Source organism: Pristiophorus japonicus, chromosome 22 (genome assembly GCF_044704955.1).
Source record: "Pristiophorus japonicus isolate sPriJap1 chromosome 22, sPriJap1.hap1, whole genome shotgun sequence".
Lineage (NCBI taxonomy): Eukaryota > Metazoa > Chordata > Chondrichthyes > Pristiophoridae > Pristiophorus > Pristiophorus japonicus.
This window is the reverse complement of record NC_091998.1, coordinates 56,285,052-56,357,140: the sequence shown is the minus strand read 5'-3', so window position 1 is coordinate 56,357,140 and position 72,089 is coordinate 56,285,052.

Genomic DNA, 72,089 nt, shown 5'->3' with positions numbered 1-72,089 from the left:
GTATTTATTGCCCTTCCCTAATCGCCCCTTGAGAAGGTGGTGGTGAGGCGCCTTCTTGAACCGCTGCAGTCCGTGTGGTGAAGGTGCTCCCACAGTGCTGTTAGGGAGGGAGTTCCAGGATTGTGACCCAGCGACGATGAAGGAACGGCCGATATATTTCCAAGTCGGGATGGTGTGTGACTGGGAGGGGAACGTGGAGGTGGTGGTGTTCCCATGCACCTGCTGCCCTTGTCCTTCTAGGCGGTAGAGGTGGCTGGTTTGGGAGGTGCTGCCAAAGAAGCCTTGGCGAGTTGCTGCAGTGCATCTTGTAGATGTCATGAGATGGGGATGGAAAGGGGGTGGGACAAATGTAGTAAGACTGGCAGCGAGCTGGTAAGCAGTCGCTGTTCGACACACCGCCAGTTCATCGTGATGACTTTGCTCCTACAGGTAAGACAGTGCTTAACCTGCAAAATTTAACCTCGTAACAACCTGCCACCAGTCATAACTCACTGACATCGAGAATATCTGCTCCGTGATGTCCTGCCCCTGCGGTCTGAAACAGTTCAATCAACTCAGCACAAAAAGAAAGATACTGCATTTATATAGCTCCTCGCCCCATCCTCAATACGTCCCCAAATGTTTTACAGTCAAAGAATTAGTTTTCAAGTGCATGCACTCTTCCAAGCATGGTAGCCAATATGTACACAGCAAGTTCCCACAAATAGCTTTGATATAAATGGCCAGTAAATCTGTTTCAGTGATGTTGGTCACAGAGTGTACAACACGGCACGTGAGCCTGGGAGGAAAGTTGACCAGGACACTGGGAGAACTCCACTGCTCTGCTTATAATAATACCAGATCAGGCAGTAGGTTTAACGCCTCATCCAAAAAAACAGCGCCTCCGACAGTGCAGCACTCCCTCAGTACTGCCCCTCTGACAGTGCGGCGCTCCCTCAGTACTGTCCCTCCGACAGTGCGGCGCTCCCTCAGTACTGCCCCTCTGACAGTGCGGCGCTCCCTCAGTACTGTCCCTCCGACAGTGCGGGTCTCCCTCAGTACTGCTCCTCCGACAGTGCGGCGCTCCCTCAGTACTGTCCCTCCGACAGTGCGGCGCTCCCTCAGTACTGCATCTCCGACAGTGCGGGTCTCCCTCAGTACTGCTCCTCCGACAGTGCGGCGCTCCCTCAGTACTGTCCCTCCGACAGTGCAGCGCTCCCTCAGTACTGCCCCTCCGACAGTGTGGCGCTCCCTCAGCACTGCCCCTCCGACAGTGCGGCGCTCCCTCAGTACTGCCCCTCCGACAGTGCGACACTCCCTCAGCACTGCCCCTCCGATAGTGCGGCGCTCCCTCAAATCCTGGAGTGGAGCTTGAAGCTACAACCTTTTGACTCAGGGGTGGGAGATTTAATAAGCTTTGGCACTTGGCTTTGAAATGGCAGCATGAAGTTGTACACATACCGCTGACAATCAGTCTGGGAACTGAGACACCTTGCACAGATCACCGACTCTGTGCTGTCTGCTTTACTCACTAATTGTATTACCATCCTGTAGTTCATCTCATTTATGAGAATATCGACACAGCAAAAGGTTCAGACCAATCCACGGCAACACTTTTAACAAGCACTTGTCTGCTCTGGGCTTTAATATCTTTGTATGAGAACATTGTAATATTTATATTTACTGTGGGATGACAATAAAGTGGTGTGGAGGTGCTAGATGTTACACTATTGTCACTGATTGTATTCCATTTAACAGGGTATTTCCTGGCCATCAATCCTCTCCCAGGTAAGATGACAACACAAACCATGAAAAGGTGCTTCTGAACCCGTTTCTTTTTGGAATAATATTTTCGCGATAGTGTCGCGATCTGAGGGTGAAATCTGTGAGGTCCCGCGACTCTTCGATCGGCACCCAGCAACTTCGGAGTTGGGTGTTTATTAACTCCCTGACCGCCAAATCTATTTAAAGAAAGACTTGCATTTACATAGCGCCTTTCACGACCACCGGACGTCTCAAAGCACTTTGCATCTGATGAAGTGCTTTTTGGAGTGTGGTCACTGTTGTAATGTAGGAAACGTGGCAGCCAATTTGCGCACAGCAAGCTCCCACAAACAGCAATGTGATAATGACCAGATAATCTGTTTTTGTTATGTTGATTGAGGGATAAATATTGGCCCCAGGACACCGGGGAAAACTCCCCTGCTCTACTTTGAAATAGTGCCGTGGGATCTTTTATGTCCACCTGAGAGAGCAGACGGGGCCTCGGTTTAACGTCTCATCCAAAAGATGGATTACTAAATAAAGCAATCACGCTGCCTGCTGTACACGCGGATCATTCTCTGCGCTACTTCAGCTAGCGCTACATGCGCGTGTCGTCCTTTAGATTCTAAAATGTTTCAAACTGAAATAGGAAAGGAGCAATTTATGGTCACACAGGCGTCTAAAGTCGAGGTGTAAACTGGTGATGAAAGGGTTAATTGAGAAACCGCCCTAAGTGGAGGAAGTGCAGCCGGGAGGGCGCTGAGCACCTCGAGTCTCGTCGCCGAGAGCATGCAGAGACCAAGCGCAGGCAGCGGAAGGAGCGTGCGGCAAACCAGTCCCACCCTCCCCTTCCCTCAACCACTGTCTGTCCCACCTGTGACAGAGTCTGTGGCTCTCGTATTGGACTGTTCAGCCACCTAAGGACTCATTTTAAGAGTGGAAGCAAGTCTTCCTCGATTCCGAGGGATTGCCTATGATGATGATGATGTGGGAGCTTATTTCCTGATAGAATATTTTTCTAGAAAAGAGAAGATTGGCGGATGACCTGATAGAGGTCTTTCAGATTATGAAAGGGTTCGATAGGGTAGACATAGAGAAGATGTTTCCACGTGTGGAAACCAGAACTAGGGGCCATCAATATAAGATCGTCACCGATAAATCCAATGGGGAATTCAGGAGAAACTTCTTTACCCAGAGAGGGGTGAGAATGTGGAACTCGCTGCCACAGGGAGGGGTTGAGGCGAATAGTATCGATGCATTTAAGGGGAGGCTGGATAAACACATGAGGGAGAAAGAAATAGAAGGATATGGTGATAGGGTGAGATGGAGAAGGGTGGGAGGAGGCTGGTGTGCAGCATAAACACCGGCACGGAGCGGTTGGGCTTAATGGCCATTTCTGAGCTTTGTAATACTTTGTATCTATCTCTTGGTATATACCAAAGACCTTTGAGTCTGTCAACCGCGAGGGGTTATGGAGCGTCCTTCTCAAATTTGGCTGTCCTCAAAAATTTGTCACCATCCTCCGCCTGCTCTATGAGATGCAGGCCGTGATCCTGACCAACGGATCCCCCACAGACCCAATACAGGTGCAGACCGGGGTCAAGCAGGGCTGCGTCATCGCTCCAACGCTCTTCTCAATCTTCCTTGCTGCAATGCTTCACCTCACTTCCAACAAGCTCCCCGCTGGAGTGGAGTCAATCTACAGGACAAGCAGGGGACGTGTGCAATCTCCGACGTCTCCAGTCCAGATCCAAGGTTGCTCCAACCTCGGTCATCGAATGACAAGATGCAGGCGACGCTTGCGTTCGTGCACACTCGGAGTCCGAACTCCAAACCATCGCTGCCACCTTCACTGAAGTGTACGAGAGACTGGGCCTCACATTAAACATCAAGTGAGACAAAGGTTCACTATCATCCTGTCCCCGCCACACAGCACAGCTCCCCGATTATCAAGATCCATGACGAGACCTTGGACAACGTGGATCACTTCCCATACCTCGGGAGCCTACTTTCAACCAGGACAGACATCGATGACGAGGTCCAACACCGCCTTCAGTGCACCAGCGCAGCCTTCGGTCGCCTGAGGAAAAGAGTGTTTGAAGCCCAAGATCTCAAACCCGGCACCAAGCTCATGGTCTACAGAGCAGCAGTGATACCCGCCCTCCTATATGCTTCAGAGATGTGGACTGTGTACAGGGGTAGTACCACCAATGCTGTAGGATAGGCACACCAACATCAGTGTTCTCTCTCAGGCCAATATCCCCAGCATCGAAGCACTGACCACACTCAACCAGCTCCAGTGGATGGACCGCATGCCCGATACGAGACTCCCGAAACAAGCGCTCTGCTCCGAACTCCGACACGGTAAGCGAGTCCCAGGAGGGCAGAGAAAACGTTTCAAGGACACCCTCAAAGAATCCCTGAAAAAATGTAACATCCCCGCTGACTCTTGGGAATCCCTGGCTCAAAGTGGAGGAGAAGCATCCGGGAAGGCGCTGAGCAGCTCCAGTCTCTTCGCCGGCAGCACACGGAAGCCAAGTACAGGCAGCGGAAGGAGCGCAGGGCATCCCAAGCTCCCCACCCACCCGTCCCTCCAACCACCGTCTGCCCCACCTGTGGCAGAGACTGTAGGTCCCACATTGGGCTCATCAGTCACCTGAGAACTCGTGTTAGTGTAAGAGCAAGTCATCCTCGACTCCGAGGGACCGTCTGTGAAGAAGAAGATGTACTTCTTGGGTCGATGCATGTTGAAGATTGAGATACCAGGCTGGGCCCCAGATACAGCCAGAGTTGGCAATTCAGTTTTTCTGGTTTAGAAAGCGAACTAATTGTAAATAATAAGCGATTCTAAATCAAGAGACGATTTATCCCAATTATTTTGGGGAATTATGACCAAAAGAAAGCAGAAACTGAGAGAGAAAATGTTTGCATAAAAGAACAGAAATGCCACAAATAAAACACAGTAATTGGCTCCTGTTTTCACCGTGAGGTTTCGTCGACAGGTCAGCGCTCCCTCAGCACCGCCTTGACATTTGTGAGAGGATTTAAGTAATATTCATAGCCTCTAAAGCAGTAATTCTAAAGCAGTAATTGCTTCAAGGACTTTGCGAGGTCTGTGGCAGCCTTGAAGTCACTGTAGTGGGGGTTCCTTGTTAGTTTTTAACACACACTGCGTATTTCCTCAGAACGGTTAGATCTTTTGCAGTTGCTATTTGGGCCATCAGTGGTTCATTGGCATTCGGTTGTAATCGGTCCTTACTATACAGTATAAATGCACACGAGGCCCATACTTGAGAGAAGGTCATTCTGTGACCAGTAACCTTTATTAACCAGCACTGAAGTGATGAAGGTGTGTGGAGCTTCCCCTTTTATATCTGAAAGTCCAGGTTAGGAGTGTCTCCCACAAGTTCACCACCTAGTGGTCAATGTTCTCACAGTGTACAACTTAGGTCAGTTTATACATGGGTTACAATGCTGGTTGAATACATGACATCACCTTCCCCCCCGCAAAGTCTTATTGAGATCACAGGTAAGTCTCTCTGGTGGTTTACGCTCCCTTGTAGAGCGCCTGAGTTGGGGCTCCGGTTGTTGAGCGCTGGCCTGAGTGTCTGCTGTTTGCGGTGCCTCAGGCCTGTCCGGACTGCCCACAGTAACTGGGCTCTCCTCCCTTTGGTTCCGGTATTCGGTCACCTGTGGTGGAGTGAACTCTACATCGTGTTCTTCCTCTGCTTCTTCTATGGGATTGCTGAACCTCCTTTTTGTTTGATCCACGTGTTTGCAGCAGATTTGTCCATTGGTAAGTTTAACTACCAGAATCCTATTCCCCTCTTTGGCAATCACAGTGCCTGCGAGCTATTTGGGCCCTGCAGCGTAGTTGAGGACAAAGACAGGGTCATTGACATCAATACATCGTGCCCTCGCATTCCTGTCATGGTAATCATATTGTGACTTGCGCCTGCTCTCGACAATTTCTTTCATGGTGGGGTGTATAAGGGATAACCTGGTTTTGAGCATCCTTTTCATTAGCAGCTCTGCGGGTGGAACCCCTGTGAGCGAGTGTGGTCGGGATCTATTGGCCAACAGGAGGCGTGATAAGCGGGTTTGTAGGGAACCCCCTTGGATTCTGAGCATCCCCTGTTTGATTATCTGCACTGCTCGTTCTGCCTGGCCATTTGAGGCCGGCTTGAACGGTGCCGTTCTGACATGGTTGATACCATTTCCTGCCATGAAGTCCTGGAATTCAGTGCTTGTAAAGCACGGGCCATTGTCGCTGACCAATATGTCCGGTAGACCATGGGCGGCGAACATTGCCCGTAGACTTTCTACTGTGGCAGAGGATGTGCTTGAATTAAGAATGTCACACTCGATCCAGTTGGAGTAGGCATCTACTACAACCAAAAACATTTTTCCCATGAAAGGACCTGCATAGTCCACATGGATGCATGACCATGGCTTGGCGGGCCAGGACCAGGGGCTAAGGGGGGCTTCCCTGGGTGCATTGTCCAGCTGGGCACATGTGCTGCACCTGCGAACACAAAGTTCCAGATCTGCGTCTATCCCTGGCCACCAAACGTGTGACCTGGCAATTGCCTTCATCATGACAATGCCCAGGTGCTCATTGTGGAGTTCTCTGATGAACACCTCTCTGCCCATCTGGGGCATGACTACTCAGTTTCCCCACAGTAGGCAATCAGCCTGAATCGAGAGTTCATCCTTGCGCCTGTGAAATGGTTTAAATTCCTCAGGACATGCCCCATACGTGGCTGCCCAGTCCCCAATTAGGACACATTTCTTGACTAAAGACAGTAGCGGGACTCTATTTGTCCAGACTTTGATCTGACAGGCTGTCACGGGTGAGCCTTCGCTTTCGAAAGCTTCAACAGCCATGACCATCTCAGCACCATGCTCAGTTGCCCCCTCAGTGGTGGCTAATGGGAGCCTGCTGAGTGCCGAATTGTGTAGTCATAGGCGGCTAACGTGAGTGCCCACCTCTGTACGCGGGCCGATGCATTTGCATTTATGGCCTTGTTGTCGGCCAAAAGGGACGTTCGGGGTTTACGATCTGTCTCCAGCTCAAATTTCCTGCCAAACAGGTAGTGGTGCATTTTTTGTACTGCATATACACATGCAAGCGCTTCCTTTTCTACCATCCCATAGCCCCTTTCTGCCTGGGACAGACTTCTGGAGGCATATGCTACCGGCTGTAACTGACGCTTGGCATTAACATGCTGCAACACACACCCGACACCATAGGATGACGCATCGCATGTTAAAACAAGTTTCTTACATGGGTCATATAGCATTAACAGATTGTTGGAGCATAACAAATTGTGTGCTCAATCAAAAGCCCTTTCCTGGCTGTCCCCCCAGACCCAATCGCGGCCTTTGCTTAGGAGCACGTGTAGCAGCTCAATCAGCGTGCTCAATTTGGGAAGAAAGTTACCAAAATAGTTCAGGAGCCCCAGGAACGAATACAGCTCCATCGTGTTACGGGGTCTGGGTGCTCTCTGGATCGCTTCCATTTTGGATGCAGTAGGTCTGATCCCGTCTGCTGCTACCCTCATCCCCAGGAATTCTACCTCTGGAGCTAGGAAGACGCACTTCGCCTTTTTCTGTCGCAGCCCTACCCAGTCCAGTCTGCGTAGCACCTCCTCCAGGTTGTGGAGGTGTTCTTCAGTATCGCAACCCGTGATGAGGATGTCGTCTTGAAAAACCACCGTCCTTGGAATTGACTTGAGGAGGCTTTCCATATTTCGCAGCGGCCGAATGAATCCCGAACGGACATCTGTTATATTCAAAGAACCCCTTGTGTGTCGTGATGGTGGTCAGCTTCTTCAACTCGCTCGCCAGCTCCTGGGTCAGGTCCAATTTTGAAAAAGGGATGCCACTGAGGAGCACTTTCATCATTATCGGTGGCGTCCTGGTGTATGAACTGTATATGTGCTCCACATGAACTCGCTGAACTTCAACTCCCAGCGATTTCCCCGAGTGTTCATTTGGCCTCGTAGGGCTTACATCGGGCCCGTCTTCCTCGTACATCAACCTGGCTGCAGGCTTCCTGCACATACACGCCAAGTGACCGCTGACATTGCAGTTTCTGCAGGTATATTGCTGATACCTGCAAACTTTGGCTGTGTGTTTGCCTCCAAACCTCCAACATGAGCCGTTGTTGGAAACAAAAGGTCCATTACCAGTCGATTGTCTCTGGCTGTCTCTGTCCTTAAGCGCACCATTGACAGGTGTTGATGGCCCCATTACTGGCCACATTGTCCATTGCGATGGCATGAATCGCCGTTCAGCTAGCCATTGTCTCTGTTGAATTTCCTCTTTGGGTTCGACTACATGCTCGGGCATATCCGATTGCCCCTGTCTGCCTGGAGAACTGTGTGCCGTGTTAACAATGTTGACTCCCTGTCCATTTGCTGCATTTAAGCCAAGATTTTTGTCAAACATCATTCTGGTCTCTTTCTCCCCTGAGATAAATGTCTGGGCCATCAAAGCCGCTCTTTCCAGGGTCAAGTCTTTGGTCTCAATCAGTTTCCTGAAAACCCCAGCGTGCCCGATGCCCTCAATAAAAAAGTCTCGCAGCATCTCCGCTCTGCATGCATCTGGGAACTTACATAGGCTCGCCAGTCGCCGGAGGCCTGCCACGAAGTCTGGAACGCTTTGCCCTTCTCGCCGCTGGTGCATGTAAAACCGGTGCCTCGCCATGTGCATGCTGCTCGCCGGTTTAAAGTGTTCCCCGATCAACTTACTGAGCTCTTCGAACGTCTTGTCCGCCGGCTTCTCTGGAGCTAGAAGGTCCTTCATCAGGGAGTACGTCCTGGATCCACAAACCGTCAGGAGATGAGCCCTGCGTTTGTCGGCCGAATCCTGTCCCAGCCATTCCTTAGTGACGAAACTTTGCTGTAGTCTCTCAATAAAATCGTCCCATTCATCACCAACACAGTACCTCTCGTCTGTGCTGCTAGTGGTCATGCTCGCGTGGTTTAAATCCCAGTTTCTCGTAGCCAATAATATGTCCTTACTATTCAGTATAAATGCACACGAGGCCCATACTTGAGAGAAGGTCACTCTGTGACCAGTAACCTTTATTAGCCAGCACTGAAGTGATGAAGGTGGACTTTTATACCTGAAAGTCCAGGTTAGGAGTGTCTCCCACAAGTTCACCACCTAGTGGTCGATGTTCTCACGGTCAGTTTATACATGGGTTACAATAACAATTGAATACATGACAGGTTGTTTACTGGGAAGACTGGTTGAGGCCAGAAACCATTCCAGGAATTAGGAAGCGTGTGGTAATGAGGAAACCATGGGATGTGAGGCAATCAAATGGCTGAAGACTATTTATCTGAATCTACATTACGCTTTAATGTGAGTGGCATACATTATGTATCTCGCAACGTGAGACAGCAGGAACATTTGCACTTTGTACAATTTTACACCATTTATACTGAGAACATAAGAAATAGCAGTAGGCCCTATGGCCCCTCGAGCCTGCTCCGCCATTCAATAAGATCATGGCTGATCATCGACCCCAACTCCACTTTCCTGCCCGATCTCCATATCTGTCCCCTAGAATCTGTCGATCTCAGCCTTGGATACATTCAGACATTCAGCATCCACAGCCTTCTGGGGCAGAAAATTCCAAAGATTCACATCAGGCCAACATCCCCAGCATCGAAGCACTGACCACACTCGACCAGCTCCGCTGGGCGGGCCACATTGTCCCCATGCCCGACACGAGACTCCCAAAGCAAGCGCTCTACTCGGAACTCCTACACTGCAAGCAAGCCCTAGGTGGACAGAGGAAACGTTACAGGGACACCCTCAAAGCCTCCCTGATAAAGTGCGACATCCCCACCGACACCTGGGAGTCCCTGGCCCAAGACTGCCCTAAGTGGAGGAAGTGCATCCGGGAGGGCACTGAGCACCTCGAGTCTCATCGCTGAGAGCATGCAGAACCCAAGCGCAGGCAGCGGAAGGAGCGTGCGGGAAACCAGTCCCACCCACCCTTTCCCTCAACGACTATCTGTCCCACCTGTGACAGAGACTGTAATTCCCGTATTGGACTATACAGCCACCTGAGAACTCACTTTTAGAGTGGAAGCAAGTCTTCCTCGATTCCGAGGGACAGCCTATGATGACGATGGTCATCGACCTGAACAATACTTTTCCGTCCGATCCCCATATCCCTTGATTCCCCTAGATTCCAAAAATCTATCGATCCCAGCCTTGAATATACCCAACGACTGAGTCTCCACAGCCCTCTGGGGCAGAGAATTCCAAAGATTCACCACCCTCTGAGTGAAGAAATTCCTCCTCACCTCTGTGTTAAATGGCCGACCCCTTATCCTGAGACTGTGCCCCCTGGTTCTAGACACTCCAGCCCGGGGGAAACATCCTCCCTGCACCTACCCTGTCAGTACAATTGTTAGCTGCGCCAATCCTTTAGACCTCATCACCCCTGATCTTTCGCACAGTCCCAGTCGCCATTCTGACATCGTAAAGTCTCCAGTTGTACAGAGAAACATTGGTGCTTAATGCTTAGCAAAACATACTAAGCCTTGTTCCCAAAACAGTGATACTGAGTTTCCACTTTCGAGTGACAAATGAATCTAAAGGTAAACATGGAGAAGCCTGGCCCAGAAACAAGCAGCAGCTCATCTTTACACAGACATTGTACTCTTTGTGGCTTTTGCAGTCTTTAATTCTTGTACAGAACGTAATGGCTCAGAAATTGCTGCAAAAATAACGGCCTTTAATAGCGCGTAAAAAACCCAGCAGTTCGTGGCGAGGGAGAGATTTGCCGAGAGCTGCGATATCAACAACAACAACCTGTATTTATATAGCGTCTGTAATGTAGTGAAACATCCCAAGGCGCTTCCCAGGAACGTTGTATGACACCAAAAAAAAAATTGACACTGAGCCACATAAGAAGAAATTCTGGCAGATCAAAGCTTGATCAAAGAGGTAGGTTTTAAGGAGCACCTTGAATGAGGAAAGAGAGGTAGAGAGGCGGAGAGATTTAGGGAGGGAGTTCCGGAGCTTGGGGCCCAGCAACAGAAGGCACGGCCACCGATGGTTGAGTGATTATAATCAGGGATGCTCAAGAGGGCAGAATTAGAGGAGCGCAGACATCTCGGGGTGGGGGAGGTTGTGGGGCTGGAGGAGATTACAGAGATAGGGAGGGGGCGAGGGCCATGGAGGGATTTGATAACAAGGATGAGAATTTTGAAATCGAGGCGTTGTTTAACCGGGAGCCCATGTAGGTCAGCGAGCACAGGGGATGATGGGTGAGCGGGACTTGGTGCAAGTTAGGACACGGGCAGCCGAGTTTTGGATCACCTCAAGTTTATGTAGGGCAGAATGTGGGAGGCCAGCCAGGAGTGTGTTGGAATAGTCAAGTCTAGACGTGACAAAGGCATGGGTGAGGGCTTCAGCAGCGGATGAGCTGAGGCAGCGGCAGAGATGGGCGATGTTATTGAGGTGGAAACAGGCGGTCTTAGTTATGCTGCGGATCTGTGGTCGAAAGCTCACTTTAGGGACAAATATGACACCAAGGTTGCGAACAGTCTGGTTCAGCCTCAGACAGAAGTTGGGGAGAGGGATGAGGTCAGTGGCTGGGGAACGCAGTTTGTGGCGGGGGCCGAAAACAATGGCTTCAGTCTTCCCAATATTCAATTGGAGAAAATTTATGCTCAACCAGAACTGGATGTTGGACAAGCAGTCTGACAATTTAGAGAGCGAGGAGGGGTCGAGCGATAAATACAAATGAATCTCACCACAGACAGTTCGGGCTGGTATTTCATGTCCTAAGGATCCTGTGAAGGAATAGATTGTTCCGGCAATGCCACTCAATCCCTCAAAGTGTGGAGTTCCACTCCAGGCAGCTCGTAAAGTTATATTTTTTAATTATTTTTTCTTACTATCTCTTTTTATCTCTTTCTCTCTCTCAATCCAATCTTTCATTACCTCTCTTCACTTCTCTACCTTTATCGAATTTGACTCTGTGTCTTTCTCCATCTTTAAATCTCATTGGTTGAGGAGAGCGACTGTTGGTCCCGGGGTCACTGAGGTTCCAGGTGCCCCTTGACCTTGCCATCGGATTGAGTTAAAAGCACCCAGTTGATGCCCACCACGAGACACCCCACTCCAGCTAATTCTGGCCTGATTATTTTCATAAATGATTTCCCTTACTTCTTCTCAATCTTAATCTCAAACACAAACCAGTGCTGTCACAAACAAAGCTACCTGCGTGGTTTTAGTTGGTTACGCTGCACACATTTGGGATCCCTCACCTCTGGCTCTTGCTATGTCTAAGCTTTCTGGACTCTGATGGGGAGACAATGTGCATCACAGACCGGCAAAACCGAAGTCCGTAACTGAGTGCTTCTCTCATACGAACATCGGAACAGGAGGAGGCCATTCAGCCCCTCGAGCCTGTTACACAGGAACAGGAGGAGCCCATTCAGCCCCTCGAGCCTGTTTTACACAGGAACAGGAGGAGGCCCATTCAGCCCATCAAGCCTGTTACACAGGAACAGGAAGAGCCCATTCAGCCCCTCGAGCCTGTTACACAGGAACAGGAGGAGGCCCATTCAGCCCCTCGAGCCTGTTACACAGGAACAGGAGGAGCCCATTCAGCCCCTCGAACCTGTTACACAGGAACAGGAGGAGGCCATTCAGCCCCTTGAGCCTGTTACACAGGAACAGGAGGAGCTCATTCAGCCCCTCGAGCCTGTTACACAAGAACAGGAGGAGGCCATTCAGCCCCTCGAGCCTGTTACACAGGAACAGGAGGAGCTCATTCAGCCCCTTGAGCCTGTTACACAGGAACAGGAGGAGCTCATTCAGCCCCTCGAGCCTGTTACACAAGAACAGGAGGAGGCCATTCAGCCCCTTGAGCCTGTTACACAGGAACAGGAGGAGGCCCATTCAGCCCCTTGAGCCTGTTACACAAGAACAGGAGGAGGCCATTCAGCCCCTCGAGCCTGTTACACAAGAACAGGAGGAGGCCATTCAGCCCCTCGAGCCTGTTACACAGGAACAGGAGGAGGCCCATTCAGCCCCTCGAGCCTGTTACACCATTCAATAAGATCACGGCTGATCTGTGACCTAACTCCGTATACCCGCCTTTGCCCCATATCCCTTAATACCCTTTGGTTAACAGAAAGCTATCAATCTCTGATTTAAGATTAACAATTAACCCCCAGCATCAATTGCCTTTGTGGAAGAGAGTTACAAACCTCTACCGCTCTTTGTGTATAGAAGTGTTTCCGAATCTCACTCCTGAAAGGCCTGGCTCTAGAATCACATAATGGTTACGTCAGCCCTGTCGAGTCCATGCCTAATTTGAAGGTTACGTCCCCTTGTTCTGGACTTCCCCCACGAGAGGAAATAGTTTCTCTCGATCAACCGTATCAACCCCTTTAATCATTGTACGCACCTCAATTAGATCTTCGATACACAAGGGAAAACAAACCCTCAGGGCAGTGTCCTCGGCCCAACCACCTTCAGCGGCTTCATCAATGACCTTCCCTTGGTCAGAAATGGGGATGCTCGCTGATGATTGCACAGTGTTCAGTGCCATTCACAAGCTCGCATGAGGAGTTGGGCTGATAAGTGACAAGTAACATTCGCGCCACACAAGTGCCAGGCAATGACCATCTCCAACAAGCGAGAGTCTAACCACCGCCACTTGACAGTCAGTGGTTTTACCATCGCCGAATCCCCCACCATCAACATCCTGGGGGTCACCATTGACCAGAAACTTAACTGGACCAGCCACATAAATACTGTGGCAACAAGAGCAGGTCAGAGGCTGGGTATTCTGCGGCGAGTGTCCCACCTCCTGACTCCCCCAAAGCCTTTCCACCATCTACAAGGCACAAGTCAGGAGTGTGATGGAACACTCTCCACTTACCTGGATGAGTGCAGCTCCAACAACACTCAAGAAGCTCGACACCATCCAGGACAAAGCAGCCCGCTTGATCGGCACCCCATCCACCACCTTAAACATTCACTCCCTCCACCACCGGCGCACCGTGGCTGCAGTGTGCACCATCTACAAGATGCACTGCAGCAACTCGCCAAGGCTTCTTCGGCAGCATCTTTCAAACCCACAGTCTCTACCGTCTAGAAGGACAAGGGCAGCAGGTGCATGGGAACATCACCACCTCCACGTTCCCCTCCCAGTCACACACCATCCTGACTTGGAAATAGATCGGCCGTTCCTTCATCGTCGCTGGGTCACAATCCTGGAACTCCCTCCCTAACAGCACTGTGGGAGCACCTTCACCACACGGACTGCAGCGGTTCAAGAAGGCAGCGGTCACCACCACCTTCTCGAGGGGCAATTGGGGATGGGCAATAAATGCCGGCCTTGCCAGCGACGCCCACATCCCAGGAATGAATTAAAAAAAATATAACCTTTTAATCCTTTTAGCCTCCGGGATCATTTTATTTACTAAAACTCATTTCCACACAACTGGGCAGGCAGAGTGGGCTGGTGTGTGGAACGGTCTGGCAGCTGTTGCCGAGCAGTGGGGGTGTGACAGTGTTGAGGTTAAAAGCTGGGAATAAATGGCGGCGCTCCCTGGGACTCTGCGAATCTGTCTCGCTCACACTGCGGGGGTGACACGGCTGCCTGGGCGCTGATTACTGGAGTGAGCGCGGCTTTGAAGAGCAAGGCTTGCTCTCGCTCCCTCAGGACGGAGATGACAGAGCCTGCTGTGGTTGGGTGCGAGCTCGCTGAGGGTGGGAGGCCTTTGATCATCCCCCTCTGGTAATCCGCAGTGGCGGGGCCTGCTGCCTTAGTTTGCAGTCAATTCAACCGACATCAAAAAATAAAAGTGCAAAATCCCCATAGGAGCTCATTTGTACAAATGGATAAAGATTTTCATCCCCCCCCCAAAAAAAATTCTTCATGCAAGAGAAGCTTTTGAAGAAGATAAAAGCCGAGCATGCTTGCGGAACATTAGCTTGCTGTTCTGATAATGTGTCCTTGCCGAGAGAATCAGAGGGTGGTGTCAGACATGGCGGAGGGTCAGGCGGCTGAGTGCGAAGAAATGACTTAGTTATCCCGCTGTTTGCTCTCTCCAATCACCGCTCTTCTCAGGAATGGTACTTCCGGTAATGCCATGCTTGGCAACAGCACCGTGCTGCGTGACCGATGCACTGAGAGGGGTTTAATCACGGCAAAGCGATCTCGGGCAAGTGATGCGAATGGGCTGTGGAATGGTAGGTCTGGGAGGACAGACGCACCAACATCAGCGTCCTCGACCAGGCCAACATCCCCAGCATCGAAGCACTGACCACACTCGATCAGCTCCGCTGGGCAGGGCCACATTGTCCGCATGCCAGACACGAGACTCCCAAAGCAAGCGCTCTAGTCGGAACTCCTTCACGGCAAACGAGCCAAAGGTGGGCAGAGGAAACGTTACAGGGACACCCTCAAAGCCTCCCTGATAAAGTGCAACATCCCCACCGACACCTGGGAGTCCCTGGCCATAAACCGCCCTAGGTGGAGGAAATGCATCCGGGAGGGCGCTGAGCACCTCGAGTCTCGTCGCCGAGAGCATGCAGAAATCAAGTGCAGGCAGCGGAAGGAGCGTGCGGCAAACCTGTCCCACCCTCCCTTTCCCTCAACGACTATCTGTCCCACCTGTGACAGAGACTGTGGTTCTCGTATTGGACTGTTCAGTCACCTAAGAACTCATTTTTAGAGTGGAAGCAAGTCTCCCTCGATTCCGAGGGACTGCCTATGATGATGATGATGATGGTCGGTGCCACTGTCAGTAACATGCATTGCACCACAATACATGGAAAAGACCCAAGACGGCCTCAGCATTGACGTAAAATCGTCCATGAATCGTACAATCATGCAGCACATTATCATAATATACACCATTCAGGCCACGAGAGGTTGTGTAGAATGGTCCTATACTCTCTGGAGTTTCGAAGAATGAGAGGTGATCTCATTGAAATATACAAGATTCTGAGGGGGATTGACAGGATAGATTGTTTCCCCCGGGCTGGAGAGTCTAGAACCATGGGTCACAATCTCAGGATAACGGGTCGGCCATTTAGGACTGAGATGAGGAGGAATTCCTTCACTCAGAGGGTTGTGAATCCTTGGAATTCTCTGCCCCAGCAATTCTCCGTGGATGCTGAGTCTCTGAATATATTCAAGGCTGAGATCGATAGATTTTTGAAGTCTAGGGCAATCAAGGGATATGGAGATCGGGTGGGAAAGTGTTGAGGTCGATGATCAGCCAGGATCTTATTGAATGGCGGAGCAGGCTCGAGGGGCCGTGGGCCTGCTCCTGCTCCTACATCTTATGTTCTTATTTGGCCCATCGTACATGTGCTGGCTCTTTGACAGAGGCATGCAAGTAATCCCTTTCCCCCTTCTCTTTCCCCGTAGCCCTGAAAATGTTTCCTTTGCAAGTATTTATCCACTTCCCTTTTGAAGTTACGATTGAATCTGCTCCCACTGCCCTCTAGGCAGCAATTTCCCGATCACAACAACTCGCTGCGGAAAAAAGCTTTTCCTCATCTCGCCTCTGGTTCTTTTGCCTTAAGTCCTCTGGTTACCGACCCTTCCACCAGTGGGAACAGCTTCTCCTTATTCACTGCATCAAAACCCCTTCACGATTTTGAACACCTCAATCAAACCTTCCTGTAACCTTCTCTGCTCGAAGGAGCACATCCTCAGTCTCTCTCTATCTGAAATCTTTCATCCCTGGTGCTAAACCGCAAACTGGTTTGTGGTGGGTATTTGAGGAGCTTGCAAAGTGGTCTAAACCAAGACCGAGGATTGCATTGAATACAATAATTTCCTCTGATATGTGAAGAAAGTTTGCACTGTTTGATCCTGCGCCGAGAGAAAGGGGATTGCGGCACAGACCTGTCCCTAATTGGGCAGAGACCCACTCAGCGAGGCTGCGGGATGCTTGGTACAGGAAATGGGAGACATTTCACACTGGTTCCAGTTGGGAGCGCTCCTTTGGAGTGGGACTGAGACTTGTGTTTGGGGCAGAGCAGAGGGAGCTTTAGTCTGCACTCGACCTGACCTGGGAGTGCTTGATGCCAACACCAAATGCTTGCATTTATATAGCACCGTTAATGTCGCAAAACATCCCAAGGTGCTTCCCAAGAGCAATCAAAATTTACAACGAGCCACATAAGGAGATATCAGGACAGTTGGTCAAAGAGGTCGGTTTTAAGGAGCATCTTGAAGGAGGAGAGAGAGGCAGAGAGGTTTAGGGAGGGAATTCCAGAGCTTGGGGCCCAGGCAACAGAAGGCACGGCCACCAATGGTGGAGCGATGGAAATCAGCGATGCGCAATAGGGCAGAATTGGATGAGCGCAGAGATCTCGGGGGGTTGTGGGGCTGGAGGAGATTACAGAGATAGGGAGGGGCGAGGCCATGGAGGGATTTGAAAACAAGGATGAGAATTATAAATCTGAGGCATTGCCGGATTGGGAGCCAATGTCAGTCAGCGAGCACAGGGGGTGATAGGTGAGCGGGACTCGGTACGAGTTAGGACACGGGACAGTGAGAACAGGGTGTTAAGTCCTGACTCTAATGTACAGACTCACACGAGACACATGCTGAAGTCAAGGTCACTCAGGACCTGCACCTTTAATTCCAGCTCTCCAGTGCTGCACTTGCCTGAGACCTCTCTTTATATACCTCAGTGGGACAGGTATGGAGTGTTTCCTGCAAGTGCACCCCTGGTGGTAAGGTATGCTTATTGTTACAGGTCATATCCAGTTACAGTCATGTATAGCATGGTAAGATACAGTAATGTGAGATACATGACATCACCCTCCCCCAAGGTCTTATTGCCTTTATAGATTCAGTCTCTCAGGTGGTCTGCACTCTCGCGTGTAGCGTCTTAGTTGTGGTTCAGTTGTTTGCCTTGGTGCCTGTTTTTCGTTTGGTGTGATTGCTAGTATCTCGCCTGGGCTGTCTGTTGAGACTGCCCTTTCCTCAGGTTGTTCCACCTGTCTGTCCACCAGGTGTGGTGTGAGTTCCACATTGTAGTCTGTTCTGGTTCTTCAGTGTTATCACTGAATCTACTTTTTACTTGTTCTTCATGCCTCCGGCAGGTTTGGACATTGTCCATTTGTACAACCAGTAGCCAAATTGTTGAACGCTCATGAGGGATTGACTGGCTCCCATGTCCAGTTCCATGTTGACGGGTATCCCGTTGAGTACAACCCTCATCATAATTGGAGGCGTCTTGGTGTAAGAACAGTGGACATTGATCGTGTTAACCCGCTGTACCTCGGCGTCCCGTGCACTGTTCCAACCGTCTTCTGGTCCGCTTTCCGACCCTTCCGATTCGTATACCAGCTGAGCTGCTGTTTTTCTGCACATGCAAGCCAGATGCCCTGTGTAGTTGCATTTTCTGCAAACGGCATGCTGAAATCGACACACCCTGGTTGAGTGCCTTCCCCCACATCTCCAACACAGACTGTTTCCATTGTTTCCGAAGGATGAGCTGCGTCTGGCTGATCTCCTTTGAGCTTCTCTCAATCTGTTGTTGATTGCTCCCTTGAGCTTCTCTCAATCTGTTGTGGTTTGATGAGGTGTGATCGGCCGTTCATGTGGCCCTTAATTTTGATGGCTTCTGGCGCCACTGTCTGCTGTTGAAGGCCTGCTCTCCTGCCTTTGTCTGTGTGTGGGAATAGCAGTTTGTTTCACAATGTGAACCCCTTGTTCCGATGCCTCGTTGGTTGTCGTACCCGAAGTATAGATCAGCCTCGTTTCTTCTTCGCCTGCCAAGAATGTCTATGCGACCAGTGCTGCTGCTTCTAGAGTCAAGTTCTTAGTCTCTATAAGCTTTCGGAATATGCCTGCGTGGCTTATTCCTTCAATAAAAAAGTCTCTCAGTACTTCTCTCCTTAGTTCATCGGGGAACTCACATGAACTAGCCAGCCTCTGAAGTTCCACCACGAAGTCGGGTAAGCTTTGGCCCACACAGCGTCTATAGTTGTAAAACCTGTGCCTGGCCATGTGTAGGCTGCTCACTGGCTTCAGGTGGTCTCTCACCAGTGTGCTCAACTCCTCAAACGACTTGCTTGCTGGTTTCTCGGGTGCCAGCAGGTCTTTCATTAAAGCGTATGTTTTCGAGCCACAGCTGGTCAAGAGATGGGCTCTTCTCTTGTCTGCCTTATCGTCGCCCGGCCAGTCTTTGGTCACAAAGCTTTGTTGGAGCCTTTCTATAAAGTCCTCCCAATTGTCTCCCGCAATGTATTTCTCATCTGAGCTCTTGGTAGCCATTCTGTGGATTCTGTGATCCCGTAACTCGTCGCCACTGTTAAGTCCTGACTCTAATATACTGACTTACACGAGACACATGCTGAAGTCAAGGTCACTCAGGACCTTCACCTTTAATTCCAGCTCTCCAGTGCTGCACTTGCCCGAGACCTCCCTTTATATACCTCAGTGGGACAGGTATGGAGTGTCTCCTGCAAGTGCACCCCTGGTGGTAAAGTATGCTTATTGTTACAGGTCATATCCAGTTACAGTCATGTATAGCATGGTAAAATACAGTTATATACAGTAATGTGAGATACATGACACAGGTGGCGATGGGTGAGCCGGACTCGGTGCGAGTTAGGACATGGGGCAGCGAGCACAGGGGGTGATGGGTGAGCGGGACTGGGTGCGAGTTAGGACACGGGGCAGCGAGCACAGGAGGTGATGGGTGAGTGGGACTGGGTGCGAGTTAGGACACGGGGCAGCGAGCACAGGGGGTGATGGGTGAGCGGGACTCGGTGTGAGTTAGGACATGGGGCAGCGAGCACAGGGGGTGATGGGTGAGCGGGACTGGGTGCGAGTTAGGACACAGGGCAGTGAGCACACAGGGTGATGGGTGAGCGGGACTCGGTGCGAGTTAGGACATGGGGCAGCGAGCACAGGGAGCGATGGGTGAGCGGGACTGGGTGCGAGTTAGGACACGGGGCAGCGAGCACAGGGGGTGATGGGTGAGCGGGACTGGGTGCGAGTTAGGACACGGGCAGTGAGCACACAGGGTGATGGGTGAGCGGGACTCGGTGCGAGTTAGGACACAGGTCAGCGAGCACAGGGGGTGATGGGTGAGCGGGACTAGGTGCGAGTTAGGACATGGGGCAGCGAGCACAGGGAGTGATGGGTGAGCGGGACTGGGTGCGAGTTAGGGCACGGGGCAGCGAGCACAGGGGGTGATGGGTGAGCGGGACTCGGTGCGAGTTAGGACACAGGTCAGCGAGCACAGTGGGTGATGGGTGAGCGGGACTAGGTGCGAGTTAGGACACGGGGCAGCGAGCACAGCGGGTGATGGGTGAGCGGGACGCGATGCGAGTTAGGACACGGGGCAGCCGAGTATTGGATGAGTTCAAGTTTACGGAGGGTGGAAGATGGGAGGAGAGCGTTGGAAGAGTCGTGTCTCAAGGAAACAAAGGGCATTAAAAGTGTTCCTTATTTCAATGAGTTACAGACAAACACTAAAGCCTTGTCCTTTGGTGCTGCAGGGTAAGTCACCACTCTACGCACATTCCTGCAATAACTCTCGCCGTGTAGAACAGAAACAAATGATATGACAATGGAATATTGCACAGGGAAAGATTCTGTCACATTTTGAAGAGAATAATCAATTCTTTAATGAGGTCCTTTCCATGTATACATCTAAATGTAATGAATGTTCTTCCCATAACTCTTGTACCATGGAGCTCACTGGAATATATCAGCACGATTTCAGAAACAAGCTTCATCAAAAACTAAAGGGAAAGACATGATCCTATAATGCAGAACTGACAGTTGGCGCATACTTGTACATTCAATTTATTCAGTTACCGTAGCAATGATTAATTTAATCTGAGCCTCCACAGCTGTCCATCCACTCTCGATAAATCACAAACCATCTGGGTTTTTTTTATTACCCTTCTTCTTATGATAAAGGTGAATTCAAAATGGTTCTTGAAAACATAAGCAACTGATCTCAGCCAAACCTGTCCGAGCGGGCAGAGGGGACGGGCTAATTAATACCACACCACTGACTGGGTCCCAGTGCCAATGGAGCCTTGTTGTATTGTGACAGGCAGTGGGCCGTCATTAGTGAGGGAGATTGAGCATGTGACTAAATGGAAAAAAAGAAAGACTTGCATTTATATAGCGCCTTTCACGACCAGCGGACGTCCCAAAGCGCTTTACAACCAATGAAGTGCTTTTTGAAATGCAATCACTGTTGTAATATAGGAAACACGGCAGCCAATTTGCACACAGCAAGCTCCCACAAACAGCAATGTGATAATGACCTGATCATCTGATTTAGCAATGTTGATTGAAGGATAAATAGTGGCCCCAGGACACCGGGGAGAACTCTCCTGCTCTTCTTTGAATAGGATCTTTTATGTCCACCTAAGAGGGCAGACGGGGCCACGGTTTAACGTCTCATCCGAAAGACGGCACCTCCGACAGTGCAGCACTCACTCAGTACTGCCCCTCCGACAGTGTAGCACTCCCTCAGTACTGCCCCTCCGACAGTGCAGCACTCCCTCAGTACTGCCCCTCCGACAGTGCGGCGCTCCCTCAGTACTGCCCCTCCGACAGTGCGGCGCTCCCTCAGTACTGCCCCTCCGACAGTGCGCCGCTCCCTCAGCACTGCCCCTCCGACAGTGCGGCGCTCCCTCAGTACTGCACCTCCGATATGCAGCACTCCCTCAGCACTGCCCTTCCGACAGTGCGGCGCTCCCTCAGCACTGCCCCTCTGACAGTGCGGCACTCCCTCAGCACTGCCCCTCCAACAGTGCGGCACTCCCTCAGCACTGCCCCTCCGACAGTGCGGCGCTCCCTCAGTACTGCACCTCCGATATGCAGCACTCCCTCAGCACTGCCCTTCCGACAGTGCGGCGCTCCCTCAGCACTGCCCCTCTGACAGTGCGGCACTCCCTCAGCACTGCCCCTCCAACAGTGCGGCGCTCCCTCAGCACTGCACTGGAGTGTCAGCCAAGATTTTTGTACTCAAGTCCCTGGACTGGGACTCCAACCCATAACCTTCTGACTCAGAGGCGAGTGTGCTATCCACTGAGCCACGGCTGACACACTGAAATGAGATTGCTTGAGTTGAATAGTTAGCTTCCTGCTGGATCCAAACACGATAAGCAACACAACGTGCGGTATGTGACTGTCACACGCACACATTATCTGGGCGCTATGTATTGCCCGTAATTAACTTTGTACAACTGAGTCTGTTAGCCCCAATGGCGTAATGCTGACTGCTGTCAGGTAGGGTCAGCAGGTTCCCTTCCCTGAGGAACATTAGTCAACCATTTGGGTTTTGATAACATCTTGGCAGCTTTCATGGTGGTTTATTTACAGCGTTGACCCACCGATTCCCAGATTTATTGGGTTTAATCTCAGTGAAGAGACCCTTGAGGTTGCAGGTAGGATTTGAGCACATGACTAGTGTACCCTAGACTGCATTACTCTATCCACCTGCCTTTTGACACAGTCCTGAACCATGGGAGCCTTCTCCCCTTTGCCACATGTCCCAAGCTTCCTTCTGTTACCATTCACATCTCCCCTGGAACCATCTGCTGTGTCTGTACTTGTATCATTATTTGTCCCCTTTCGCCCTCGCCCCATCATCCCGTTTGTTGTTTAATCTCTCCTGCCCTCCACCCAAATCACAGACCTTCCCTTCCGTTATTCTCCTGGCCCTGCACTTTCTGGGAAACTGTTAAAACTTTGAACCTCTTCCAGTTCTGCCCTGAAACGCTAACTCTTGCCTCTCTTTCCAGGCGTACTGCCAGACCTGCTGAGCGCTTCCGGCAATTTCTGCTTCCAATCGCTAAATCTGGACGTGTCGCAGAATGAGAAAGCTGGTCTTGCCCATCCCCGCCCTCCCAGTTGCCAGTCTTGGCCATGGAATAAAAAAGCCAGGGACCAGTAAAAGTGACCATGAAGCAGTCGGATTGCCGTTTAAAAACCCAATTGGTTCACTGATGTCACTTTAGGGAAGGAAACCTGCCGCCCTTACCCGGTCTGGGCCTATATGTGACTCCGGTCTCACACCGATGGGGTTGACTTTCAACTACTCCTCCGAAATGGCCTCGAGATCTTCACCACCACCTTCTCAAGGGGCAGTGAGGGATGGACAATAAATGCTGGTCACATCCCATGGACAAGTCAAAGGAAAGAAGTATAATTCCCCGTTGGGATGAGTCAGGGATAACTGGCCAGCGAGACCTGCTAAGTCGGCCTTGTGGCACTGGTAAAAGAGCCATTTCCCAAGATGTTACTGCTGTCAGGGGGAAGGAAGGCAAAGAAATACGGGAAACATTAGCATACAAGTGCGCACTACATTGGTACGAAACTTGTCTGTCTGACATTATAATTGAGATGAATGGGTCATTGGTTCTACTAAAATAAATGACAGGAATGTGAGACAATTGCTTGGTATGCTAATAGCGCTCAAACGATAGGGTTCCTGCAGCAAAGCCAACTCTGTGCTTGCAGTGATTTACTTAGCCGCTGTGACATCTTCATTGTTGAGGCACCTTCGCAGCAACAGTTGCTAACTCGCGTTTTGCATCGCCGCTCCATCCAGATATTTGTGGAGGAGTTGTTGCAGGTGCCGGAAAGGTTCGTGAGTCTTCTGCCAGAGGTGGATAATCTCACGTCGCCAGTGGAAAACACGCTCCAAAATTACAGACTTATTTAATTGCCTTCTCACATTGGGTGAAGAGACGTGTAATGTATTCACACTGTGAGGATGCTGACAGGTTTGTGGAGCTGTTGAGTTGGGAGTGGCTTAGCCAGTCACGTGATGTTCACAAGACTCAATAAAACCCCAGCCCGTTGGGTTTGGAGCATCCACGATGAGGCAGGTGGCTGTGAGCCTGGTGGATGAACTGGTAATGTGTCGTGTGATTGTTAAACCTTTGCGAATAAACCAACTAGTTCTCAATAGCAATGTGTTGGTCTCCGTATTTACTTGCATTGGAGGCAGTCCAAAGAAGGTTCACTCAGTTGATTCCCGAGATGAGGGGCCTGACTTATTAGGAAAGGTTGAGTAGGTTGGTCCTGTGCACATTGGAGTTCAGAAGAATGAGAGGCGATCTTATTGAAACATAAGATAATGAGGGAGCTCGACAAGGTGGATGCAGAGAGAATGTTTCCACTCCTAGGGGAAACTAAAACTAGGGACATAGTCTTAGAATAAGGGGCCACCCATTTAAAACTGAGGTGAGGAGGAATTTCTTCTCTCAGAGGGTCGTGAATCTGTGGAATTCTCTGCCCCAGAGAGCTGTGGAGGCTGGGTCATTGAATATATTTAAGGTGGAGATAGACAGATTTTTGAGCAATAAGGGAGTGAGGGGTTATGGGGAACAGGCAGGGAAGTGGAGCTGAGGCCAAGATCAGATCAGCCATGATCTTATTGAATGGTGGAGCAGGCTCGAGGGGCCGAATGGCCGACTCCTGCTCCTATTTCTTATGTTCTTATGTGTTGCTATGGATTCTTTAGCAAAGAACCAATGAAGCAAATACATTGCAAAATGAAGCACTTTTTGGTCTAATTTTTGCTTGCTACTGATTCCTTCAGTTCAGTCGCAGAACATTAAGGATTTTATAAACAAGCTCCATTCCCAATCACATATTAACCTAAATTAATTCCGATGTTGCAAAGTTCGCTGGGTTGTCCCCTCGACAATTGGCCTGAGGGGGGGAACCGAGCCTCACGATTCAGTCACAAGGAGCCGCACGGTTTGTTCAGCTATGGATGTGGCTGCAAACTCCTTTCCAATTAAGCTGACAGTTATTCAAAAACAACCTAGATTACACAGCGCCTTTAATGTAATAAAACGTCCCAAGGTGCTTCACAGGAGCGATATCAAAAAACAAAACAATCTTTGGGCAGATTGGTTAAAGAGGTCGGTTTTAATAGAAAGATTTGCATTTCTATAGCGCCTTTCACGATGCCCCAAAGCACTTCACAGCCAATGAAGGGCTTTTGGAGTGTAGTCATTGTTGTAATGTAGGAAACGTGACAGCCAATTTGCGCACAGCAAGCTCCCACACACAGCAATGAGAGAATGGTTAGATAATCTGTTTTTTTTGCTTATGTTGATTGAGGGATAAATATTGGTCAGGACACTGGGGAGAACTCCCCTGCTCTTCTTCAAAATAGTGCCGTGGGATCTTTTATGTCCACCTGAGAGGATAGACCTCAGTTTAACATCTCATCAGAAAGACAGCACCTCCAACAGTGCAGCGCTCCCTCAGTACTGCCCCTCCGACAGTGCGGTGCTCCCTCAGCGCTGCCCCTCTGACAGTGTGGCACTCCCTCAGTACGGTGCTCCCTCAGCACTATCCCTCCGACAGTGCGGCGCTCCCTCAGTACTGTACTGGGAGTGTCAGCATAGATTTTTGGTGCTCGAATTCCTGGAGTGGGTCTTGAACGCACAGCCTGCTGACTCAGAGGTGAGGGTGCTGCCCACTGAGCCACAGCTGACACATTGAAGGAGCGTCTTAAAGGAGGAAAGAGAGGTTTAGGGAGGGAATTCTACAGCTTGGGGCACAGGCAGCTGAAGGCACGGCCACTAATGGTGGAGCGATGGAAATCTGTGATGTTAAAGAAGCCAATTGCATGAAGACCCAACAGTGGTGATCTGGAACACTGAATGAGTCTGCAAACTGTTTTGTTATAGGCTCTGCAAATGATGACAGCACATGTCCCGGCCAGAGTGGAAATGATTGGTTAATTCTCCCTCCAATCACTGCTGTCAGTGACCGGGATCGATTTAATGAACATGATGTGCATTGTGTAACCATCTTTCAGTGACTGGAGAAATTGGCCTGCTTTTATCGGGGACACTTGGCTGGCGTTTCGGTCACGAGTTTAGAGATTCCAACCTGCAGAGAATCTACGAATTTACCCGGTGGTCCGGGAGGTTCGGAGATTGGGGGTCACCAGGGACTCTCGGGACACCCGCGGAGAGAGGCCCGCACACCCCAGGGGCGCAGGTGGTTCGCCCTGGGGGGGTCACGTGGGCCGGCCCAACCAACGAAAGGGAATCCCCCATTCATGCTGATGGGGGTTTCCGTTTGTACACTTCCTGTTTCTGCGCTGTATTTGCTGTGTGATGTATTTGACCTTGCAATAGCTGCAGTGGCTAATGGAGGGTGTTCCAGGAGGATGTGCTGAAAGCTAGCTGGCTCAGGGTGGCAGACAGAAGCACTGACTCGTAATGGTCCGTGACCTTCCACTTACCCAGACTTACGATGTAGACTTAGATGCCATTTGAGAAAGGCCACTTTGGCAGGATAAAACCCATTCCTCTGTATCTCTGACTCTGCTCGCACGATCGCTATCGGCAGGGGCCATCTTCTGAATATTTTACTGCATGCAAAATGTTAATGGCTCACCTTTTACAGCTAATGGAGATTTCAAAGATGTTATTATCAGAATGTCACGCAGCTTACAGTTTACTGGCAAGGTAAGGATATCATTACTCTAAATTACACAGAGCAGAGAAACTGCAATTAATAAACTAATCACAGGCAAATGGCAAAAGCTTTTGATTGTGGTGAGGTGTTTTTCCATTATCTGTGTAACACAACATTAACTCTTCAGAGCCCATAGCCTAAGCTATCCAATGGTCATTGAATGGGCTTCAGATTTTACTCACTTCCATGCTCCCAGATAGCACAGGTCCGCTTCTCTGCAGAAGAATGGATAGATTCATTGTTTGCTTGACAAGTGTGCCAGCAATCAGCACCATTGGCTTTATGCCCCCGTTCATGTCAGGCTGGTAAGTGACAAGTAACATTCGTACCACACAAGTGCCAGGCAATGACCATCTCCAACAAGCGAGAGTCTAACTACCGCCACTTGACATTTAACGGTTTTACCTTCGCCGAATACCCCACCATCAACATCCTGGGGGTCACCATTGACCAGAAACTTAACTGGACCAGCCACATAAATACTGTGGCAACAAGAGCGGGTCAGAGGCTGGGTATTCTGCGGTGAGTGTCTCACCTCCTGACTCCACAAAGTCTTTCCACCATCTACAAGGCACAAGTCAGGAGTGAGATGGAATACTCCCCACTTGCCTGGATGTGTGCAGCTCCAACAATATTAAAAGCTCGACACCATCCAGGACAAAGCAGTCCGCTTGATCGGCCCCCCATCCAACACCTTCAACATTCACTCCCTCCACCACCGGTGCCCCGTGGCTGCAGTGTGTACCATCTACAAGATGCACTGCAGCAACTCGCCAAGGCTTCTTCAGCAGCACCTCCCAAACCCGCGACCTCTAACACCTAGAAGGACAAGGGCAGCAGGCGCATGGGAACACCACCACCTCCACGTTCCCCTCCCAGTCACACACCATTCATTTTAATGTCTATAATCCCCCTTTGAAAGTTACTATTGAATCTGCTCCCATCGCCCTTTCTGGCAGCGCATTCCCGATCACAACAACTCATTGCGTAAAAATAATACTCCTCATCTCCTTTCTGGTTCTTTTGCCAATTATCTTAAATCTGTGCACTCTGGTTACCGGCCCTCCAAGGCTGGCATTTATTTTCCGTCCCTAATTGCCCCTTGAGAAGGTGGTGGTGAGCCGCCTTCTTGAACCGCTGCAGTCCGTGTGGTGAAGGTGCTCCCACAGTGCTGTGAGGGAGGGAGTTCCAGGATTGTGACGATGAAGGAACGGCCGATATATTTCCAAGTCAGGATGGTGTGTGACCGGGAGGGGAACGTGGAGGTGATGGTGTTCCCATGCGCCTGCTGCCCTTGTCCTTCTAGGGGGTAGAGACTGCGGGTTTGGGAGGTGCTGCCGAATTGATAATTATATTATAGGATCTCTAAGGAAAGAAAGAAAGAACTTGCATTTCTATAGCACCTTTCACATCCTCAGGACATCCCAAAGTGCTTCACAGCCAATGATGTCGTTTTTGAAGTGCAGTCACTGTAAACTCTCAACTGGATTCTCAGGTGGATGTAAAAGATCCCATGACACTATTTTTAAGAAGAGTTCTCCCCAGTGTCCTGGGGCCAATAATTATCCCTCAATCACTGAAACAGATTATCTGGGTTATTATCACATTGCTGTGTGTGGGAGCTTGCTGTGCACAAATTAGGGGCCGCGTTTCCCACATTACAACAGTGACTACACTCCAAAAGTACTTCATTGGCTGTAAAGTGCTTTGAGACGTCCGGTGGTCGTGAAAGGCGCTATATAAATGCAAGTCTTTCCTTTTTCTTTTAACTCGATCGACATTTTGATGCAAGTGCGATCAGAAGCCAGAACGGGGATTTAATTTAACGGGCTTCACCTCTGACCATCCTACACCCCCTGACAGACTGCACTGAAGTGCGAATTCTTATTTAGTTGTAACAGCTGGTAAACACGTCTGTTCTCAATCATTTTACAGGAGCAATTTTAGATAAGTCATAATAATGTAATAGCAATTGGAAGCAATTAATACTCTGCTGAGTGTTCCCTCTCCCCTGAATCGCTCCCTGATGCCAGAGCTTCTTGCTTAAGGCTTCACACGAAAGTCTTCAGAAAGACTCAACGCAGCAAGAGCCCCCAGGTGCCACGATAAAATGAGCTTGGAATTTGGTATTGGGACCACTTGACTCTGCGTTGTTTACTCATTATTAGAAGCAACCTTCAGGAGATGCAATAGAAACCCTTTTAATTACAGAGTACAAGGCCTCAGGCAGTGCGTTTCAGTCAACGATGCCCCAATCATTTACCTTCAGACAAAGCCAGGCCAAATAGCCAGCACTCTGGCGATGATCAGGCAGCCTCCTGCATCGCCCGTGTTCTCATGTGACTGTTTGCTTCACGTTCTCACTCCCACACTGCCGGCATCCGCACGCAGCTAGAGTTCGGCTCTGGTCGATCTGAAAATAAGAATGAGTGAGTACCTGAAGGGGATGAATGTTCCGGGCTGTGGGGAAAGGGGTGGAGGGGGGGTGGTGGCAGGGCGACGAGTTGGATTGCCCTTTGTAAGAGCCGGCACAGGCTGAATGGGCTAAGTAAGAATATAAGAAATATGAGCAGGAGTAGGCCATACGGCCCCTCGAGCCTGCTCCCCCATTTAATACGGTCATGTCTGATCTGATCATGGACTCGGGTCCACTTCCCTGCCCGCTCCCCATAACCCCTTATCCCCTTATCGTTTAAGAAACTGTCTATTTCTGATATAATTTATTCAATGTCCCAGCTTCCACAGCTCTCTGAGGCAGCGAATTCCACAGATTTACAACCCTTTGAGAGAAGAAATTTCTCCTCATCTCTGTTTTAAATGGGCGGCCCCTTATTCTAAGATTATGCTCTCTAGTTCTAGTCTCCCCCATCAGTGGAAACATCCTCTCTGCATCCACCTCGTCATGCCCCCTCATGATCTTATACATTTCGATAAGATCACCTTTTTATTCTTCTTGTTAAGTATGAAGAAAGAGCTTGACTGAATATTGTGAGCTCAAAGTAAGGTATGACCTTAGTCTTTCATTGCAGGTCTCCAAAGTGCCTCTTCAACCTGTGAGGCCTCCTTATATACCTGTGCTCACAAGGGATTATGGGATCCCTTGGGACTCCAGGGGATGAGCCCTCTGGTGGTTGTACAGAGTATATACAAGCTTACATATACAACACTTCTGAATTCCAATGAGTAGAGGCCCAACCTACTCAACCTTTCCTCATACATCAACCCCCTCATCTCCGGAATCAATCGAGTGAACCTTCTCTGAACTGACTCCAAAGCAAGTATATCCTTTCATAAATATGGAAACCAAAACTGAAGAATGGTCTCATTCTGTGCTGTATCACTCTATGATTCTATGACATGATACAATCACTATAAATCCACCAAGGACCATGCAACTCAGGCACAAATAATAGCAAAATTCGGTCAGGCAGAGTCAGCATAGATTTATGAAGGGGAAGTCATGTTTGACAAATTTATTGGAATTCTTTGAGGATGCAATGAACAGGGTGGATAAAGGGGAACCAGTGGATGTGGTGTATTTGGACTTCCAGAAGGCATTTGACAAGGTGCCACATAAAAGGTTACTGCACAAGATAAAAGTTCACGGGGTTGGGGGTAATATATTAGCATGGATAGAGGATTGGCTAACTAACAGAAAACAGGGAGCCGAGATAAATGGTCCATTCTCTGGTTGGCAATCAGTAACTAGTGGGATGCCGCAGGGATCAGTGCTGGGACCCCAACTATTTACAATCTATATTAACGACTTGGAAGAAAGGACTGTAACGTAGCCAAGTTTTCTGATGATACAAATATGGGAGGAAAAGCAATGTGTGAGGAGGACACAAAAAATCTGCAAAAGGACATAGACAGGCTAAGAGAGTGGGCAAAAATTTGGCAGATGGAGTATAATATTGGAAAGTGTGAGGTCATGCAGAAATAATCAAAGAGCAAGTTATTATTTAAATGGAAAAAGATTGCAAAGTGCCGCAGTACAGCGGGACCTGGGGGTACTTGTGCATGAAACACAAAAGGATAGTATGCAGGTACAGCAAGTGATCAGGAAGGCCAATGGTATCTAGGCCTTTATCGCAAAGGGGATGGAGTATAAAAGCAACGAAGTCTGACTATAGCTATATAAGGTATTGGTGAGGCCACACCTGGAATACTGCGTGCAGTTTTGGTTTCCATATTTATGAAAGGATATATTTGCTTTGGAGGCAGTTCAGAGAAGGTTCACTAGGTTGATTCTGGGGAAGAGGGGGTTGACTTATGAGGAAAGGTTGAGTAGGTTGGGCCTCTACTCATTGGAATTCAGAAGAATGAGAGGTGATCTTATCGAAAACAAGGTGGATGCAGAGAGGATGTTTCCGCTGATAGGGGAGACTAGAACTAGAGGGCATGATCTTAGAGTAAGGGGCCGCCCATTTAAAACTGAGATGAGGAGAAATTTCTTCTCTCAGAGGGTTGTTAATCTGTGAAATTCGCTGCCTCAGAGAGCTATGGAAGCTGGGACATTGAATAAATTTAAGACAGAAATAGACAGTTTCTTAAACAATAAGGGAATAAGGGGTTATGGGAAGCAGGTGGGGAAGAGGAGCTGAGTCCATGATCGGATCAGTCATGATCTTATTAAATGGCGGAGCAGGCTCGAGGGGCCATATGGCCTACTCCTGCTCCTATTTCTTATATTGTTATGTTCTTATAGAATGACCCAATTAAACTGCAAAAGTGATTCCAGTTTCTGTAGCTAGTATAGCGATCTTCAAATTAACTTATACTTCTCAACTTAACCCGACTTATCGTGTTAGCGTTATTCATTGTTAAGGTAGCATACAAACTTCCGAGTCAGGACGCTGTGGGTTCAAGTCTCATTCCAGGACTTCACCACATAGGTCAGCACTCCAGTGCAGTACTGAGGGAGAGCCGAATTGTCGGAGGGGCAGTACTGAGGGAGCGCTGCACTGTCGGAGAGAGCATACTGAGGGAGTGACGCACTGTCGGAGGGGCAGTACTGAGGGAGTGCTGCACTGTTGGAGAGGCAGTACTGAGGGAGCGCCGCACTGTCGGAGGGGCGGTACTGAGGGAGTGCTGCACTGTCGGAGGGGCAGTACTGAGGGAGTGCTGCACTGTCGGAGGGGCGGTACTGAGGGAGTGCTGCACTGTCAGAGGGGCGGTACTGAGGGAGTGCTGCACTGTCAGAGGGGCGGTACTGAGGGAGTGCTGCACTGTCAGAGGGGCGGTACTGAGGGAGTGCTGCATTGTCAGAGGGGCGGTACTGAGGGAGTGCTGCACTGTTGGAGGGGCAGTACTGAGGGAGTGCTGCACTGTCAGGCATATCATTATTTGGATGATGTTGGGGTTGTGTGTGAAGGTGGAAATAAACGATCCTCTGGCACTATTTGAAGAAAAGCAGGGAATTCTCCCAGAATGCTGGCCAACAGCCTTTAACCATCGCCATCAAGAACTGATTAACCAGTTATCCATCTTGTTGCTGTTTGTGTGATTTTGCTGTGAACAAATTGATTGCCATGTTTGCCTACAAAACAATATTTCAGGAGCATGTACAATGTCCCGAGGACTTTGCGAGCTGGATTCAGAATTTTCCTGCGTCACTTTCTGTTTAAATCCAACTAGCAAAATGCCATCATTCTGCTGTCAACCATTCTGGGCCCAGACTTGACCTGAATGTACCATTTACCAATCACCACAAAAACAGCTTACAAACACACATTTTCAGCGGCAAATTCATAGACTGTAACTGCAACTCTGCTAAAGATTTGTGTCGACTCTCCAAAATTGGGGAGCCATCAGCCCCAATATCCGTCGCCATGACAGCAGGTTCCCTATTGATCTTCAGATGTACCATACGCACTGTTCTGTAGTCTTGAATAGTTTCTACCGGGTACCAATCTGCAAATCATTCACCTTCAGCTGGCTATTCAGACTATTCCCACCTCCGTAACATCGCCTGTCTCCACCCCCTGCCTCAGCTCATCCGCTGCTGAAACCCTCATCCGTCTCTTTGTTACCTCTAGACTTGACTATTCCAATGCACTCCTGGCTGGTCTCCCACATTCTATCCTACATAAACTAGAGGTGATGCAAAACTCGACTGCCCCGTGTCCTAACTCACACCGAGTCCTACTCACCCATCACCCCTGTGCTCGCTGACCCGTGTCCTAACTCACACCGAGTCCCGCTCACCCATCACCCCCTGTGCTCGCTGCCCCGTGTCCTAACTCACACCGAGTCCCGCTCACCCATCACCCCCTGTGCTCGCTGCCCCGTGTCCTAACTCACACCGAGTCCCGCTCACCCATCACCCCCTGTGCTCACTGCCCCGTGTCCTAACTCACATCGAGTCCCGCTCACCCATCACCCCCTGTGCTCACTGACCCGTGTCCTAACTCGTACCGAGTCCCGCTCACCCATCACCCCCTGTGCTCACTGACCCGTATCCTAACTCACACCGAGTCCCGCTCACCCATCACCTCCTGTGCTCACTGCCCCGTGTCCTAACTCGCACCGAGTCCCGCTCACCCATCACCCCCTGTGCTCGCTGACCGACATTGGCTCCCAGTTAAGCAACGCCTCGATTTCAAAATTCTCAGCCTTGTTTACAAATGCCTCCATGGCCCTCGCCCCTCCCTATCTCTGTAATCCCCTCCAGCCTCACAACCCCCCGAGATGTCTGCGCTCCTCTAATTCTGCCCTCCTGAGCATCCCTGATTATAATCGCTCAACCATCGGTGGCCGTGCCTTCTGTTGCCTGGGCCCCAAGCTCTGGAACTCCCTCCCTAAACCTCTCCGCCTCTCTACCCCTCTTTCCTCATTCAACATGCTCCTTAAAACCGACCTCTTTGACCCAGTTTTTAGCTACCTGCGCTAATTTCTACTTATGTGGCTCAGTGTCAAATTGTTATCGCATAATACTCCCGTGACGTGCCTCGGGACGTTGCACTACATTAAAGGCGCTATATTAACGCAAGTTGTTGTTGTTGGCTGCGTTGGTTTGGAGTTATCTTGCCGACTCTCAATATACAGGCGGGTTAATCAACACCTGTGTCTTCACCTTAACAAGACAAGTGGACAAAGCTGCTGAAATAATGCACACGAGATCCTTTGTATTATGTCCTTGGTATAATCTCGGGGGGTTTTAGGGCTGGAGGAGATTACAGAGATAGGGAGGGGCGAGGGCCATGGAGGGGTTTGTAATCAAGGATGATAATTTTGAAATCGAGGCGTTGCTTAACTGGGAGCCAATGTAGGTCAGCGAGCACAGGCTGATGGGTGAGCGGGGCTTGGTGCGAGTTAGGACATGGGTACTTATGAATGACTCCACGAGGCAATGTGTTGTACTCAAACTGTCGTGACCTTGGTCCTTTATTCCAAACTTCAGAGTGAGGCAGCCGCATAGTGGCTCCCTTTTTATACAGTCCCTGCCACCAGGGCAGGAAACCCCGGTCTCCACCAGTTGCACCCTCTAGTGGTGCCAGCATGGTATATACACAGTGTAAACCTTATTGATAGTACATCAGGTAAACAAGTCTCCATCTGATGCAACTATACAGTGACTACACAGAGAGTATATCTATAGTCTGCATATATAACACTTGGCTTTGTAAACAGAGGTATAGCGTGTGAAAGCAAGGAAGAACTGCGGCAGCTGAGGCCTTAGCTGGTGCACTGTGTCCAATTCCGGGCACCACACTTGAGGTCTTGGGAGAGGAGGGGGGGTGGAGGGAATTCGCCAGAGTGGTCCGAGGGATGAGAACTTCAATCATGTAGTAGTACTGGAGAAGCTGGGGTCGTTCTCCTTGGAGCAGGGAAGGTGAAGGGGAGATTTCACGGAGGGGCTATGATAGAGTAAATAAGGAGAAACGGTTTCCAGCCGCAGGCTAACCAGAGGGACACAGGTCGAAGGTCATTGGTAAAGGAACCAGAGAGGGTTATGTGCAGAATTTCTTCATGCAGTGAGTTGCTGATATCGGGAATGGGCTGCCTGAAAGGGCGGTGGGAGCAGATTCAATAGTAACTTTCAAACCGGGAATTGGATAAATACTTGAAAAGAATTAAAATTGGATCGCTCTGTCACGCTGGGCCGAATGGCCTCCTTCTGTGCTGTAAGATTCTATGATTCTATCCCTCTTTCTCCGACACATGCTTTAACAAAATTCTTGTTGTCTTAACATCCTCTCCACTGCTGCTCTTTATATCTTCAGCAACAACTTTCATTTGACCTTCTCCTGTCCTGTGCCTCGGCAATCAAGCAGATCCTGGACTTTCATTCTTACCCTGGGACCCTCCCATTCAGTTCAACAATTAGAGCCACAAAGTTAAACGTATCAATCTTCTATCTTACACCGGTTCACGTTCATTTCCTAATAAAATGGAGGAGGCCATTCAGCCCCTCGATCCTGTTCCGCCAATCAATGAGATCATGGCTGATCTGTGACCTGACTCCATATACCCGCCTTTGGCCCCGTATCCCCTAAAACCTCGATCAATCTCCGATTTAAAATTAACAATTGACCCCCAGCATCAATTGCCGTTTGCGAAGTGGAGTTCCAAACCTCTACCGCCCTTTGTGTGTGGAAGTGTTTCCTAACTTCACTCCTGAAAGGTCTGGCTCTAATTTTTAGACTGTTCCCCCTAGTCCTAGACTCCCCAACCAGCGAAAATAGTTTAGCTCGATCCACCCGATCAGTTCCCCTTAATATCCTGAAAACTTCGATCAAATTGCCCCTTAATGGTTTAAATTCCAGGGATTACAACATGCAAGGCAGTGAACAAGCGAGAGCCATGGGTGAAAACAGTATGTCTTGGAGTGGGACATTCTAAGATTTGTTTTGAGTTGGTGCTAATTTATTTCTCCTCACTCTGTCAACGCTCCTGAGAAAACTGGAAGTCTGAGCTGAGAATCAGTCATGGGAATCAAGCGGTTAAAAAGCTTACGGGATCCTGGGCTTCATAAACAGAGGTATAGAATACAAAAGCGTGGAAAGTATAATGAACCTATATAAAACACGGGTTCGGCCTCAACTGGAACATTGTGTCCAATTCTGGGCATCGCACTTTAGGAAGGATGTGAAGGCCTTAGAGAGGGCGCAGAAAAGATTTACGAGAATGGTTCCGGGGGTGAGGGACTTCAGTTACGTGGATAGACTGGAGAAGCTGGGACTGTTCTCCTTGGAGCAGAGAAGGTTGAGAGGAGATTTGATCGAGGTGTTCAAAATCATGAGGGGTCTGGACAGAGTAGTGAGAGAGAAACTGTTCCCATTGGCGGAAGGGTCGAGAACCAGAGGACACAGATTTAAGGCGATTGGCAGAAGAACCAAAGGTGACATGAGGAAAACCGTTTTTACCCAGCGAGTGGTTAGGATCTGGAATGCGCTGCCTGAGAGGGTGGTGGAGGCAGACTCAATCATGGTTTTCAAAAGGGAGTTGGATAAGTATCTGAAGGTAAAATAAACTGCAGGGCTACGGGGAAAGGGCGGGGGAGTGGGACTGGCTGAGAGTCGACACGGGCTCGATGGGCCGAATGGCCTCCCGTGCTGTAACCGTTCTATGATTTGAGGTGGAATAAACTGCGGGTAAATTTGTCCCTGCAAAGAATGAAACTGCTTCTCATTATGAGCGACACAGGAAGTGTTACAAAAGGCCCACATTATGCGCAAGACTTTTAATATGAACTTTTTTTTCAAAACAAAGCAAGTGTTTGTGATCTTACAAACTGAGCCCAACAGTTGAGTTTCTGTTCTCAATTAACGCTTACTCAATTCCTGCCATCCATTATCCCCTAATTTAATCTAATTCATTAAGTCACTTCTGACTAATTGAGAGCATCTGTTTTGCGACACAAGGCACTCTGTTTTCTTGGAGAGGTCTCATGTGTTCCACTTTTGCCTCAATTCCCATTAATGTCAAAATATATTTGGAGTCGTTCTGTCGCCTGTAATGTATTTGCTTCGTGGATTCTTTGCTTAAGAATTCATAGCAACATATTGCTATTTAAGAACCAGTTGGTTTATTAGCAAAGGTTTAACAATCACACGACACAGTACCAGTTCATCCACCAGGCTCACAACCACCTGCCCCATTGTGGATCCCCCGAACCCAACTGGCTGGGGTTTTATTGAGTCTTGTGACCATCACATGACCGGCTAAGCCACTCCCAACTCAACAGCTCTACCAACCTGTGAGCGTACTCACAGGGGCATACGTTCCACCTGCCTTATCGTAGTGATCGCTGTCTGCCTCACCCACCCTGCAAGCTCACCTTTTTCCTGGATAATGTAAAGTCCTGACCCTGCAGCACAGACTCACACGAGGCACATACTGAAGGCAAGGTCACCCTGGACCTGCACCTTTATTTCACAGCTCTCGAGTGCCTCACTTGCCTGAGACCTGCCTTTATATACCTGTGTGGAACAGGTATGCAGTGTCTCCTGCAAGTGCACCCCTGGTGGTAAGGTATGCTTATTGTTACAGGTCATCTCTAGTTACAGTCATGTATAGCATGGTAAGATACAGTTATATACAGTGGTGTGAGATACATGACAGAATATGCCAGATATCTCCTCACTCCTCCCTCCTTCCCGGCTATCACCGGTGACTCCTCGTTCAACGCTCTGGGACGCTCTGCCTAGCCATCTCTCCGCTTTGCTGCCTCTCTCCCTGCTTTCAGAGGGGAGCAGGGATGGGGCGGAGGGGATGGGGCGGAGGGGAGGGGGGGGCGCGGGGTGGTGGGGAGAGGGGTGCACAGTTGGTGGCGTGATCCTAAAACGTTGCAAGACAAGAAGGGGTTCAGAGGCTGTAGCAGCACGTGGGTCGGTCCACAGGTACCGGGGCGTGGGGTCGGGTGGGGGTGAGAGTTTAAAGTCAGCGCGGAGATAGGGCGGGGCTGCGGTAAGTGAGGTCAGGGAGGTCAGAGTGGAGGGGAGTCTGGGATTCCAGGGGTTGGCTTATGAGGAGAGATTTCACAAAACTAGGCTGGTAAGCCATGAAATATCGACAGTTCAGGGGTGATTTGATTGACGTTTTTAAGAACTGATCGAGTAGTTAGAGAGAAACATTTTCTGCTGGTGGGGGGGTGGGGTGTCGAGGACAAGGGGCCATCGACTAACAATCAGAGCCAGGCCGTTCAGGAGAGAAGTTCGGAAACATTTCCTCACACAAAGAGTGGGAGAAATGTGGAACTCTCTCCCATGAAAAGCAGTCTTTGCTCACTCAATTAATCATTTCCAATCCAAGATCGATAGATTTTTGCTGGACAAGAGTATAAAAAGATATCGAGCCAAAGTAGACGGGTGGAGTTAAGATACAGATCAGCCTTGATGGAACTAAAGGCTCGAGGGGCTGAATGGCCTCCTCCTGTTCCTGTGTAACAGGCTCGAGGGGCTGAATGGCCTCCTCCTGTTCCTGTGTAACAGGCTCGAGGGGCTGAATGGCCTCCTACTGTTCCTGTGTAACAGGCTCGAGGGGCTGAATGGCCTCCTCCTGTTCCTGTGTAACAGGCTCGAGGGGCTGAATGGCCTCCTCCTGTTCCTGTGTAACAGGCTCGAGGGGCTGAATGGCCTCCTACTGTTCCTGTGTAACAGGCTCGAGGGGCTGAATGGCCTCCTACTGTTCCTGTGTAACAGGCTCGAGGGGCTGAATGGCCTCTTGTTCCTAATTCTTAATATCAACCTTTATTTTTCACAAACCGCATCCCTTTGCCTTAACCGCTCTTTTATCTGTCTTTTTTTGACCAATCCTCTTCCCATTCTCTTTTCCTCTGCTAAAAGCAATTTTTTTAAACTTTAAAACAATCAAGCCGTAAATAATTTGTCGGCTTTAAAAGCCTTGGGGGGTAAATTCGGGGGGGCCCTGTTTGGGGCGTTAACTTTTGAAATTGGAACAATGAGCGTCAGGTGCCAATGACTGTCAGCGTTCTCTAAATTGGGCGTTAGGGGGAGGGGGAGTGTTACATCAAGCGCTACCAGGTCCCTTGGCATGCTAAAGGACGCAGGCGGGGTGGGAACGGAGAGGCACAGAATCCGAGGCTCCACAGCGCCCTTAAAGGGAAAGGCCATCGCTGCTGGCTCTGCATTGGGCCCAGTGAACTGGTCCCCGTGGCAGCCCCGATCTGGCCCGACCCGCCCCGCACACTCCCGCCAACCTGCCCCGCATACTCCCGCCATCCGGCCCTGCACACTCCTCCCGCCATCCGGTCCCGCGCACTCCCGCCAACCCGCCCCGCACACTCCTCCCGCCATCCGGTCCCGCGCACTCCCGCCATTTGGCCCGATTCAGCTCCACTCACTCCCGCCATCCGGGCCCGGTCCTGCCCGGTCATCCCCACGCACTGGGACAGAGCCCGGCTGATCCATCGCGGCCAAAGAGCAATGAGAAACATTGAAATAGGACGTAGCAACAATGATCGGACTTACCTCGGCCACCTCCCCTTTAACCTGCCGCCCCGCCCCGCCCCTCCCCCGCCACCACAAGCCCCCGGCCCCCCAATCGACGCCTCCTGTCTCCAGCTGTCGGTGTCGTCGCCCCGGCGATGCTGCAGGGGGCGGGACCCAAGTTCGGGTCCGGGGGGGGGGGGGGGGCGCGATGTGCGCGGCGATGACGTGAGTGGCTAGCGGCTCGATATCGCCCCCTGGAGGCGATAACAGGAAGCCAGTTTCTGATCTTTTCTCGCCAGCGCCACCTAGGCTGGAGGGGCCTGTCGGAGGTCTGGAAGAGGCCACAGTGCCATTCGCCGCGGGGACCCACCTCCAGGGAGTCAATCAGCGAAACCAATGAAAACCAGCAGGAACACGTGTCCGGAAAGCACGATGGAAGCTATCTGGCAGAAGAAGTTACAGGAAGATGTGCCGCTCACATTAAATGCAAAGACTAAACTTCTCATTAAAAAATGCAAAATAAGCTCAAGGGTTAATTTCCAGAGGGGTAGAATTGAAAAGCAGGGAAGTTAACTTAAACTTGTGTAGAACCTGGGTCAGACCACAACACATCACAACAAGGATACAGAGACATGGGGGAAGGTGCAAGGCAGATTTATAAGAATGATACGGGAACAGGAAAGACGGAAGAGGCTGGGTCTTCTCCCGCAAGAGACGGCTGAGGAGTGAACGATTACAGGTACAGCATCCAGAATCCGGAACCTGCGGGACCAAGGCCGTTCCCGATTCCGGGCTTTTCCGATCTTTCCATCGTCTTTCTGACGTCACGAATCTGGAAACACCCGAGCCCAGGTTCAGGTATTTCCGGATTCCGGAACGCCAGAAAGGGGGTTGGTGGGGGGGGAGGGGGGGAGAGAGGGGGGGAGGGGGTTTCCCCGCTCAGGAGCTGTTGGGGTCGGCGGGCCCCGTCGCGGAGGAGGTGTTGGGGCGAGCCAGCGAGGAGGCCCCGAGGTCGGGCAGCGGCAGCAAGCGGGGCGAGGGGGCGGCGAGGCGGGGCCCCGAGGTCAGCAGGGGTCGGCGGGCCCGCATTCCGGAGCATTCCGGATTCCGGAACTCCGGACTTTGGACGCCGCACCTGCAGAGGCTTTTAAAATGATGAAGGGGGTTTGAAAGGGTTTGACAGAGAAAGGCCGTTTGCACTTGTCGGGGTGTCCGAAACTAGGGGCCATCAATATAAGGTGGTCCCTGATAAATCCAATGGGGAATTCAGGAGAGGGGTGAGAATGTGGAACTCGCTGCCACAGGGAGGGGTTGAGGCGAATAGTATCGATGCATTTAAGGGGAAACTGGATAAACACATGAGGGAGAAGGGAATAGAGGGATATGGTGATGGGGTGAGATGGAGAGGGGTGGGAGGATGCTCGAGTGGAACATAAACACTGGCACGGAGCCAATGGGCCGAATGGCCTGTTTCTGTGCTGTACATAGAAACATAGAAACATAGAAAATAGGTGCAGGAGTAGGCCATTCAGCCCTTCGAGCCTGCACCACCATTCAATGAGTTCATGGCTGATCATGCAACTTCAGTACCCCATTCCTGCCTTCTCTCCATACCCCTTGATCCCTTTAGCCGTAAGGGCCACATCTAACTCCCTTTTAACGAACGAACTGGTCTCAACAACTTTCCCTGGTAGAGAATTCCACAGGTTCACAATTCTCTGAGTGAAGAAGTTTCTCCTCATCTCGGTCCTAAATGGCTTATCCCTTATCCTTAGACTGTGACTCCTGGTTCTGGACTTCCCCAACATCGGGAACATTCTTCCTGCATCTAACCTGTCCAATCCCGTCAAAATTTTATATGTTTGTAGGAGATCCCCTCTCATTCTTCTAAATTCCAGTGAATATAAGCCTACTCGATCCAGTCTTTCTTCATATGTCAGTCCTGCCATCCCGGGAATCAGTCTGGTGAACCTTCGCTGCACTCCCTCAATAGCAAGAATGTCCTTCCTGAGATTAGGAGACCAAAACTGCACACACAATAATTCTGTGAAATATATTACCGGCCAGTCTCTCATGGCCCTGCACACAGTGATCCCCGGAGAATATGCTCCCTGGTTTACATGTGTCGACGCCGTGATGTTGCTGCCCCTCTGTGTCTCAGCTCTTCCCCCTCTCCGGCGTGTTCCGGAACCCCGCGGGCAGGTGCAGTGATCGGGGGTGAGCTTCAGCCCGAGAGCGCGGTGCGTTAACGGGCATTGTGCCCCCGCCCGCGCGCCATCCCGCCCGCACTGAATCAGTGGGCGATGGGACGCAGAACATCTGCCTCAGATGTGGCATCAGAACAGTCACTCGCGTCCCATTGTCTCACTCAGACACGGACTCCGCTTAAACAAATATACTCCCGATAAATTTTACCTCAATAAAGCTTCTTAAATTTGCCCTCCTGTTTTCAAAAGGATCTGAAGAAAAGCTACTTCGTAGAAAGTGCTCGAAGCTAAAGAGAAATATTCCATCGTATGGCTGACTGGGAGGTGATGATGCATCCTGGTAAATTGGGTGCCCCGCACGTGCTCAGACTGGGCACGCAGAATCCGTCTCACAGAGTGTGTGTGTGTGAGTGTGTGTGTGTGTGTGTGTGAGTGTGAGTGTGAATGTGTGTGAGTGTGAGTGTGAATGTGTGAGTGTAAGCGTGTGAGCGTGTGAGTGTGAGTGTGAGTGAGCGTGTGTGTGCGTGTGAGCGTGTGCGAGCATGTGTGAGTGTGTGGGTGTGAGTGTGAGCGTGTATGAGTGTGTGAGTGTGAGTGTGTGTGTGAGTGTGAGTGTGAGAGTGTGTGTGAGAGTGTGTGTGAGTGTGTTTGTGAATGTGAGTGTGTCTGAGTGTGAGCGTGTGAATGTGTGTGTGAGTGTGTGTGTGAGTGTGATTGTGTGTGTGAGTGTGTGAGTGTGAGAGTGTGTGAGTGTGTGAGTGTGTGTGAGTGTGTGTGTGAATGTGAGTGTGTGAGTGTGTATGTGAGTGTTAGTGTGTGAATGTGTGTGTGTGTGAGTGTGTGTGTGAGTGTGTGTGTGAGAGTGTGTGTGTGTGTGTGTGTGAGTTTATGAGTGTCTGTGTGAGTGGGAGTGTGTGTGTGTGAGTGTGTGTGTTTGTGAGTGTGAGTGTGTGTGTGAATGTGAGTGTGTGTGTGAGTGTGTGTGAGTGTGTGTGTGTGAGAGAGTGAGTGTGTGTGTGTGTGTGAGTGTGTGTGGGGTGTGTGTGTGTGAGTGTGAGTGTGTGAGTGTGTGTGTGTGTGTGTGAATGTGTGTGTGAGTGTGAGTGTGTGTGTGAGTGTGTGTGTGTGAGTTTGTGAGTGTCTGTGTGAGTGTGTGAATGTGTGTGAATGTGTGTGAGTGTGTGTGTGGGAGTGTGTGTGTGTGTGAGTGTGTGTGTGTGAGAGAGTGAGACAGTGTGTGATTGTGTGTGTGAGTGTGTGAGAGTATGTGTGAGTGTGTGTGTGAATGTGAGTGTGTGAGAGTGAGTGTGTGAGTGTGAGTGTGTGAGTGTGAGTGTGTATGTGAGAGTGAGAGAGTGTGTGATTGTGTGTGTGAGTGTGTGAGAGTATGTGTGAGTGTGTGTGTGAATGTGAGTGTGTGAGTGTGTGTGTGTGAGAGAGTGTGTGTGTGTGAGTGTGTATGTGAGTGTGTATGTGAGTGTGTGTGTGAGTGTGTGAGTGTGTGTGTGTGAGTGTGTATGTGAGTGTGAGTGTGCGTGTGTGAGTGTGTATGTGAGTGTGAGTGTTTGTGTGAGTGTGTGAGTGTGTGTGTGTGTATGTGAGTGTGTGAGTGTGAGTGTGTATGTGAGTGTGAGTGTGTGTATGTGAGTGTGTGAGTGAGTGTGTGCGCGAGTGTGAGTAAAAGCGAGAGAGTTGTGCAGCTCACACACAGCCGTGGCCACAGACATAGGCTGGTGCTCAGCAGTGCTTGTATGCCTCGATGGAAGGTGAAACGTTCCCCTTGGGCTGTAAATACAAAACTAACACCGCGGGAGGGGGTAATCTGCCCTTTGAGCTGCATTGTAGACTATATTCATGGCTGGATCACGCTGCAATCCTGGGACAGTGCGGTGGAAGGAACATCGACAAGGTAAAACGAAATGAACATTTGACTGAGAAACAAAGTCAGTGCCATTCTCCTGAAGGCAGAGATTAATGAAATGGAATTTTGTTAATTGCAAAGCGCTGATAACAGGGATGTGTGTCCATGCCTCGGCTATCTGTGTACTACATGATAATTTGATTTCTTGCAGCAATGTATGCCATGGTACAGTTCCTTTGCTGAATCCAATTTGCCATAGATGGAGCTGATTGTGCCCAATTATGCTTCCTGTCATGTTCCTCACATGGTCCTGTACATGCGAAGGTTGCAAAGTGGAGGCAGTCTTTCTCTTTGCGTGTTTGATGTGTAAGTGGTTGATGCACACTTTCACTCACAAGTCACCACAGGCACACCACAAGATACACCGCAGCAACTCGCCAAGGCTTCTTCGGCAGCACCTCCCAAACCCGCCACCTCTACCGCCTAGAGGGACAAGAGCAGCAGGTGCATGGGAACACCACCACCTCCACGTTCCCCTCCCAGTCACACACCATCCCGACTTGGAAATATATCGGCCGTTCCTTCATCGTCGCTGGGTCACAATCCTGGAACTCCCTCCCTAACAGCACTGTGGGAGCACCTTCACCACACGGACTGTAGCGGTTCAAGAAGGCGGCTCACCACCACCTTCTCAAGGGGCAATTAGGGACGGGCAATAAATGCCGGCCTTGCCAGCGACGCCCACATCCCAGGAACCATTTATTTTTTTAAACAGGGACAACGAAAGAAGCTTTGTACCTCCTCAGGTGGCAAGGCAGGTTTATCCAGTCAGTAGCTGAGCCACACTGAGCAGGGTCGCAGGGTCAGTCCGTGAAGAGTTCAATAATTCCCCCCTCAGGACTGTGCTGAATGGTGGATGTATGAGATCAGGTACAAGATGTAACCGTCGCTCTCTCACCGTCGCTCTCTCACCGTCGCTCTCTCAGCATCGCTCTCTCACCGTCACTCTCTCACCGTGTCGCTCTCTCACCGACGCTCTCTCACCGTCGCTCTCTCACCGTGTCGCTCTCTCACCGTCGCTCTCTCACCGTCGCTCTCTCACCATCGCTCTCTCACCATCGCTCTCTCAGCGTCGCTCTCTCACCGTCGCTCTCTCACCGTCGCTCTCTCAGCATCGCTCTCTCAGCATCGCTCTCTCACCGTCGCTCTCTCAGCATCGCTCTCTCACCGTCACTCTCTCACCGTGTCGCTCTCTCACCGACGCTTTCTCACCGTCGCTCTCTCAGCATCGCTCTCTCACCGTCACTCTCTCACCGTGTCGCTCTCTCACCGTGTCGCTCTCTAACCGTCGCTCTCTCACCGTCGCACTCTCACCGTCGCTCTCTCACCATGTCACTCTCTCACCGTCGCTCTCTCACCTTGTCGCTCTCTCACCGTCGCTCTCTCACCGTGTCGCTCTCTAACCGTCGCTCTCTCACCGTCGCTCTCTCACCGTCGCTCTCTCACCATGTCACTCTCTCACCGTCGCTCTCTCACCGTGTCGCTCTCTCACCGTCACTCTCTCACCGTGTCGCTCTCTAACCGTCGCTCTCTCAGCGTCGCTCTCTCACCGTGTCGCTCTCTCACCGTCGCTCTCTCAGCGTCGCTCTCTCACAGTCGCTCTCTCACCGTGTCGCTCTCTAACCGTCGCTCTCTCACCGTCGCTCTCTCACCGTCGCTCTCTCACCGTCGCTCTCTCAGCGTCGCTCTCTCACCGTCACTCTCTCACCGTGTCGCTCTCTAACCGTGTCGCTCTCTCACCGTCGCTCTCTCAGCGTCGCTCTCTCACAGTCGCTCTCTCACCGTGTCGCTCTCTAACCGTCGCTCTCTCACCGTCGCTCTCTCACCGTCGCTCTCTCACCGTCGCTCTCTCAGCGTCGCTCTCTCACCGTCACTCTCTCACCGTGTCGCTCTCTCACCGTGTCGCTCTCTCACCGTCGCTCTCTCAGCGTCGCTCTCTCACAGTCGCTCTCTCACCGTGTCGCTCTCTAACCGTCGCTCTCTCACCGTCGCTCTCTCACCGTGTCACTCTCTCACCGTCGCTCTCTCACCGTCGCTCTCTCACCGTCGCTCTCTCAGCGTCGCTCTCTCACCGTCGCTCTCTCACCGTGTCGCTCTTTCACCGTCACTCTCTCACCGTGTCGCTCTCTCACCTTCGCTCTCTCACCGTCGCTCTCTCACCGTCGCTCTCTCACCGTCACTCTCTCACCGTCGCTCTCTCACCGTGTCACTCTCTCACCGTCGCTCTCTCACCGTTGCTCTCTCACCGTGTCGCTCTCTCACCATTGCTCTCTCACCGTCGCTCTCTCACCGTCGCTCTCTCACCGTGTCGTTCTCTCACCGACGCTCTCTCACCGTCGCTCTCTCACCGTCACTCTCTCACCGTCACTCTCTCACCATCGCTCTCTCACCGTCGCTCTCCCACCGTCACTCTCTCACCATCGCTCTATCACCATGTCACTCTCTCACCGTCGCTCTCTCACCGTTGCTCTCTCACCGTCACTCTCTCACCGTGTCGCTCTCTCACCATGTCACTCTCTCACCGTCGCTCTCTCACCGTCGCTCTCTCACCATGTCACTCTCTCACCGTCGCTCTCTCACCATCGCTCTCTCACCATGTCGCTCTCTCACCGTCGCTCTCTCACCGTCGCTCTCTCACCATGTCGCTCTCTCACCGTCGCTCTCTCACCGTCGCTCTCTCACAGTGTCGCTCTCTCACCGCAATCTCTCACCGTCGCTCTCTCACGGTCACTCTCTCACCGTCACTCTCTCACCGTGACGCTCTCTCACCATGTCGCTCTCTCACCGTCGCTCTCTCACCGTCACTCTCCACCGTGTCGCTCTCTCACCGTCACTCTCTCACCGTCACTCTCTCACCGACGCTCTCTCACCGTGTCGCTCTCTCACCGTCGCTCTCTCACCGTTGCTCTCTATCACCGTCGCTCTCTCACCGTCGCTCTCTCACCGTCGCTCTCTCACCGCACTCTCTCACCGTCGCTCTCTCACCGTCGCTCTCTCACCGTCACACTCTCACCGTGTCGCTCTCTCACCGTCACTCTCTCACCGTGTCGCTCTCTCACCGTCGCTCTCTCACCGTCGCTCTCTATCACCATCGCTCTCTCACCGTCGCTCTCTATCACCGTCGCTCTCTCACCGTCGCTCTCTCACCGTCGCTCTCTCACCGTCGCTCTCTCACCATCGCTCTCTCACCGTCGCTCTCTATCACCGTCGCTCTCTCACCGTCGCTCTCTATCACCGTCGCTCTCTCACCGTCGCTCTCTCACCGTCGCTCTCTCACCGTGTCGCTCTCTCACCGTCGCTCTCTCACCGTGTCGCTCTCTCACTGTCGCTCTCTCACCGTCGCTCTCTCACCGTCGCTCTCTCACCGTCACTCTCTCACCGTGTTGCTCCCTCACCGTCGTTCTCTCACCGTCACTCTCTCACCGTCACTCTCTCACCGTCACTCTCTCACCGTCACTCTCTCACCGTGACGGTCTCTCACTATGTCGCTCTCTCACCGTCACTCTCTCACCGTGACGGTCTCTCACTATGTCGCTCTCTCACCGTCGCTCTCTCACCGTCGCTCTCTCACCGTCGCTCTCTCACCGCAATCTCTCACCGTCGCTCTCTCACCGTCACTCTCTCACCGCAATCTCTCACCGTCGCTCTCTCACCGTCACTCTCTCACCGTCACTCTCTCACCGTGACGGTCTCTCACTATGTCGCTCTCTCACCGTCACTCTCTCACCGTGACGGTCTCTCACTATGTCGCTCTCTCACCGTCGCTCTCTCAGCGTCGCTCTCTCACCGTCGCTCTCTCACCGCAATCTCTCACCGTCGCTCTCTCACCGTCGCTCTCTCACCGTCACTCTCTCACCGTGACGCTCTCTCACCATGTCGCTCTCTCACCGTGTCGCTCTCTCACCGTCACTCTCTCACCGTCACTCTCTCACCATGTCGCTCTCCACCGTGTCGCTCTCTCACCGTCACTCTCTCACCGTCGCTCTCTCACCGTCGCTCTCTCACCGTCACTCTCTCACCGTCACTCTCTCACCGTCGCTCTCTCACCATCACTCTCTCACCGTCACTCTCTCATCGTCGCTCACTCACCATGTCGCTCTCTAACCGTCGCTCTCCATCACCGTCGCTCTCTCACCGTCGCTCTCTCACCGTCACTCTCTCACCGTCACTCTCTCACCATCGCTCTCTCACTGTCGCTCTCTCACCGTCACTCTCTCACCATCGCTCTATCACCATGTCACTCTCTCACCGTCGCTCTCTCACCGTTGCACTCTCACCGTCACTCTCTCACCGTGTCGCTCTCTCACCATGTCACTCTCTCACCGTCGCTCTCTCACCGTCGCTCTCTCACCATGTCACTCTCTCACCGTCGCTCTCTCACCATCGCTCTCTCACCATGTCGCTCTCTCACCGTCGCTCTCTCACCGTCGCTCTCTCACCATGTCGCTCTCTCACCGTCGCTCTCTCACCGTAGCTCTCTCACAGTGCCGCTCTCTCACCGCAATCTCTCACCGTCGCTCTCTCACGGTCACTCTCTCACCGTCACTCTCTCACCGTGACGCTCTCTCACCATGTCGCTCTCTCACTGTCGCTCTCTATCACCATCGCTCTCTCACCGTCGCTCTCTATCACCATCGCTCTCTCACCGTCGCTCTCTCACCGTCGCTCTCTCACCGTCGCTCTCTCACCATCGCTCTCTCACCGTCGCTCTCTATCACCGTCGCTCTCTCACCGTCGCTCTCTATCACCGTCGCTCTCTCACCGTCGCTCTCTCACCGTCGCTCTCTCACCGTGTCGCTCTCTCACTGTCGCTCTCTCACCGTGTCGCTCTCTCACTGTCGCTCTCTCACCGTCGCTCTCTCACCGTCGCTCTCTCACCGTCACTCTCACACCGTGTTGCTCCCTCACCGTCGTTCTCTCACCGTCACTCTCTCACCGTCACTCTCTCACTGTCACTCTCTCACCGTGACGGTCTCTCACTATGTCGCTCTCTCACCGTCACTCTCTCACCGTGACGGTCTCTCACTATGTCGCTCTCTCACCGTCGCTCTCTCACCGTCGCTCTCTCACCGTCGCTCTCTCACCGCAATCTCTCACCGTCGCTCTCTCACCGTCACTCTCTCACCGCAATCTCTCACCGTCGCTCTCTCACCGCCACTCTCTCACCGTCACTCTCTCACCGTGACGGTCTCTCACTATGTCGCTCTCTCACCGTCATTCTCTCACCGTGACGGTCTCTCACTATGTCGCTCTCTCACCGTCGCTCTCTCACCGTCGCTCTCTCACCGTCACTCTCACACCGTCACTCTCTCACCGTGACGCTCTCTCACCATGTCGCTCTCTCACCGTGTCGCTCTCTCACCGTCACTCTCTCACCGTCACTCTCTCACCATGATGCTCTCCACCGTGTCGCACTCTCAACGTCACTCTCTCACCGTCGCTCTCTCACCGTCGCTCTCTATCACCGTCGCTCTCTCACCGTCGCTCTCTCACCGTCGCTCTCTCACCGTGTCGCTCTCTCACCGTCGCTCTCTATCACCGTCGCTCTCTCACCGTCGCTCTCTCACCGTCGCTCTCTCACCGCATTCTCTCATCGTCGCTCTCTCACCGTGCCGCTCTCTCACCGTCGCTCTCTCACCGTCGCTCTCTATCACCGTCGCTCTCTCACCGTCGCTCTCTATCACCGTCGCTCTCTCACCGTCGCTCTCTCACCGTCGCTCTCTATCACCGTCGCTCTCTCACAGCGCTCTCTCATCGTCACTCTTACATCGTCGCTCTCTCGCCGTGTCGCTCTCTCACCGTGTCGCTCTCTCACCGTCCCTCTCTGACCGTGTCGCTCTCTCACCATGTCGCTCTCTCACCGCACTCTCTCACCGTCGCTCTCTCACCGTCACTCTCTCACCGTCACTCTCTCACCGTGTCGCTCTCTCACCGTGTCGCTCTCTCACCATCGCTCTCTCACCGTCGCTCTCTCACCGTCGCTCTCTCACCGTCACTCTCTCACCGTGTCGCTCTCTCACCATCGCTCTCTCACCATCGCTCTCTCACCGTCGCTCTCTCACCACACTCTCTCACCGTGTCGCTCTCTCACCGTGTCGCTCTCTCACCGTCGCTCTCTCACCGTCGCTCTCTCACCGTCACTCTCTCACCGTGTTGCTCCCTCACCGTCGTTCCCTCACCGTCGCTCTCTCACCGTCACTCTCTCACCCTGTCGCTCTCTCACCATGTTTCTCTCTCACCGTTGCTCTCTCACCGTCAATCTCTCACCGCGTCGCTCTCTCACCGTCGCTCTGTCACCGTCGCTCTCTCACCGTCACTCTCTCACCGTCACTCTATCACCGTCACTCTTTCACCGTGTCACTCTCTCACCGTCACTCTCTCACCGTCGCTCTCTCACCATCGCTCTCTCACTGTCGCTCTCTTACCGTCACTCTCTCACCGTGTCACTCTGTCACCGTCACTCTCTCACCGTGTCTCGCTCTCACCGTCGCTCTCTCACCGTTGCTCTCTCACCGTCGCTCTCTCACTGTGTCACTCTCTCACCGTCGCTCTCTCACCGCCGCTCTCTCACCGCACTCTCTCACCGTCGCTCTCCCACCGTCACTCTCTCACCATGTCGCTCTCTCACCGTCGCTCTCTCCGTGTCGCTCTCTCACCGTGTCGCTCTCTCACCGTCACTCCCTCACCGTCGCTCTCTCACCGTGTCGCTCTCTCACCGTCGCTCTCTCACCGTTGCTCACTCACCATGTCGCTCTCTAACCGTCGCTCTCCATCACCGTCGCTCTCTCACCGTCGTTCTCTCACCGTCGCTCTCTCACCGTCACTCTCTCACCGTCACTCTCTCACCGTCGCTCTCTCACCGTCACTCTCTCACCGTCACTCTCTCACCGTCGCTCACTCACCATGTCGCTCTCTAACCGTCGCTCTCTCACCGTCGCTCTCTCACCGTCGCTCTCTCACCGTCGCTCTCTCACCATCACTCTCTCACCGTGTCGCTCTCTCACCATCGCTCTCTCACCATCGCTCTCTCACCGTCGCTCTCTCACCGCACTCTCTCACCGTGTCGCTCTCTCACCGTGTCGCTCTCTCACCGTCGCTCTCTCACCGGCGCTCTCTCCCCGTCACTCTCTCACCGTGTTGCTCCCTCACCGTCATTCCCTCACCGTCGCTCTCTCACCGTCACTCTCTCACCCTGTCGCTCTCTCACCATGTTTCTCTCTCACCGTTGCTCTCTCACCGTCAATCTCTCACCGCGTCGCTCTCTCACCATCGCTCTGTCACCGTCGCTCTCTCACCGTCACTCACTCACCGTCACTCTCTCACCGTCACTCTATCACCGTCACTCTCTCACCGCGTCGCTCTCTCACCATCGCTCTGTCACCGTCGCTCTCTCACCGTCACTCTCTCACCGTCACTCTCTCACCGTCGCTCACTCACCATGTCGCTCTCTAACCGTCGCTCTCTCACCGTCACTCACTCACCGTCACTCTCTCACCGTCGCTCTCTCACCGTCACTCTCTCACCGTCGCTCTCTCACCATCGCTCTCTCACTGTCGCTCTCTTACCGTCACTCTCTCACCGTGTCACTCTGTCACCGTCACTCTCTCACCGTGTCTCGCTCTCACCGTCGCTCTCTCACCGTTGCTCTCTCACCGTCGCTCTCTCACTGTGTCACTCTCTCACCGTCGCTCTCTCACCGCCGCTCTCTCACCGTCACTCACTCACCGTCACTCTCTCACCGTCACTCTATCACCGTCACTCTCTCACCGTGTCGCTCTCTCACCGTCGCTCTCTCCGTGTCGCTCTCTCACCGTGTCGCTCTCTCACCGTCACTCCCTCACCGTCGCTCTCTCACCGTCGCTCTCTCACCGTCACTCTCTGACCTGTGTTGCTCCCTCACCGTCGTTCCCTCACCGTCGCTCTCTCACCGTCACTCTCTCACCCTGTCGCTCTCTCACCATGTTTCTCTCTCACCGTTGCTCTCTCACCGTCAATCTCTCACCGCGTCGCTCTCTCACCGTCGCTCTGTCACCGTCGCTCTCTCACCGTCACTCTCTCACCGTCACTCTATCACCGTCACTCTTTCACCGTGTCACTCTCTCACCGTCACTCTCTCACCGTCGCTCTCTCACCATCGCTCTCTCACTGTCGCTCTCTTACCGTCACTCTCTCACCGTGTCACTCTGTCACCGTCACTCTCTCACCGTGTCTCGCTCTCACCGTCGCTCTCTCACCGTTGCTCTCTCACCGTCGCTCTCTCACTGTGTCACTCTCTCACCGTCGCTCTCTCACCGCCGCTCTCTCACCGCACTCTCTCACCGTCGCTCTCCCACCGTCACTCTCTCACCATGTCGCTCTCTCACCGTCGCTCTCTCCGTGTCGCTCTCTCACCGTGTCGCTCTCTCACCGTCACTCCCTCACCGTCGCTCTCTCACCGTGTCGCTCTCTCACCGTCGCTCTCTCACCGTTGCTCACTCACCATGTCGCTCTCTAACCGTCGCTCTCCATCACCGTCGCTCTCTCACCGTCGTTCTCTCACCGTCGCTCTCTCACCGTCACTCTCTCACCGTCACTCTCTCACCGTCGCTCTCTCACCGCACTCTCTCACCGTGTCGCTCTCTCACCGTGTCGCTCTCTCACCGTCGCTCTCTCACCGGCGCTCTCTCCCCGTCACTCTCTCACCGTGTTGCTCCCTCACCGTCATTCCCTCACCGTCGCTCTCTCACCGTCACTCTCTCACCCTGTCGCTCTCTCACCATGTTTCTCTCTCACCGTTACTCTCTCACCGTCAATCTCTCACCGCGTCGCTCTCTCACCATCGCTCTGTCACCGTCGCTCTCTCACCGTCACTCACTCACCGTCACTCTCTCACCGTCACTCTATCACCGTCACTCTCTCACCGTGTCACTCTCTCACCGTCACTCTCTCACCGTCGCTCTCTCACCATCGCTCTCTCACTGTCGCTCTCTTACCGTCACTCTCTCACCGTGTCACTCTGTCACCGTCACTCTCTCACCGTGTCTCGCTCTCACCGTCGCTCTCTCACCGTTGCTCTCTCACCGTCGCTCTCTCACTGTGTCACTCTCTCACCGTCGCTCTCTCACCGCCGCTCTCTCACCGTCACTCACTCACCGTCACTCTCTCACCGTCACTCTATCACCGTCACTCTCTCACCGTGTCGCTCTCTCACCGTCGCTCTCTCCGTGTCGCTCTCTCACCGTGTCGCTCTCTCACCGTCACTCCCTCACCGTCGCTCTCTCACCGTGTCGCTCTCTCACCGTCGCTCTCTCACCGTCGCTCACTCACCATGTCGCTCTCTAACCGTCGCCCTCCATCACCGTCGCTCTCTCACCGTCGCTCTCTCACCGTCGCTCTCTCACCGTCACTCTCTCACCGTCACTCTCTCACCATCGCTCTCTCACCGTCACTCTCTCACCGTCACTCTCTCACCGTCGCTCACTCACCATGTCGCTCTCTAACCGTCGCTCACCATCACCGTCGCTCTCTCACCGTCGCTCTCTCACCGTCGCTCTCTCACCGTCGCTCTCTCACCGTCGCTCACTCACCGTGTCGCTCTCGAACCGTTGCTCTCCATCACCGTCGCTCTCTCACCGCGCTCTCTCACCGCAATCTCTCACCGTCGCTCTCTCACCGTCACTCTCTCACCGTCACTCTCTCACCGTGACGCTCTCTCACCGTGTCGCCCTCTCACCGTCACTCTCTCACCATGTCGCTCTCTCACCGTCGCTCTCTCACCGTCGCTCTCTCACCGTGTCGCTCTCTCACCATCGCTCTCTCACCGTCGCTCTATCACCATGTCGCTCTCTAACCGTCGCCCTCCATCACCGTCGCTCTCTCACCGTCGCTCTCTCACCGTCGCTCTCTCACCGTCACTCTCTCACTGTCACTCTCTCACCGTCGCTCTCTCACCGTCACTCTCTCACCGTCACTCTCTCACCGTCGCTCACTCACCATGTCGCTCTCTAACCGTCGCTCACCATCACCGTCGCTCTCTCACCGTCGCTCTCTCACCGTCGCTCTCTCACCGTCGCTCACTCACCGTGTCACTCTCGAACCGTTGCTCTCCATCACCGTCGCTCTCTCACCGCGCTCTCTCACCGCAATCTCTCACCGTCGCTCTCTCACCGTCACTCTCTCACCGTCACTCTCTCACCGTGACGCTCTCTCACCGTGTCGCCCTCTCACCGTCACTCTCTCACCATGTCGCTCTCTCACCGTCGCTCTCTCACCGTCGCTCTCTCACCGTGTCGCTCTCTCACCATCGCTCTCTCACCGTCGCTCTATCACCGTGTCGCTCTCTCACCGTCGCTCTCTCACCATGTCGCTCTCTCACCGTCGCTCTCTCACTGTCACTCTCTCACCATCGCTCTCTCACCGTGTCGCTCTCTCACCGTCACTCTCTCACCGTCGCTCTCTCTCACCGTCGCTCTATCACCGTCGCTCTCTCACCGTGTCGCTCTCTCACCATGTCGCTCTCTCACCGCACTCTCTCACTGTCGCTCTCTCACCGTCACTCTCTCACCGTCACTCTCTCACCGTCGCTCTCTCACCGTCGCTCTCTCACCGTCACTCTCTCACCGTGTTGCTCCCTCACTGTCGTTCTCTCACTGTCGCTCTCTCACCGTCACTCTCTCACCATCGCTCTCTCACCGTCACTCTCTCACCGTCGCTCTCTCACCGTCACTCTCTCAACCTGTCGCTCTCTCACCGTCGCTCTCTCACCATGTTTCTCTCTCACCGTTGCTCTCTCACCGTCGCTCTCTCACCGTCACTCTCTCACCGTCACTCTCTCACCGTCACTCTCTCACCGTGTTGCTCCCTCACTGTCGTTCTCTCACTGTCGCTCTCTCACCGTCACTCTCTCACCGTCGCTCTCTCACCGTCGCTCTCTCACAGTGTCGCTCTCTCACCGCAATCTCTCACCGTCGCCCTCTCACCGTCGCTCTCTCTCACCGTCGCTCTCTCACCGTCACTCTCTCACCATGTCGCTCTCTCACCGTCGCTCTCTCACCGTCGCTCTCTCACCGTGTCGCTCTCTCACCATCGCTCTCTCACCGTGTCGCCCTCTCACCGTCACTCTCTCACCGTGTCGCTCTCTCACCATGTCCCTCTCTCACCGTCGCTCTCTCACCGTGTCGCTCTCTCACCGTCACTCTCTCACCGTCGCTCTCTCACCGTGTCGCTCTCTCACCGTCGCTCTCTCACCATGTCGCTCTCTCACCGTCGCTCTCTCACCGTCACTCTCTCACCATCGCTCTCTCACCGTGTCGCTCTCTCACCGTCGCTCTCTCACCGTCGCTCTCTCTCACCGTCGCTCTCTCACCGTCGCTCTCTCACCGTGTCGCTCTCTCACCATGTCGCTCTCTCACCGCACTCTCTCACTGTCGCTCTCTCACCGTCACTCTCTCACCGTCACTCTCTCACCGTCGCTCTCTCACCGTCGCTCTCTCACCGTCACTCTCTCACCGTGTTGCTCCCTCACTGTCGTTCTCTCACTGTCGCTCTCTCACCGTCACTCTCTCACCGTCGCTCTCTCACCGTCACTCTCTCAACCTGTCGCTCTCTCACCGTCGCTCTCTCACCATGTTTCTCTCTCACTGTTGCTCTCTCACCGTCGCTCTCTCACCGTCACTCTCACCGTCACTCTCTCACCATGTTTCTCTCTCACCGTTGCTCTCTCACCGTCACTCTCTCACCGTCGCTCTCTCACCGTCACTCTCTCAACCTGTCGCTCTCTCACCGTCGCTCTCTCACCATGTTTCTCTCTCACCGTTGCTATCTCACCGTCGCTCTCTCACCGTCGCTCTCTCACCGTCACTCTCTCACCGTCGCTCTCTCACCATGTTTCTCTCTCACCGCGTCGCTCTCTCACCGTCGCTCTCTCACCGTCACTCTCTCACCGTCACTCTCTCACCGTCACTATCTCAACGTGTCGCTCTCTCACCGTGTCGCTCTCTCACCGTCGCTCTCTCACCGTCGCTCTCTCACCGTGTTTCTCTCTCACTGTCGCTCTCTCACCGTCGCTCTCTCACTGTCGCTCTCTCACAGTGTCGCTCTCTCACCGCACTCTCTCACCGTCGCTCTCTCACCGTCACTCTCTCACAGTCACTCTCTCACCGTCGCTCTCTCACCGTGTTTCTCTCTCACTGTCGCTCTCTCACCGTCGCTCTCTCACCGTCGCTCTCTCACAGTGTCGCTCTCTCACCGCAATCTCTCACCGTCGCCCTCTCACCGTCGCTCTCTCTCACCGTCGCTCTCTCACCGTCGCTCTCTCACCGTGTCGTTCTCTCACCATGTCGCTCTCTCACCGCACTCTCTCACCGTCGCTCTCTCACCGTCACTCTCTGACCGTCACTCTCTCACCGTCGCTCTCTCACCGTCGCTCTCTCACCGTCACTCTCTCACCGTTGCTCTCTCACCGTCACTCTCTCACCGTCGCTCTCTCACCGTGTTGCTCCCTCACCGTCGCTCTCTCACCGTTGCTCCCTCACTGTCACTCTCTCACCGTCGCTCTCTCACCGTCACTCTCTCACCGTCACTCTCTCACCGTCGCTCTCTCACCGTGTCGTTCTCTCACTGTCGCTCTCTCACCGTCACTCTCTCACCGTCGCTCTCTCACAGTGTCGCTCTCTCACCGCACTCTCTCACCGTCGCTCTCTCACCGTCACTCTCTCACCGTTACTCTCTCACCGTGTTGCTCCCTCACTGTCGTTCTCTCACCGTCGCTCTCTCACCGTCACTCTCTCACCGTCGCTCTCTCACCGTCGCTCTCTCACCGTCGCTCTCTCACCGTCACTCTCTCACCGTCACTCTCTCACCGTCGCTCTCTCACCGTCACTCTCTCACCGTGTTGCTCCCTCACTGTCGTTCTCTCACCGTCGCTCTCTCACCGTCGCTCTCTCACCGTCGCTCTCTCACCATGTTTCTCTCTCACCGTTGATCTCTCACCGTCGCTCTCTCACCGTCACTCTCTCACCGCGTCGCTCTCTCACCGTCGCTCTGTCACCGTCGCTCTCTCACCGCACTCTCTCACCGTCGCTCTCTCACCGTCACTACCTCAACGTGTCGCTCTCTCACTGTCACTCTCTCACCGTCGCTCTCTCACCATCGCTCTCTCACCGTGACGCTCTCTCACCGTGTCGCACTCTCACCGTCACTCTCTCACCGTGTCGCTCTCTCACCGTCGCTCTCTCACCGTCGCTCTCTCACCGTGTCGCTCTCTCACCGTCGCTCTCTCACCGTGTCGCCCTCTCACCGTCACTCTCTCACCGTGTCGCTCTCTCACCATGTCGCTCTCTCACCGTCGCTCTCTCACCGTGTCGCTCTCTCACCGTCACTCTCTCACCGTCGCTCTCTCACCGTCGCTCTCTCACCGTGTCGCTCTCTCACCGTCGCTCTCTCACCGTCGCTCTCTCTCACCGTCGCTCTCTCACCGTCGCTCTCTCACCGTGTCGCTCTCTCACCATGTCGCTCTCTCACCGCACTCTCTCACTGTCGCTCTCTCACCGTCACTCTCTCACCGTCGCTCTCTCACCGTCGCTCTCTCTCACCGTTGCTCTCTCACCGTCGCTATCTCACCGTGTCGCTCTCTCACCGTCGCTCTCTCACCGCGCTCTCTCACCGCAATCTCTCACCGTCGCTCTCTCACCGTCACTCTCTCACCGTCACTCTCTCACCGTGTCGCTCTCTCACCGTCGCTCTCTCACCGTCGCTCTCTCACCGTGTCGCTCTCTCACCGTGTCGCTCTCTCACCGTCACTCTCTCACCGTGTCGCTCTCTCACCATGTCGCTCTCTCACCGTCGCTCTCTCACCGTGTCGCTCTCTCACCGTCACTCTCTCACCGTCACTCTCTCACCGTCGCTCTCTCACCGTGTCGCTCTCTCACCGTCGCTCTCTCACCGTCGCTCTCTCTCACCGTCGCTCTCTCACCGTCGCTCTCTCACCGTTTCGCTCTCTCACCATGTCGCTCTCTCACCGCACTCTCTCACTGTCGCTCTCTCACCGTCACTCTCTCACCGTCACTCTCTCACCGTCGCTCTCTCACCGTCGCTCTCTCACCGTCACTCTCTCACCGTGTTGCTCCCTCACTGTCGTTCTCTCACCGTCACTCTCTCAACCTGTCGTTCTCTCACCGTCGCTCTCTCAGCATGTTTCTCTCTCACCGTTGCTCTCTCACCGTCGCTCTCTCACCGCGTCGCTCTCTCACCGTCACTCTCTCACCGTCACTCTCTCACCGTCACTATCTCAACGTGTCGCTCTCTCACAGTGTCGCTCTCTCACCTCACTCTCTCACCGTCGCTCTCTCACCGTCACTCTCTCACCGTCACTCTCTCACCGTCGCTCTCTCACCGTGTTTCTCTCTCACTGTCACTCTCTCACCGTCGCTCTCTCACAGTGTCGCTCTCTCACCGCAATCTCTCACCGTCGCTCTCTCACCGTGTTTCTTTCTCACTGTCACTCTCTCACCGTCGCTCTCTCACCGTGTTTCTCTCTCACTGTCGCTCTCTCACTGTCGCTCTCTCACCGTCGCTCTCTCACAGTGTCGCTCTCTCACCGCAATCTCTCACCGTCGCCCTCTCACCGTCACTCTCTCACCGTGTTGCTCTCTCACCATGTCGCTCTCTCACCGTCGCTCTCTCACCGTGTCGCTCTCTCACCGTCACTCTCTCACCGTCGCTCTCTCACCGTCGCTCTCTCACCGTGTCGCTCTCTCACCGTCGCTCTCTCACCGTCGCTCTCTCTCACCGTCACTCACTCACCGTTGCTCTCTCACTGTCACTCTCTCACCGTCGCTCTCTCACCGTGTTGCTCCCTCACCATCGCTCTCTCACCGTCGCTCCCTCACCGTCACTCTCTCAACGTCGCTCTCTCACCGTCACTCTCTCACCGTCACTCTCTCACCGTCGCTCTCTCACCGTGTCGTTCTCTCACTGTCGCTCTCTCACCGTCACTCTCTCACCGTCGCTCTCTCACAGTGTCGCTCTCTCACCGCACTCTCTCACCGTCGCTCTCTCACCGTCACTCTCTCACCGTCACTCTCTCACCGTGTTGCTCCCTCACTGTCGTTCTCTCACCGTCGCTCTCTCACCGTCACTCTCTCACCGTTGCTCTCTCACCGTCGCTCTCTCACCGTCACTCTCTCACCGTCACTCTCTCACCGTCGCTCTCTCACCGTCACTCTCTCACCGTCACTCTCTCACCGTGTTGCTCCCTCACTGTCGTTCTCTCACCGTCGCTCTCTCACCGTCACTCTCTCACCGTCACTCTCTCACCGTGTTGCTCCCTCACTGTCGTTCTCTCACCGTCGCTCTCTCACCGTCGCTCTCTCACCGTCGCTCTCTCACCATGTTTCTCTCTCACCGTTGATCTCTCACCGTCGCTCTCTCACCGTCACTCTCTCACCGCGTCGCTCTCTCACCGTCGCTCTGTCACCGTCGCTCTCTCACCGCACTCTCTCACCGTCGCTCTCTCACCGTCACTACCTCAACGTGTCGCTCTCTCACCGTCACTCTCTCACCGTCGCTCTCTCACCGTCGCTCTCTCACCGTGACGCTCTCTCACCGTGTCGCCCTCTCACCGTCACTCTCTCACCGTGTCGCTCTCTCACCGTCGCTCTCTCACCGTCGCTCTCTCACCGTGTCGCTCTCTCACCGTCGCTCTCTCACCGTGTCGCCCTCTCACCATCACTCTCTCACCATGTCGCTCTCTCACCGTCGCTCTCTCACCGTGTCGCTCTCTCACCGTCACTCTCTCACCGTCACTCTCTCACCGTCGCTCTCTCACCGTGTCGCTCTCTCACCGTCGCTCTCTCACCGTCGCTCTCTCTCACCGTCGCTCTCTCACCGTCGCTCTCTCACCGTGTCGCTCTCTCACCATGTCGCTCTCTCACCGCACTCTCTCACTGTCGCTCTCTCACCGTCACTCTCTCACCGTCGCTCTCTCACCGTCGCTCTCTCTCACCGTTGCTCTCTCACCGTCGCTCTCTCACCGTGTCGCTCTCTCACTGTCGCTCTCTCACCGCGCTCTCTCACCGCAATCTCTCACCGTCGCTCTCTCACCGTCACTCTCTCATCGTCACTCTCTCACCGTGTCGCTCTCTCACCGTCGCTCTCTCACCGTCGCTCTCTCACCGTGTCGCTCTCTCACCGTGTCGCTCTCTCACCGTCACTCTCTCACCGTGTCGCTCTCTCACCATGTCGCTCTCTCACCGTCGCTCTCTCACCGTGTCGCTCTCTCACCGTCACTCTCTCACCGTCACTCTCTCACCGTCGCTCTCTCACCGTGTCGCTCTCTCACCGTCGCTCTCTCACCGTCGCTCTCTCTCACCGTCGCTCTCTCACCGTCGCTCTCTCACCGTTTCGCTCTCTCACCATGTCGCTCTCTCACCGCACTCTCTCACTGTCGCTCTCTCACCGTCACTCTCTCACCGTCACTCTCTCACCGTCGCTCTCTCACCGTCGCTCTCTCACCGTCACTCTCTCACCGTGTTGCTCCCTCACTGTCGTTCTCTCACCGTCGCTCTCTCACCGTCACTCTCTCAACCTGTCGCTCTCTCACCGTCGCTCTCTCAGCATGTTTCTCTCTCACCGTTGCTCTCTCACCGTCGCTCTCTCACCGCGTCGCTCTCTCACCGTCACTCTCTCACCGTCACTATCTCAACGTGTCGCTCTCTCACAGTGTCGCTCTCTCACCGCACTCTCTCACCGTCGCTCTCTCACCGTCACTCTCTCACCGTCACTCTCTCACCGTCGCTCTCTCACCGTGTTTCTCTCTCACTGTCACTCTCTCACCGTCGCTCTCTCACAGTGTCGCTCTCTCACCGCAATCTCTCACCGTCGCTCTCTCACCGTGTTTCTTTCTCACTGTCACTCTCTCACCGTCGCTCTCTCACCGTGTTTCTCTCTCACTGTCGCTCTCTCACTGTCGCTCTCTCACCGTCGCTCTCTCACAGTGTCGCTCTCTCACCGCAATCTCTCACCGTCGCCCTCTCACCGTCACTCTCTCACCGTGTCGCTCTCTCACCATGTCGCTCTCTCACCGTCGCTCTCTCACCGTCGCTCTCTCACCGTGTCGCTCTCTCACCGTCGCTCTCTCACCGTCGCTCTCTCTCACCGTCACTCACTCACCGTTGCTCTCTCACCGTCACTCTCTCACCGTCGCTCTCTCACCGTGTTGCTCCCTCACCATCGCTCTCTCACCGTCGCTCCCTCACCGTCACTCTCTCACCGTCGCTCTCTCACCGTCACTCTCTCACCGTCACTCTCTCACCGTCGCTCTCTCACCGTGTCGTTCTCTCACTGTCGCTCTCTCACCGTCACTCTCTCACCGTCGCTCTCTCACAGTGTCGCTCTCTCACCGCACTCTCTCACCGTCGCTCTCTCACCGTCACTCTCTCACCGTCACTCTCTCACCGTGTTGCTCCCTCACTGTCGTTCTCTCACCGTCGCTCTCTCACCGTCACTCTCTCACCGTTGCTCTCTCACCGTCGCTCTCTCACCGTCACTCTCTCACCGTCACTCTCTCACCGTCGCTCTCTCACCGTCACTCTCTCACCGTCACTCTCTCACCGTCACTCTCTCACCGTGTTGCTCCCTCACTGTCGTTCTCTCACCGTCGCTCTCTCACCGTCACTCTCTCACCGTCACTCTCTCACCGTGTTGCTCCCTCACTGTCGTTCTCTCACCGTCGCTCTCTCACCGTCGCTCTCTCACCGTCGCTCTCTCACCATGTTTCTCTCTCACCGTTGATCTCTCACCGTCGCTCTCTCACCGTCACTCTCTCACCGCGTCGCTCTCTCACCGTCGCTCTGTCACCGTCGCTCTCTCACCGCACTCTCTCACCGTCGCTCTCTCACCGTCACTACCTCAACGTGTCGCTCTCTCACCGTCACTCTCTCACCGTCGCTCTCTCACCGTCACTCTCTCACCGTGTCGCTCTCTCACCGTCGCTCTCTCACCGTCGCTCTCTCACCGTGTCGCTCTCTCACCGTCGCTCTCTCACCGTGTCGCCCTCTCACCATCACTCTCTCACCGTGTCGCTCTCTCACCATGTCGCTCTCTCACCGTCGCTCTCTCACCGTGTCGCTCTCTCACCGTCACTCTCTCACCGTCACTCTCTCACCGTCGCTCTCTCACCGTGTCGCTCTCTCACCGTCGCTCTCTCACCGTCGCTCTCTCTCACCGTCGCTCTCTCACCGTCACTCTCTCACCGTGTCGCTCTCTCACCATGTCGCTCTCTCACCGCACTCTCTCACTGTCGCTCTCTCACCGTCACTCTCTCACCGTCGCTCTCTCACCGTCGCTCTCTCACCGTCACTCTCTCACCGTCACTCTCTCACCGTGTTGCTCCCTCACTGTCGTTCTCTCACCGTCGCTCTCTCACCGTCACTCTCTCAACCTGTCGCTCTCTCACCGTCGCTCTCTCACCATGTTTCTCTCTCACCGTTGCTCTCTCACCGTCGCTCTCTCACCGTCACTCTCTCACCGCGTCGCTCTCTCACCGTCACTCTCTCACCGTCACTCTCTCACCGTCACTATCTCAACGTGTCGCTCTCTCACAGTGTCGCTCTCTCACCGCACTCTCTCACCGTCGCTCTCTCACCGTCACTCTCTCACTGTCACTCTCTCACCGTCGCTCTCTCACCGTGTTTCTCTCTCACTGTCACTCTCTCACTGTCGCTCTCTCACCGTGTTTCTCTCTCACTGTCACTCTCTCACCGTCGCTCTCTCACTGTGACGCTCTCTCACCGTCACTCTCTCACCGTCGCTCTCTCACCGTCGCTCTCTCACCGTCACTCTCTCACCGTGTTGCTCCCTCACTGTCGTTCTCTCACCGTCGCTCTCTCACCGTCACTCTCTCAACCTGTCGCACTCTCACCGTTGCTCTCTCAGCATGTTTCTCTCTCACCGTCGCTCTCTCACCGTCGCTCTCTCACCGTCACTCTCTCACCGTGTTGCTCCCTCACTGTCGTTCTCTCACCGTCGCTCTCTCACCGTCACTCTCTCAACCTGTCGCACTCTCACCGTCGCTCTCTCAGCATGTTTCTCTCTCACCGTCGCTCCCTCACTGTCACTCTCTCACCGTCGCTCTCTCACCGTGTTTCTCTCTCACCGTCGCTCTCTCACCGTCGCTCTCTCACCGTCACTCTCTCACCGTGTTGCTCCCTCACTGTCGTTCTCTCACCGTCGCTCTCTCACCGTCACTCTCTCAACCTGTCGCTCTCTCACCGTCACTCTCTCACCGCGTCGCTCTCTCACCGTCGCTCTCTCACCATGTCGCTCTCTCACCGTCGCTCTCTCACCGTGTCGCTCTCTCACCGTCACTCTCTCACCGTCACTCTCTCACCGTCGCTCTCTCACCGTGTCGCTCTCTCACCGTCGCTCTCTCACCGTCGCTCTCTCTCACCGTCGCTCTCTCACCGTCGCTCTCTCACCGTGTCGCTCTCTCACCATGTCGCTCTCTCACCGTCACTCTCTCACCGTCACTCTCTCACCGTCGCTCTCTCACCGTCGCTCTCTCACCGTCACTCTCTCACCGTGTTGCTCCCTCACTGTCGTTCTCTCACCGTCACTCTCTCACCGTCACTCTCTCAACCTGTCGCACTCTCACCGTCGCTCTCTCACCATGTTTCTCTCTCACCGTTGCTCTCTCACCGTCGCTCTCTCACCGTCACTCTCTCACCGCGTCGCTCTCTCACCGTCACTCTCTCACCGTCACTCTCTCACCGTCACTATCTCAACGTGTCGCTCTCTCACAGTGTCGCTCTCTCACCGCACTCTCTCACCGCCGCTCTCTCACCGTCACTCTCTCACCGTCACTCTCTCACCGTCGCTCTCTCACCGTGTTTCTCTCTCACTGTCACTCTCTCACCATCGCTCTCTCACAGTGACGCTCTCTCACCGCAATCTCTCACGGTCGCCCTCTCACCGTCACTCTCACACCGTGTCGCTCTCTCACCATGTCGCTCTCTCACCATGTCGCTCTCTCACCGTCGCTCTCTCACCGTGTCGCTCTCTTACTGTCACTCTCTCACCGTCGCTCTCTCACCGTCGCTCTCTCACCGTGTCGCTCTCTCACGGTCGCTCTCTCACCGTCGCTCTCTCTCACCGTCGCTCTCTCACCGTCGCTCTCTCACCGTGTCGTTCTCTCACCATGTCGCTCTCTCACCGCACTCTCTCACCGTCGCTCTCTCACCGTCACTCTCTCACGGTCACTCTCTCACCGTCGCTCTCTCACCGTCGCTCTCTCACCGTCACTCTCTCACCGTCACTCTCTCACCGTGTTGCTCCCTCACTGTCGTTCTCTCACCGTCGCTCTCTCACTGTCGTTCTCTCACCGTTGCTCTCTCACCGTCGCTCTCTCACTGTCACTCTCTCACCGTCACTCTCTCACCGTCGCTCTCTCACCGTCACTCTCTCACCGTCGTTCTCTCATCGTCGCTCTCTCACCGTCACTCTCTCACCGTCACTCTCTCACCCTGTCGCTCTCTCACCGTCGCTCTCTCACCATGTTTCTCTCTCACCGTTGATCTCTCACCGTCACTCTCTCACCGTCACTCTCTCACCGCGTCGCTCTCTCACCGTCGCTCTGTCACCGTCGCTCTCTCACCGCACTCTCTCACCGTCGCTCTCTCACCGTCACTACCTCAACGTGTCGCTCTCTCACCGTCACTCTCTCACCGTCGCTCTCTCACCGTCGCTCTCTCACCATCGCTCTCTCACAGTGTCGCTCTCTCACCGCACTCTCTCACCGTCGCTCTCTCACAGTGTCGCTCTCTCACCGCACTCTCTCACCATCGCTCTCTCACCGTCACTCTCTCACCGTCACTCTCTCACCGTCGCTCTCTCACCATGTCGCTCTCTCACCGTGTTTCTCTCTCACTGTCACTCTCTCACCGTCGCTCTCTCACCGTCGCTCTCTCACCATCACTCTCTCACCGTGTTGCTCCCTCACCGTCGTTCTCTCACTGTCGCTCTCTTACCGTCACTCTCTCACCATCGCTCTCTCACCGTCACTCTCTCACCGTCACTCTCTCACCCTGTCGCTCTCTCACCGTCGCTCTCTCACCGTCGCTCTCTCACCATCACTCTCTCACCGCGTCGCTCTCTCACCGTCGCTCTGTCACCGTCGCTCTCTCACCGCACTCTCTCACCGTCACTCTCTCACCGTCGCTCTGTCACCGTCGTTCTCTCACCGCACTCTCTCACCGTCACTCTCTCACCGTCACTCTCTCACCGTCACTATCTCAACGTGTCGCTCTCTCACCGGCGCTCTCTCACCGTGTCACTCTCTCACCGGCGCTCTCTCACCGTGTCGCTCTCTCACCGTTGCTCTCTCACCGTCGCTCTCTCATTGTCGCTCACTCACCGGCGCTCTCTCACCATGTCACTCTCTCACCGTCGCTCTCTCACCGTCGCTCTCTCACCGTCACTCTCTCACTGTGTCGCTCTCTCACCGTCGCTCTCTCACCGCACTCTCTCACCGTCGCTCTCTCACCGTCGCTCTCTCACCGTCGCTCTCTCACCGTCACTCTCTCACTGTGTCGCTCTCTCACCGTCGCTCTCTCACCGTCGCTCTCTCACAGCCGCTCTCTCACTGCACTCTCTCACCGCACTCTCTCACCATCGCTCTCTCATTGTCGCTCTCTCACCGGCGCTCTCTCACCATGTCACACTCTCACCGTCGCTCTCTCACCGTCGCTCTCTCACCATGTCACTCTCTCACTGTGTCACTCTCTCACCATCGCTCTCTCACCGTCGCTCTCTCACCGTCGCTCTCTCACCATTGCTCTCTCACTGTGTCGCTCTCTCACCGTCGCTCTCTCACCGTCGCTCTCTCCGTGTCGCTCTCTCACCGTGTCACTCTCTCACCGTCGCTCTCTCACCGTCGCTCTCTCACCGTGTCGCTCTCTCACCGTGTCACTCTCTCACCGTCACTCTCTCACCGTGTTGCACTCTCACCGTCGCTCTCTCACCGTAACTCTTTCACCGTCGCTCTCTCACCGCGCTCTCTCACCGTCGCTCTCTCACCGTCGCTCTCTCAGCGTCGCTCTCTCACCGTCGCTCTCTCAGCATCGCTCTCTCAGCATCGCTCTCTCATCGACGCTCTCTCACCGACGCTCTCTCAGCGTCGCTCTCTCACCGTCACTCTCTCACCGTGTCGCTCTCTCACCGTCGCTCTCTCACCGTGTCGCTCTCTCACCGTCGCTCTCTCACCGTGTCGCTCTCTAACTGTCGCTCTCTCAGCGTCGCTCTCTCACCGTGTCGCTCTCTCACCGTGTCGCTCTCTCACCGTTGCTCTCTCACCGTCACTCTCTCACCGTGTCGCTCTCTCACCATGTCACTCTCTCACCGTCGCTCTCTCACCGTCGCTCTCTCACCATGTCACTCTCTCACCGTCGCTCTCTCACCATCGCTCTCTCACCATGTCGCTCTCTCACCGTCGCTCTCTCACCGTCGCTCTCTCACCATGTCGCTCTCTCACCGTCGCTCTCTCACCGTCGCTCTCTCACAGTGTCGCTCTCTCACCGTCGCTCTCTCACGGTCACTCTCTCACCGTCACTCTCTCACCGTGACGCTCTCTCACCATGTCGCTCTCTCACCGCCGCTCTCTCACCGTCGCTCTCCACCGTGTCGCTCTCTCACCGTCACTCTCTCACCGTCACTCTCTCACCGTCGCTCTCTCACCGTGTCGCTCTCTCACCGTCGCTCTCTCACCGTTGCTCTCTATCACCGTCGCTCTCTCACCGTCGCTCTCTCACCGTCGCTCTCTCACCGCACTCTCTCACCGTCGCTCTCTCACCGTCGCTCTCTCACCGTCACTCTCTCACCGTGTCGCTCTCTCACCGTCACTCTCTCACCGTGTCCCTCTCTCACCGTCGCTCTCTCACCGTCGCTCTCTATCACCGTCGCTCTCTCACCGTCGCTCTCTATCACCGTCGCTCTCTCACCGTCGCTCTCTCACCGTCGCTCTCTCACCGTCGCTCTCTCACCGTCGCTCTCTATCACCGTTGCTCTCTCACCGTCGCTCTCTATCACCGTCGCTCTCTCACCGTCGCTCTCTCACCGTGTCGCTCTCTCACCGTCGCTCTCTCACCGTGTCGCTCTCTCACTGTCGCTCTCTCACCGTCGCTCTCTCACCGTCGCTCTCTCACCGTCACTCTCTCACAGTGTCGCTCTCTCACTGTCGCTCTCTCACCGTCACTCTCTCACCGTCACTCTCTCACCGTCGCTCTCTCACCATGTCGCTCTCTCACCGTGTTTCTCTCTCACTGTCGCTCTCTCACCGTCGCTCTCTCACCGTCGCTCTCTCACCATCACTCTCTCACCGTGTTGCTCCCTCACCGTCGTTCTCTCACTGTCGCTCTCTCACCGTCACTCTCTCACCATCGCTCTCTCACCGTCACTCTCTCACCGTCACTCTCTCACCCTGTCGCTCTCTCACCGTCGCTCTCTCACCGTCGCTCTCTCACCATCACTCTCTCACCGCGTCGCTCTCTCACCGTCGCTCTGTCACCGTCGCTCTCTCACCGCACTCTCTCACCGTCACTCTCTCACCGTCGCTCTGTCACCGTCGTTCTCTCACCGCACTCTCTCACTGTCACTCTCTCACCGTCACTCTCTCACCGTCACTCTCTCAACGTGTCGCTCTCTCACCGGCGCTCTCTCACCGTGTCACTCTCTCATCGGCGCTCTCTCACCGTGTCGCTCTCTCACCGTCGCTCTCTCACCGTCGCTCTCTCATTGTCGCTCACTCACCGGCGCTCTCTCACCATGTCACTCTCTCACCGTCGCTCTCTCACCGTCGCTCTCTCACCGTCACTCTCTCACTGTGTCGCTCTCTCACCGTCGCTCTCTCACCGCACTCTCTCACCGTCGCTCTCTCACCGTCGCTCTCTCACCGTCGCTCTCTCACTGTGTCACTCTCTCACTGTGTCGCTCTCTCACCGTCGCTCTCTCACCGTCGCTCTCTCACCGCCACTCTCTCACTGCACTCTCTCACCGCACTCTCTCACCGTCGCTCTCTCATTGTCGCTCTCTCACCGGCGCTCTCTCACCATGTCACTCTCTCACCGTCGCTCTCTCACCGTCGCTCTCTCACCATGTCACTCTCTCACTGTGTCGCTCTCTCACCATCGCTCTCTCACCATCGCTCTCTCACCGTCGCTCTCTCACCATTGCTCTCTCACTGTGTCGCTCTCTCACCGTCGCTCTCTCACCGTCGCTCTCTCCGTGTCGCTCTCTCACCGTGTCACTCTCTCACCGTCGCTCTCTCACCGTCGCTCTCTCACCGTGTCGCTCTCTCACCGTGTCACTCTCTCACCGTCACTCTCTCACCGTGTTGCACTCTCACCGTCGCTCTCTCACCGTAACTCTTTCACCGTCGCTCTCTCACCGCGCTCTCTCACCATCGCTCTCTCACCGTCGCTCTCTCACCGTCACTCTCTCACCATCGCTCTCTCAGCATCGCTCTCTCACCGTCGCTCTCTCAGCATCGCTCTCTCAGCGTCGCTCTCTCACCGTCGCTCTCTCAGCATCGCTCTCTCAGCATCGCTCTCTCACCGACGCTCTCTCACCGACGCTCTCTCACCGTCGCTCTCTCAGCGTCGCTCTCTCACCGTCACTCTCTCACCGTGTCGCTCTCTCACCGTGTCGCTCTCTAACCGTCGCTCTCTCACCGTCGCTCTCTCACCGTCGCTCTCTAACCGTCGCTCTCTCAGCGTCGCTCTCTCACCGTCACTCTCTCACCGTGTCACTCTCTCACCGGCGCTCTCTCACCGTGTCGCTCTCTCACCGTTGCTCTCTCACCGTCGCTCTCTCATTGTCGCTCACTCACCGGCGCTCTCTCACCATGTCACTCTCTCACCGTCGCTCTCTCACCGTCGCTCTCTCACCGTCACTCTCTCACTGTGTCGCTCTCTCACCGTCGCTCTCTCACCGCACTCTCTCACCATCGCTCTCTCACCGTCGCTCTCTCACCGTCGCTCTCTCACCGTCACTCTCTCACTGTGTCGCTCTCTCACCGTCGCTCTCTCACCGTCGCACTCTCACAGCCGCTCTCTCACTGCACTCTCTCACCGCACTCTCTCACCATCGCTCTCTCATTGTCGCTCTCTCACCGGCGCTCTCTCACCATGTCACACTCTCACCGTCGCTCTCTCACCGTCGCTCTCTCACCATGTCACTCTCTCACTGTGTCACTCTCTCACCATCGCTCTCTCACCGTCGCTCTCTCACCGTCGCTCTCTCACCATTGCTCTCTCACTGTGTCGCTCTCTCACCGTCGCTCTCTCACCGTCGCTCTCTCCGTGTCGCTCTCTCACCGTGTCACTCTCTCACCGTCGCTCTCTCACCGTCGCTCTCTCACCGTGTCGCTCTCTCACCGTGTCACTCTCTCACCGTCACTCTCTCACCGTGTTGCACTCTCACCGTCGCTCTCTCACCGTAACTCTTTCACCGTCGCTCTCTCACCGCGCTCTCTCACCGTCGCTCTCTCACCGTCGCTCTCTCAGCGTCACTCTCTCACCGTCGCTCTCTCAGCATCGCTCTCTCAGCATCGCTCTCTCACCGACGCTCTCTCACCGACGCTCTCTCAGCGTCGCTCTCTCACCGTCACTCTCTCACCGTGTCGCTCTCTCACCGTCGCTCTCTCACCGTGTCGCTCTCTCACCGTCGCTCTCTCACCGTGTCGCTCTCTAACTGTCGCTCTCTCAGCGTCGCTCTCTCACCGTGTCGCTCTCTCACCGTGTCGCTCTCTCACCGTTGCTCTCTCACCGTCACTCTCTCACCGTGTCGCTCTCTCACCATGTCACTCTCTCACCGTCGCTCTCTCACCGTCGCTCTCTCACCATGTCACTCTCTCACCGTCGCTCTCTCACCATCGCTCTCTCACCATGTCGCTCTCTCACCGTCGCTCTCTCACCGTCGCTCTCTCACCATGTCGCTCTCTCACCGTCGCTCTCTCACCGTCGCTCTCTCACAGTGTCGCTCTCTCACCGTCGCTCTCTCACGGTCACTCTCTCACCGTCACTCTCTCACCGTGACGCTCTCTCACCATGTCGCTCTCTCACCGTCGCTCTCTCACCGTCGCTCTCCACCGTGTCGCTCTCTCACCGTCACTCTCTCACCGTCACTCTCTCACCGTCGCTCTCTCACCGTGTCGCTCTCTCACCGTCGCTCTCTCACCGTTGCTCTCTATCACCATCGCTCTCTCACCGTCGCTCTCTCACCGTCGCTCTCTCACCGTCACTCTCTCACCGTGTCGCTCTCTCACCGTCACTCTCTCACCGTGTCCCTCTCTCACCGTCGCTCTCTCACCGTCGCTCTCTATCACCGTCGCTCTCTCACCGTCGCTCTCTATCACCGTCGCTCTCTCACCGTCGCTCTCTCACCGTCGCTCTCTCACCGTCGCTCTCTCATCGTCACTCTCTCACAGTGTCGCTCTCTCACCGTCGTTCTCTCACCGTCACTCTCTCACCGTCACTCTCTCACCGTCACTCTCTCACCGTCGCTCTCTCACCATGTCGCTCTCTCACCGTGTTTCTCTCTCACTGTCGCTCTCTCACCGTCGCTCTCTCACCGTCGCTCTCTCACCATCACTCTCTCACCGTGTTGCTCCCTCACCGTCGTTCTCTCACTGTCGCTCTCTCACCGTCACTCTCTCACCATCGCTCTCTCACCGTCACTCTCTCACCGTCACTCTCTCACCCTGTCGCTCTCTCACCGTCGCTCTCTCACCGTCGCTCTCTCACCATCACTCTCTCACCGCGTCGCTCTCTCACCGTCGCTCTGTCACCGTCGCTCTCTCACCGCACTCTCTCACCGTCACTCTCTCACCGTCGCTCTGTCACCGTCGTTCTCTCACCGCACTCTCTCACTGTCACTCTCTCACCGTCACTCTCTCACCGTCACTCTCTCACCGTCACTATCTCAACGTGTCGCTCTCTCACCGGCGCTCTCTCACCGTGTCACTCTCTCATCGGCGCTCTCTCACCGTGTCGCTCTCTCACCGTCGCTCTCTCACCGTCGCTCTCTCATTGTCGCTCACTCACCGGCGCTCTCTCACCATGTCACTCTCTCACCGTCGCTCTCTCACCGTCGCTCTCTCACCGTCACTCTCTCACTGTGTCGCTCTCTCACCGTCGCTCTCTCACCGCACTCTCTCACCGTCGCTCTCTCACCGTCGCTCTCTCACCGTCGCTCTCTCACTGTGTCACTCTCTCACTGTGTCGCTCTCTCACCGTCGCTCTCTCACCGTCGCTCTCTCACCGCCACTCTCTCACTGCACTCTCTCACCGCACTCTCTCACCGTCGCTCTCTCATTGTCGCTCTCTCACCGGCGCTCTCTCACCATGTCACTCTCTCACCGTCGCTCTCTCACCGTCGCTCTCTCACCATGTCACTCTCTCACTGTGTCGCTCTCTCACCATCGCTCTCTCACCATCGCTCTCTCACCGTCGCTCTCTCACCATTGCTCTCTCACTGTGTCGCTCTCTCACCGTCGCTCTCTCACCGTCGCTCTCTCCGTGTCGCTCTCTCACCGTGTCACTCTCTCACCGTCGCTCTCTCACCGTCGCTCTCTCACCGTGTCGCTCTCTCACCGTGTCACTCTCTCACCGTCACTCTCTCACCGTGTTGCACTCTCACCGTCGCTCTCTCACCGTAACTCTTTCACCGTCGCTCTCTCACCGCGCTCTCTCACCGTCGCTCTCTCACCGTCGCTCTCTCACCGTCACTCTCTCACCATCGCTCTCTCAGCATCGCTCTCTCACCGTCGCTCTCTCAGCATCGCTCTCTCAGCGTCGCTCTCTCACCGTCGCTCTCTTAGCATCGCTCTCTCACCGTCGCTCTCTCAGCATCGCTCTCTCAGCATCGCTCTCTCACCGACGCTCTCTCACCGACGCTCTCTCACCGTCGCTCTCTCAGCGTCGCTCTCTCACCGTCACTCTCTCACCGTGTCGCTCTCTCACCGTGTCGCTCTCTAACCGTCGCTCTCTCACCGTCGCTCTCTCACCGTCGCTCTCTCACCGTCGCTCTCTCAGCGTCGCTCTCTCACCGTCACTCTCTCACCGTGTCGCTCTCTCACCGTCGCTCTCTCACCGTGTCGCTCTCTCACCATCGCTCTCTCAGCGTCGCTCTCTCACCGTGTCGCTCTCTCACCGTGTCGCTCTCTCACCGTTGCTCTCTCACCGTCACTCTCTCACCGTCGCTCTCTCACCGTCGCTCTCTCACAGTGTCGCTCTCTCACCGTCGCTCTCTCACGGTCACTCTCTCACCGTCACTCTCTCACCGTGACGCTCTCTCACCATGTCGCTCTCTCACCGTCGCTCTCTCACCGTCGCTCTCCACCGTGTCGCTCTCTCACCGTCACTCTCTCAGCGTCGCTCTCTCACCGTGTCGCTCTCTCACCGTGTCACTCTCTCACCGTTGCTCTCTCACCGTCACTCTCTCACCGTCGCTCTCTCACCGTCGCTCTCTCACAGTGTCGCTCTCTCACCGTCGCTCTCTCACGGTCACTCTCTCACCGTCACTCTCTCACCGTGACGCTCTCTCACCATGTCGCTCTCTCACCGTCGCTCTCTCACCGTCGCTCTCCATCGTGTCGCTCTCTCACCGTCACTCTCTCACCGTCACTCTCTCACCGTCGCTCTCTCACCGTGTCGCTCTCTCACCGTCGCTCTCTCACCGTTGCTCTCTATCACCGTCGCTCTCTCACCGTCGCTCTCTCACCGTCGCTCTCTCACCGCACTCTCTCACCGTCGCTCTCTCACCGTCGCTATCTCACCGTCACTCTCTCACCGTGTCGCTCTCTCACCGTCACTCTCTCACCGTGTCCCTCTCTCACCGTCGCTCTCTCACCGTCGCTCTCTATCACCGTCGCTCTCTCACCGTCGCTCTCTATCACCGTCGCTCTCTCACCGTCGCTCTCTCACCGTCGCTCTCTCACCGTCGCTCTCTCACCGTCGCTCTCTATCACCGTTGCTCTCTCACCGTCGCTCTCTATCACCGTCGCTCTCTCACCGTCGCTCTCTCACCGTGTCGCTCTCTCACCGTCGCTCTCTCACCGTGTCGCTCTCTCACTGTCGCTCTCTCACCGTCGCTCTCTCACCGTCGCTCTCTCACCGTCACTCTCTCACCGTGTTGCTCCCTCACCGTCGTTCTCTCACCGTCACTCTCTCACCATCACTCTCTCACCGTCACTCTCACCGTGACGGTCTCTCACTATGTCGCTCTCTCACCGTCACTCTTTCACCGTGACGGTCTCTCACTATGTCGCTCTCTCACCGTCGCTCTCTCAC